The sequence below is a fragment of the Eupeodes corollae genome, chromosome 3 (genome assembly GCF_945859685.1).
Source record: "Eupeodes corollae chromosome 3, idEupCoro1.1, whole genome shotgun sequence".
In the NCBI taxonomy this organism is placed as follows: domain Eukaryota; kingdom Metazoa; phylum Arthropoda; class Insecta; order Diptera; family Syrphidae; genus Eupeodes; species Eupeodes corollae.
In genome coordinates, this window is record NC_079149.1 from 37,198,522 (window position 1) to 37,270,610 (window position 72,089).

Sequence of the window (72,089 nt, forward strand, 5' to 3'; positions counted from 1 at the left end):
GTTCAAAATACTTATTCCAGAAAAAGAGTTGTTTTAATGCCAAAGTTCATTATCCAAGGTGGAAACATAATGAGAATATTAAGGTTTATACATAATAAATATTTAGCTTCTTACAAGAGAAAATTTAAAAAAAAATCTATCGGTTTGTTTTTGAGAAAATTCGAAATATCGTTTTTTGACCAACAAAATTCATGGGGGCCACTGTTAGTTTTGATCTAAAACAAAAAATGAAAAAAAACGCCTAATGCGAATATTCTCAAAACCTTAACTTCCAAGTTTGAACTCAATCGACGCAATGGTTTAAGGCCCAACTATAATAGACTTAACCGAAAGTTAGCTAATGTCAAAACTAAACGAAAAGTTATCAGAAGTTATCGTCAAAACAAAAGTACCTAACCATAATGGATTCAAGTAACTTAAGCAACTTTGACACTTGCAAAATTGCATTTGCTTAAGCTCAAGCCATTTAAATGGTTTTTGTGTAATTGCGCGAAAGTTAGCGAAATTTAACGAAACTGAGCAGAACGTCTATTATGGTTAGTGACATATAAGGCTGCGTATTGGATCGGTCCCTTAAGCTGCCTTATGTTTGGTTAAGTCTATTATAGTTGGGCCTTTAGACTGTAGGAGCGTGGACAGACAGACAAAACAGACCGGACGGACTCGAGGGACCCACTTATTTCGACTTTTGTATCATCGTATTACCAATGTTTGATTGAAATCTCGACTTCTTGCCAAATAGTTCCTACGTGTTGCAAGTAAAAAAGGATGCAATTTTTGTTATGTAGCCTTAAGAAGGTTTCTGACTTTATTTCGAAAATATATTATATAGACAAAAAGGTACATATACATATAAAAGGATTATAAATTTGTAATTATCATTTAATTTATTTTGCTAAATACCTAAATAGTATATAATAGTTTTTTCAGAATACATTGAATTTTTAAATAATATTTAGATTGTAAACATGAAAATCTATTGCTTATCGTTTTTTCATTTCTTATTGTTTTTTTTTTAGATTAAACCTTAAAAAGGTTTTTAAAATATTAATTTTTAATTTTTAGTAGGTACAAATTACTATTTAAAAAAATCTCTAAAAGACCTATGATTTCAAAAATGAAAATCACAGCTACAAAACAAAACATTTTCTTAAAAATTAATTATTAAAGCCCAGAAGCACATTCATAAGCGCTATTTGTGTTTTTAACAAATTTTTCAAAATGATTATCCGGCTTTGGGTCCATATCGAGCACAGACACCTTGGTTAAATATGATTTTCCATTCTCTAAACAAACAACATTTGGATGACCTGAGAATCTAAGAAAAGAAATATTTAAAAAAAAGAGTTCAATTTATAAAAATACAAAAAGGAAAACAAAATTCAATAAACTCACTGAGAAGAATTTGAAAGGTGGATTTCTTTGAAGGCAACGATGATAGAACAATCTAAAAATGTAGCAGCTATTAGATATTTTTCGAGAGATTTAAGGTCGTCAAAACTTCCGATTGACTTTTTTTCAAGGAACTTTTTTAACCATTTAAATGTTTTTCTTTTTGTTGAGTTCGCTGATTTGAAGTTCGAGCAAGATTGGTGAGTCATGTAGTCCTGAAAATACATATATATCGTTTTTGAAGTTTCAAATCTGTGAACAGGATCAAAGACAAATACAAAAAAGGAGCCTGGGATGCGACCCACACTGATAACTTCCCATCCCGTCTGTCGATTTGTCTTGCTTAAAAGTTTGTCTATATGTACTCGTATCAATTTTTACCAAATTTGCGTACTATTTTTTGTAGATTTTATTTTTTTTGAAAAAACGGACCGTTGGATTTTTATAAAAAAATTACTGAATATCGAAAACAATATTTTCTGTGAAATAAAATAAGTGCGAAGCCAATATTTCTAATTTTTGAAAAGCTATTTGAGCCGAAAGTAAAATTTTAGCAAATTTTAGTATTGTTTTTTTTAGAGTTTAATATTTTGTAAAAAAACTGTCAATTCGAGTTTTTTTAAAAATTTTACCAAATGATAAAAACAATATTTTTTATAAGATAAAATTAGTTTGATTTAGATTTAGATTTAGATTTATTCATTGAATGCATACACAGTAAGACGTACATCTTATAATATTAGTGATATGCTAAAATACAAAACATAAAATAGTTAACAGGCTACTTCAAAGATGAATTTATATAAATTTTTTGAGTTTAAATAAAATTTAATTTAATTTAATTAATAATTAATAATCTCATTCTTTAAATTCAAATTGATTTATTCAGTTAAAATTACAATTAGTATATAATATTTATGTACATATGTATATTTATACAAATTTTTGTAGTTCAGTTCGTTATTTAAAATCATGTAATATAAAATTCGTACATATTAATCTCAACTCTCAACTTTATGCGAGGTTCTTTGAATATTAGGCACTTTGAAAATGACTTCGGAGTTCTAATCGAAACCTAGTTTCTCCATTTAAAGTTTTCAAGTTTCTAGGCAGAAGATTCCACAGACGAATAGCGTAAACAAAAAATTGTTCTTCAGAGGTACGACAGGAATAATGAGGGTGCATAAGCATTAAAGATCTGCTTGAGGAACTGAATTGAATCCTATTATATAAACTAGAAGGTTGTTGCGTGTTTATTATGTTACAGAGTAGGAGTAGAGTCCTGTACCGCATGAGATGATCAAAGGAAAAGTTGTAAATTTGGCGTGAAAATTCCGAAATACGATCAAAACGACGTAGACCAAAAATGTAGCGAGCTATGTTATTAAAGGCGACATTCAATTTCCTTCTAGTGTTGGCATCACAGTTGCTAAAAACTTCGCAACCATAAGTTAATATTGGGATCACAATCGTTTTGGCAATCATCATCTGAGTGTTCAAGGGCGTAAAATGTTGTGACCCACCGCCACATTGATATGGCTGTCCCAAGTAAGTCTCCTGTTAAACAACATGCCTAGATTTCGCGCATTCGATGTAAATTCAATTGGTATACCATTCAAGCAGATGCTTGGAAAATACTCCAGGTTAATTGCTGATTTATTGATGATAACACATTTTGACTTGGTAGGATTTAAGAAAAGACCATTATTCTGAGACCAATTTGATATTTTTTCGAGATCTTGGTTGATAGTATAAGCTCCATCTTCTATTAGCCCCAGGGGACAACTATAGATCAACTGTACATCATCAGCAAACATTTGAATCGCACATCCCGAAATCTGAGTTGGTATTTCATTAATGTATAGAGAGAAGAGAAGGGGACCCAAAATAGAACCCTGGGGAACTCCTCTGGTTGTGGGAAGGAATGACGAAATTTTGTTATTAACCGACACCGCCTGAAATCTATCTTGCAGATATGTTTTTATCAACTTAACCGCCAATGGAGACAAACCATAATAACTAGAAAGTTTCTGACATAAAACGTGATGGTCCACCGTATCAAAGGCTTTTGAAAAGTCTAGTAATACTAGAAAAGATACTAGGTTATCATCTAATGCCAATCTTATTTCTTCAACTACATTGACTATTGCTGTAGTACAACTGTGCTTCTCACGAAAGCCAAATTGTTTACTTGACAACAAGTTCTGTGATCTGATATGGACATTGAGCTGTTTTTGGAGAATTTTCTCGAAAACCTTGGACAGGAAAGGTAATATGGAGATGGGCCTGAATTCATCCGTGTTTCGACCCTTGGGAATTGGAATGATTTTTGCCCTTTTCCAATCATCAGGGTAAACGCCCGTCATAATTATAGTGTTGAAGATATGGGTCAAATAGGTTAAGATGTATGGTAAAATTGCTTTCACAAAAACTGGATGTATGCCATCGATTCCAACCGCATTCGATTTGATGCTAAGTAAGCTTTCAACGATATCTGTATTATCAATACCAACAAAGTCAAATGACATACCTTGGTGAGAAGTATTAAGAGATTCCCGAGTAAGTGATGAGGATGAGTTATGAGAGAGATGTGGAAAAGGAAGCGAAACAAAGTTTTGGTTTAATACATCTACATCTATGTTCCCATTATACTCAATATTAGATCTACCTACCCCTAATTCTCTTAAATTTTTCCATAATTGGCGTTTGTTGGCTGTAACTAACTTTAAACTGTACGCTTCGATTTTAGCGGATCTAATTTTAGCATTTGCTTGGTTACGAAGAGTACGATAGGTTTCGAAGTGTATTACAAGTCTATATCTCTTCCACTCACGGTAAGCACGATCCCGTTGAAATAGAAGCCTACGAATTTCATTCGAGAACCAAGGACGTTGATAATTTATAGCATTTATTCTTCGGATTGGTATATGGTTGTTAAACAGGTTTGAAATATTAGAGTTCAAAAACTTAACTTGGTCATTAGGTGAGGGGAGGTAGAAGACTCTGTCCCAATCAATGTTCTGCAGATTTAGTTCAAGGCTAGTATAGTCTACCCTGTGAAAATCACGATACACATATGGGGTTTCAGTTGTATGTTTCCTAAAATCAAATCTTAAATAAATAAGATCATGTTTCGAAAATGCTGGTGCCGATAACTGGTCATAATGCAAAACGTCGCTTAATTCACTTACAAAAAATGCGTCTAAAAGTGTTTGTGAAGTACCTACAAAATGAGTTTGAAGCCAATATTTAAAATTTTTGAAGAGATATTTGAGTCGAAAATCAATTTTTACCAACTTTGAGTATTGTTTTTTTTAGGTTTTTTATTTTTTATAATAAAACTGTCAATACGATTTTTCTCAAAATTTTTCCTAATGTTGAAAACAATATTTCTTATAAGAAAAAATTAGTTAGACGCTATTATCTCAAAGTTCTTAAAATATTTTTGAGTCGAAAATCATTTTTTACCAACTTTTGTTAATTTTTTTTCGGTTTTTAATTTTTTGTAAAAAAACTGTCAATTCTATTTTTTTCAAACTTTAACTGAATGTTGACAACAATATTTTTTGAAAGATAAAAGTGAATTAAAGCCAATATCTCAAAGTTTTGAAAAGATATTTGAGTCGAAAATCAATTTTTACCAACTTTTATACATTTTTTTAGGTTTTTGTTTTTTGTAAAAAAAACTGTCACTTTGATTTTTCTCATTATTTTTCCAAATGTTGAAAACAATATTTCTTATAAGATAAAATAAGCTTGAAGCCTAAATTTCAAGTTTTTCAAAAGATATTTGAATCGATATTCAATTTTTACGAACTTTGAGTAATGTTTTTTTAGATTTTTATTTTTTATAAAAAAAACTGTCAATTAGATTTTTCTCAAAATTTAATCAGATGTCAAAAACATTATTCTTCATTGCACAAAATTGTTTTGGAGATGAAATCATATTTAAGTCGTAAAATTTTGGGGGTAACAAATTTTTTTTTTCAGTTTTATTGATTTATAAAAAAAAACGTTATATTGATTTTTTCCAAAAAATATACCTGTTTGGTATTATATTAAATTTAATTCAAGTCTCTAGCGTTTTTCGTTCGTATGATATTTAGGGTTAACCAAAATTTTCACCTTTTTTTCAAACTGCTATGGTAAAAAAAACACCCACGCAATTTTCTTGAGAGCCCTTTCTGCATCTTTCTGCCTTATTATCTGTATAACAAAATTTATTTTAAGTTGATATCTCTTATGGTTCTTGAGCTATGGAGGACGAAAAAAAGTGGCGAACGTACGGACGTACGGACGTACGAACGTACGTACACACGCTCTCACAGACATCTTTCTAAAAATCTTTTATTTCGACTCTAGGGACCTTGAAACGTCGAGAAATGTCAAAATTTTGAATTTGCAAATCGGACCCATTACAATAACTTCCTATGGGAAGTTAATAAACTACAAGCTTTAACATCCGTGAAAGCTTTAAGACTTCATACCATTTTACCATCCTTCAAAAGTGAAGTTGAATAAGACTCCGCTGCGTGTAAAAGTGAAATGTAAGGCCAAGACATCAACAAACGAATAGATGCAATCAGTCTAAAATCCGAATAAAAATAATCAAAGTCATATAACAACATCCAACTTAGGTTTATGTTTAAATATTCCTTTTAACTAGCTTTTTCCAAAGAAGGATAATATGGCATAAACATAATTTATGCAATTCACATATTCATTAAATTTTTACTATTGCTAGATTAAATGCTTAAAACAATAAACCAGAACTTCAAAGAACTTATAAACGAGTATAAAATAACCCAAGGAAACGGATCCTTAAATTTAATTCTACTATTTAAATGCCAAAAAGAAAGTAGGTAGTATAAAAACTTAGAGGATAAAACCTGGCATCGCATTTGTAGAGTTGCACACACAAAAATTTAAAAGGAAACATTTTACTGGCAGCAAAATGTTAAATACAAATAAAAAAAAAACTATACCAATTCAACGCGCTTTCCAAGGACTTGGTCACGAGCGAAGCGCAGGGAACGAACAAGGATGAAAAACGACCGACCGACTCGTTTTCCTATCCTTCGTTGGTATTCGCATTCTCAGAGCTGTTTGTGTATTCAGAATTCACACAACAGTGCAATGAAACGGAAAGCATAAATATAATAATAAAAAACACATGAAGGAAAAAATGAAATTTAAGCTAACGATTTAGTCCTTTTCTGTTGTTTTTTCTTTCGTCCTTTTTTATTTCATCACAATCACACATTTGCCATCACCTTCACAGTATACAGTACACCTACCTTAGCAAGAAGTTGAATGTTTAAAATTCTCTCAAGGACACCAGTTCCGCCAGGTTTTCCCGAGTAGTTCCGCAACAGACAGTTAATAATCAGATCCTGGAACGTTGTCAGATCACTACAGAGAGAGAATTATGAACATATAAAAATCCTCAAATGTTTTATCCTTGATAATAAAATAGTTACCCATTGAATAACTTTTCTTTTAGTTCTTCAAGAGAAATGGTATTGGTTTGGTCACCATAGATAAGATTCCCATTACGAAAAATGCGCAAATTATTTTGTGGACATTCAAGAAGTGCATTTAAGGACTTTCGCATCGCCTCTGGTTTTCTATATAGAGAGAGAGTTATCCTTTTTACAATTTTCAATATTTCCATATACATAATACGAACCCTGAAAACATGTCAATGGGGCAGTATGCACTCACTTTGGATATCTTATGAGCCCGAAGCTAAAATAATAGAAAAACCAAAAGATATAATAGAAAGGCAAAAAGGACCGCAGGATACCCTCGATTTACCTTAGAAAATTGCATTGTACAGTAACGACACCTTGTCGAAGCTTTTAGGTTGAATGGATTGAGAAATGGCGTTGGAGGAAGACCAAGACCAGTAACAGGACCAGGACAACCACCAACACCATCGCCATCACTATAACCATCGACTTTGACTTCGACATCGACATCGATATCCTGCAGCATCCATCCTTGTTTTGGTTTAATATCGACGGCAAATGTGTCCCCTGGTGTTAGCTTTTTATTGAAGAAAATAAATCATAAAATTTTAGAATTTATAATAGAAAGATGCAAGATGCCATAGTGGCGGTGGTTGGTGGTTGGTGGTTGGTGGCGATGGTGAAGGTGGACTTGTGGTCCTAGAAAAAGTTGTAAACAAGCGCAACAACGCCAACGTCCGTCGTTGTTGTCGTTCGTCGTCGTCATCGTCACCATCGTCGTCGGTCGTTATTTTATTCTACCTACCAAAAACCGTTAACCGACACAATAAGGACTAAAAATATATGGAGAATGGACGGACGCGGACCTCCACAAACGCGACGGTGATGACGATGAGGACGAACGACGAAATATGTACAAACGACAAAGCGAAGAGCCACGAGATTGGAATGCATAATTTATTGAATTTGGCCAATAGGGACGCATAAACTAAGCCAGATTCTTGCAGCTTAAGGAAGTTTTCATCCACCCCAGAGGCATATTGCCATTGTTGCAACTCACCTGATGTTGTAAACCAGCAACTAACAACGTTTCTGGCAAGAGTGTAGCATCTGGCAGTAGGAGTCCGAATTGTCCACAAAACTCTTTGTCTAGTCGATGAGCTATAAATTTTCCAAACGGATTAAAATAGAAAATGATACTTTTGAAATTGAGTTGGTATGAGTGGTCGGTCGGTTGGTCGGTTGGTAGGTTGGTCGGTAAAGTAGTTGGGAATGTGCATTTCAATTTTGCAACATTGTTTGTCCGGTTCGGAATCGAATTTGGTTGAGTGGAAGTGGGAGTCGGTAGAGCATCCCCTTCAATTGTTACATTTGTGCTCTGGTTTTGTGTATAGGTATAAGGTAGCATCAGAAGTGGGATGCTATAGTAAATCTTTATTTTATTGTTCAAAGGTAAATTAAATGTTTATATGATTGATTGGAATTTTTCTTGTTTTGTTTCGTTGTTTTTCGATACTTTTCGTTGTGAATTTCTGTGCAGCAAGGAAGGTTGATATATTCTGGAGGAATGTGGAGCAACTTTGCAACTAAGCGGACGGGAGACTATGAGGATGAGATTGCAATTGCAATGTGGCAGTGACAGTGGAGGGAACAAAATGTTTTAGAAGTAGAAAATAATTTATGGGATGAAATAAAAACTATACGAAAAACATTGTGTATAGGTTCAGGAGAATAAATATTTCAAAACCGATTGAGAGGCAGTTATTTTTTGGAATTTTAAACTTTTACCTATATAAGCAAGTGTCTATATATGTATTGGACATGTAGATAGTAAAGGGTCCATACCTTCTATATGTATTAAAACAAAATTTAGGTTTTTTTCTGCATTCGATGAAATGAGAATACAATTTGTTTAAAAACTGAAAAAGAGGACTGAACACACGTGTGTATTTTTATTTATTTAAACTAAGTTTATTTTCAGTATAGAAAAGCTCTTTAAGGCTTTAAAGTGCATGTAATTTGAAAAAACAGTGGAATATACAGTCGCGTCCGCTTATTTGCACCACAAACAATGCAGAATGAGTAACTTTGTATGAAAATCACTTTAAACCACATAAAAATCCAGTTTTATTTGTGACAGTTTAAGCAACTGGAAGTGAAACTTTTAATTTTATTTTTTAGGTGAGTTGTTCCAACTTCAAAGATTAATGGACGCTTTTAGTTAAAAATCTCTATGCACGTAAACTTTTGCCTGAATTTAAGTATGGAAGGGTTTTAGACACAAGATTTTCGTCATTTAGTTGAGAGATCAAATTAGAGTTGAGTTGACACTTCACGTACAATTTCATTGCATTCTGTCAAACCAACTTTTCGAGAAATTATTTTAATTTAAAAATAGTTTTTAGTTAATCGGAGTGCAGTTATACGTATTAAATTTGTATGAAGAAGTCCAGCAAAAAAGTGATACATTTCTTGTGATAAAAATCTTGAACAGAAATATTCACATAAGCGGAGAAGACTGTATTTGAATTTACTTACTATTTATGTTTATGTTGTTAAAATACAAATAATATTGTCAAATCAGTCTGTGGGCTGGAAATAATACTATCAGGAATTGTCAGATCTTAAACCATGACATTTGGCAATTTCAAACATTCGTCTGACAAAATTGTGAAACTAAATTGGAAGTTTACACGAACGTATGAGACTTGGGATGATTTTATTTTGCTGGCCAGATCATACCAGATCTAAACTTAAGATCCAATAGTTAAAGTAAAAACTCCATTCAAAAGGGAAATTCACATAACTTTTGATATGAAGTGAGTCAAGTCAATAATTTAATATTCAAAGAACTTCAAGTATCTTTTATTTATTTCATTGGTTTTAGCGGTAAAGGGTCTACTAAATAAAAAAAGTCATTCCAAGATTATACAAAATATAGGGTTTTCCAATAACATTAATTATGAAAAGCCAGCAGAGTTGTAATAGGTCCACTGATGATCTTATGGTTTTTCTCACCGAACAGTGGAACAAACCTTTACATCATGTTGGAGAAAGTAAGATTATTGCACTTGATATTTCAGGGGTATTTGATAGAGATTGGGATCAAGCTCTCTTATCGAAAATGCGTGCTTTTGGTATTGATGAATCTGTTCTTCATTGGGTCAGACATTACCTTTTTGATCGTTCAATTCAAGTAGTATTGGATGGTTTTAAATCTGAAATCCACAAAATAAACGCTGGTGTGCCACAGGGTTCCGTTTTGTCTGCGACTCTTTTTCTTATATTCATAAATGATCTTTTGTCTGAAACTTCTAACCCACTACATTGTTTCGCTGATGACAGTACCCTCTGCTTTTCATATTCGTATTGAGATTCTCATCCTTGTTTTTCGGATGTGGACTACCAACGGATGCGTATGATAAGCTCATTTAATTCTGATCTTGACAGCATTATCCAATGGGGAACCAAAAAACGTGTAGAATTTAATGCTTCGAAAACTCAATGCTGTCTACTGTCACAAAAGCGTAACCCTACCCCAATGCCACTATCCATGGTTGGTACTTGCATCGAGGAGATTGAACAACTATCAGTCCTAGGTATGTGGGTCACAAACCACTTGTTGTGGAGTGATCACAAATTTAACATGGCCAAAAATGCTGCTAAGTGTATTTTACCCCTTCTGATCTGGCTATAATTTACAAAGCTTTTATTCGTCCCAAACTCGAGTATAACTCTCATATTTGGACTGTTGCTCCAATTACGTACTTGAGTCTTCTGAATAGAATTGAAAAAAGAGCTCTTAAAATGATAGCAAATCGTTCTCTAACCGAGACATTTGTTTCTCTTGAACACCGCCAGAAGGTCTCAAGCCTGTCATTGACTTATCGTTATTTTTATAAAAAATGATCTAGCGAATTACAGTTGCATTCCTCCCCTTAAACAATTCAACCGTAAAACCCGTATTTCTAGGAATGCCCAACAATTTACCCTCGAGCCCAATTTCGGACTTTTGTTTAGTACGGGGATTCTTTCTTTAGCCGCACTACAAGAATGTGGAATGCTTTACTTGACTCCATATTTGACACTCATTACAATGTGCAGACGTTCAAAACCAATGTGCATCGGTTTCTCCTTTCTAATCCTATCCTCTTTTCCTAATTGCTCGCACTGTGTTAAATCATTATAAGGGTGATCATAACCTCTTTAGTGCGCGGACAATATAAAAAAAAACTTGTAGTGACTGCAGTTAAATCAGGACTTTGACTTTTTTCTAAAATCTTTTGACTTCCAAAATGACATTTCCTTTTGACATACGAGCTAAAAGTCATTTTGATTACTTTGATTTGAATTCGGTTTCATTGTCAATTGACTCAGAGTTAAGTAGACTGCAGTCTCTTTGATTTAATTAAGCCTTTAAAATCATCTAAGATCAATTTTGGAAACCAGTAAGTGACTTAAATCAGCCCGACATTTGAATGCAGTCCTTTAACATAATCCATTCTGACGTTCAAAATTTACTTGCATTCAAAATTAAATCTTAAATGACTATGATTTCTTAGAATCAAAGAGACTGCAGACTTTAAGTCGATTGACTCTTAAACTGACTTAAAGTCAAAAGTATGAAAATATTATGGTAAAACTTTAGGTAAAAAGCTTAAATCAAATCAAAAGTTTAAATTTTAGTTAATTTACAACTTCGATTTTTATAGCTTTCACTTTTAAAAGCTGTCATATTTTGACATTTGACACTACGTCTCCGTTACTTAAAATGGATCGGTACACGTGTATTATATCGAAAATGTGATCACGTTTGGAACTTTTGTTAATGTTAGGAAAAGCATGTCAAGACAATTAAAATAAGTAATGGGAACCTAGTGCTTTATTTTTAGTTCAGTTTTCAGCCAATAAATCTCTATTTAATCACCTTTGTCAATTTTTTAACTAAATGTTACAAAGTTGATCAAATAATATATACTAGACTTTCATAACTCAATTACAAGAATAGATTGATAAATCGAATCTAATCCGTATTTATTTTTGGTGGATCAAAAGATTGAATATAAACAGGATTGAAATGTCATTCCAAAAACTAGCTATAAACTTGTTTTAGGTATTCTAACTTCAATCTTTGTATATGTATTTGAATAGCACTATCATCAAACACAAAATTTTGTTTACGGATAGCGGAACGTGGTGGCGCTGCCAGTACTAAAATTAAGTGTGGAATCTAAGAGCGATTGGACGCATAAAAATATTGAAATAAATAAATAAAATAAGTAGTGGGTGGGAATGTAGAAAAATATGTATTAATGAGGGTAGACTGGTATGTATTAAGCGGAATTGTAAGGACTTAAGCCGCTTCGTCATTGCAGTTAAGCCATGACTTAATCTAGAATTAAATGGTCAACTTAAAGAGCCAACGCATTGACTCTCTGACGCTTTCAATTGTAGGTCTGCAAATGACATCAATTTTAGTCCAGAGTCAACGCGTTGATCGTTTACGTTGACCTTCTAATAGTAAGAAAGTTTCTAGGGAATAATTTTGTTAAATTAATGAATTAAACCAAAAAAGTAACAACATTTATAAGAACCTTCAAAAAAAAACGGACAAATGGCTAACTTTTATGTAAGGTGAGTTTAGGCTTAAGTGGCTGCGCATTCACAATCCACACACTTAGGCTAAAAGAAAATGCCCATTGTGATACCACACGAATCTAGAGAATTACTTCTTAATAGTCGAACCATTTTGAGCTTTTTTTTAAAGCAAAGAAGATATTTGATATCCTTTTTAACTAATTTACTGGGATTATCAAAAGAGTAGTCTCCCAGATGAAGTTGGCGTCTTAGTGAAAGAGCAGAGAAGGTGAGAGATTGTTTCCTCTTCTTCCACGTACATACAGCTCCTGCAGAAGTCATTTGAGGATACACCAAGTAGTATTGCTTTTCTGCCTATAAGACAGTGTCCCGTAAGGACACCTATTAGGGAGCTAATATGAATTCTGCTTTGATATAACAAGTCTTTAGAGCGCTTTAGGTTAGTGAAGGCCATATGAGTTTTGTGGCTACGCATGTTGGTGAATTGTGCTACCTAGAGTTTGCTATCGTAAAAGCTGTTTCTTTTAGCAGAAGTTTACATGTAGCTATCGGTATGACGGTTCTATTTTTAGCGAGTTAATCGGCTCTACAATTCCTGTTATGTCTCTATGGCCCGGCACCCAACAGAGGTGAATATTAAATTGCTGCGCCATCTCCATTTGTCTTGGATCCATCTGTGTAAAATTAATGCTTTTGTCATCCAGGAGATTCATCTCTAGATGGAATGGATAACTGGAAGTTTTTATCAAATTGGGGTTTAAAAATAATGTAGTCTATGTACTTTGGTATAGAACCAAATAGGTTCAAAATGATGGAGTGCCCCACATTGTTGTTTGTCCATTGAGGTGAGGCGTCGAGTCTTATCGCTGTACTCGCTGCCACTTGTTTACTGAAGATGTCGAGGGGTGTCAGATGGAGGAGAGTGTCTAACGCTGCTGAGGGTGTGGTTCTCAATGCCCCGCTTATGCAAAGACATGCAGTGCGCTGAATTCTGCTAAGTTTGTCGAAGTCTCCAGTGAAGTCCACCATACTGTAACACCGTGCATAAGTATCGGATGACCGATGTGTATAGCCAATAGGTTATGCGAGGTTGAAAACCCCATTTGCTTCCTATGGCTTTTTTGCAAAATAAAAGAGCTACTGTAGCTTTTTTAACTCTTTCCTGAATATTAGGTTTCCAACTTAATTTTGTGTCCAATATCAGACCATAAAATTAGTGGTACAGGTACACTTTGTAGCCTTCTCTCTTAAGGGATATTAGTAGTTGGTTAACCACTATGTTCCACAGGAGAGGGGACAGAACACCACCTTGCGGAGTGCCTCTACCGACAGACCTCTTCGTGCAAATATCCCCCAGCTTAGAGTTGATGATCCTGCTTTTTAGCATTAGATTAATTAACTCACAGAGTGAGTATTCGACGTTAAGGGTCGTCATAGCAGAAGTGATAACGGATGTGTCAACGTTGTGGAAAGCACCCTCAATATCCAGAAAAGCCACCATAGTATATTCCTTTTGCTCTAGGGAGTGTTCCATAGTTCTTACCAGAGTGTGCAAGCCTGTTTCTACCGATTTCCCTTTGCAGTAAGCATGCTGAGACATCGATAGTCTCTTATCAATGGTATGACGTGCATGGATATCAATCAATCGTTCCAGAGTTTTGAGAATGAATGATGATAGGCTAATAGGTCTTAGATCTTTATGGTTGACATGCGTGCATTTACTCGCCTCGGGAATGTAAACTACCTTTCTTTCTCTCCATCGCTCGCTCAGGGTCCATGTCTATTTTTCTTTTGTAACAAGACCTTGAGAAAAAGTTAAGTTAATACCCGGTCCAGGACGGTTTGTTGTATTAACGGATTTGGAGCTATCTGGGAAGTGGGTGTCTAGTAGCAGGTTTAGCGTTTCTTCGGAAGAGTTGGTCGATGTACCGTCTGAGTTTTTAAGACAACTAGGCATGGTTGGATTTGTCGAAAGAATCTTTCTCATCCTTGATGCCTCAGAGGATTCTTCTATTGAGCTACAGAAGGATCTTTTAGCTAGGCTCAATTTTTGTTTATACTTTTTGAGGGATTCCTTATAGATGTCCCAATCTTGGGGGTGTCTAGTCTTTTTTGCACGATTGAAAATTTATATAAAAATTACCTGAATGCTAAAAACAATATTTTCTGTGAGATAAAATTAGCTTGAAGCCAATGTTTTTAATTTTTGAAAAGATATTTGAGTTGAAAGTAAATTTTTACCAAGTTTTAGTATCGTTTTTTTTTTTAATTTTTTGTACAAAAACTGTCAATTTCATTTTTCTCATAATTTTACCAGATGTCAAAAACGTTAGTGTTCGTTGCACACAATTATTTTGGAGATATAATCATTTTTGTTCGTAAAATATTCGAGGGCACAAATATTTTTTTCAGTTTTCGTACGTTCGTACGTTCTCGACGTTTTTATCGCCGTCCACAGCTCAAGAACCAGAAAAGATATAAACTTCAAATAAATTTTGTTATAAAGTTAAAAAGGCAAAAAGATGTAAAAACGGGCTCTCAAAGAATTTGCATGGGTGGCTTTTTTACGATAACAGTTTAAAAAAAGGTGAACATTTTGGTTAACCTTAAATATCTCATGAACCAATAACGCTTGAAACATTACTCAAAGTTGGTAAAACCGAATTTCGGGTCAAATATCTATTCAAAAATTTAAGTTTATAGCTTTAAAATAATTGTATCTTTTAAAAAATATTGTTTTCAACAGACAGTAAAATTTTGAGAAAAATCGAATTAATAGTTTTTTACAAAAAACAAAAACTTAAAAGAAAATTTACAGAAGTTGGTAAAAATTGATTTTCGACTTAAATATCTTTTCAAAAAATTGAGATAAAGGCTTTGAGCTAATTTGAACTTTTAAGAAATATTCTTTTTAACATTTGGACAAATTTTGAGAAAAATTGGATTAGACAGTTATTTTACAAAAAATATAAACCTAAAAAAATATCAATAAAAGTTAGTAAAAATTGATTTTCGGCTCAAATATCTTTTAAAAATATTGAGATATTGGCTTTCAACATTCAGTAAAATTTTGAGAAAAATCGAACTTACAAAAAGTAAAAACCTAACAAAAAAACAATACTAAAACTTGGTAAAAAGTTACTTTCGACTCGAATAGCTTTTCAAAAATTGAAAATACTGTCTTCAAACTTTTTTTATTTCACAGAAAATATTTTTTTCAGTAGTTTTTTCATAAAAATCCAACAGTTGGGTTTTTCATAAGAAAAATAAAATCTACACAAAAAAGTAAGCAAATTTAAAAAAGAATTGAGGTTCGGTTCTTGATATATCTCAAATTAATTTCATTTATCCAATTTTTAAAAATTTAAGAAATGCTACTTCAATTTAAAATAAAAATCTATTTAAGAAAACTAGATTTTCAAAATTAACTATTTCTTTATATTTAAAATATTGTTAGTAATTTTAATTTTTTTAAGAATAATTCAACTGACAGCTTTTTTAACTCAACACGAAAACCTACAAACTTTTAAGCAAGAAAAATCGACAGAACGGATGGAAAGTTATCAGTGGGGGTTGCATTCCCGCCTCTTTTTTAAATTTTCTTCATTCTCAATCAACCAATCAAACCACACAATATCATCCAAAGGAACTGTTAAGATCCCGAACACTCCTTCTTCATAAACATATTTTCACTTATAGCATTTGCTGAAATTCTATTGAAAAATAAGTTTTAAAAAATTCTTAAAGGGGACAGTTATAGCTATCTGTAACATCTATCAGTAAAAACTTGAAACATGTGGAGTCTGATGTGTTTTATGTTGAAAAACGTTTATAGATATCGATGAATGTACGTCATTAAATCAGAAATATTAAACATCCAGGAGCTTCGCACTTTCTTTTTTTGCTGATTTTATCAATAATTCTTCTGGAACGCCATCAATAAAACGAAATGGAATTTTATTGGAATTTCGCACTCAGCTGTTCGGTTAACATTAAATTCCATCATTGCCTTTTTTTGAATGTATTTACAAAATGATTTAAGCTTCAAATGCTGAAGTCTTTTTATTGCATTTATCTTTTTATGAAAATAAAGCTCTAACATGTTCAAAAACGTAAAAAAGCACATTTTATTGATGGATTTTATTGATATCTCGAAGCGGTTCCTAGACCAGAGCTTTTTGATAAATTTTCCAAAGTCTCTTTTAGTAAAGTCTTAACGAGAAACTACATTGACCTCACACTTATTTCGTATAAGATGACTCCTTTTTGAGTGGCGCTACTCCTGAGATCATGAAACCAACAAAAAATCATCACGCATATTTTACGAAGAAAACATACCACTTCCACTCTACGCCTTCGCCATGAGACTCTTCGTTTCAAGGAAAAACCACTTAGGTATTTAAAAATTTAAGTCAAAGAGGTGAAAGTGCATCACACGAACACTGGAATCCTGCTTTGAAAACAAAATTCACACACGCAAATTTTACGCAACTGAAATCCCATCCTCAACCCCTGCTCAAACCCCGACCATAAAAAGTTCAACGAATTGTAGCTATACTATGTAAAGGTTAAGTATTTATACTCACCCGGTCTGAATGGTCTACAAAAGTCATTTATTCTGCGGCGGTCCGCCTCAGATGCTATATTGACAATTTCCGGAATATTGACGTATTCCTTGCCAATAAATATCGCCATGACACTAACAAATGCAACCAGCTCTTCAGGATGCACTACTGCTGCTGCTGCATCGTCCTCACTGTTTTCATTGGAGATGGCACCATCAGTGGCGGTGGCGATGGCTCTGGCGACATCAACATTCAAGCTCCCACCTAAAGACATACGTCAAAGTAAAATGGAAATAAGATAACAAAAAAAAAGCAGATATTATTGAAGAGCCTTCAAAAGTTGTAGTAGTTCTCTTATGGTCTATAGGTTGTTAGTTGTGTGAGAAACAGAATCTGAAACATCCCCTCGGGACAGATAGACATGTCAGGGTAATTCTTTTCGTATAATGGTCTCTCACCCGTTCTACCTAGTGTCTGATCCATATCGGGGGTGGTAACGACTCCATTGGGATTGGGATTATTCGCATTGGAAGTGGTTGTAGCTGGATGTTTCAGCTGCTCCTCCGACTGATGATGATGATGGTCTTCGCATTTACTAGTACCGCTCCTCTTCGTCATCGTCGTCGCTGTCGTTGTCGGCATCGTATTGCTGTTGCTGATGCTGATGTCGGATTTTGGCAGCCGTAAAACTTTTTTAAGTTGTGGCAGGGCCACTACCAAATTTGCATTACCCTCGGCGCTGTATATCAACTGAATTTGGCTAAAATCCATTTCGAATTCGAAATGAAACTTTCTGTGAACGAGTATGTGTACGGGAGTGCGAGGAAATGAGGGATCAGTGGTATATTCTATATGGGACTAGGTTCACTGGATACCAGTGATTTTGTGTGTGTGATGTTGGTGTGGCAGCGGCAGAAGCAGGAGCAGCGGTAGTACCCGCACTGCTTATGCGATTCGACTAGGAGAGGATCGGAATGGTAGTGTTACACATCTGCAATAGCATTGGCAGTATAATATAACTCCTGTGAATAGAAAAGAGCAAAAAGGGACACGTTACATACCAGAGAGTTGAAGCTGGAGCTGAAGATGGACAAATTTTGCAGTGTTATGTTTATCCGGCAGATTAGGATACGAATAATGGCATTAGGGACATAAATTTGAAAAGTGCTTCCATCAGACCATCAAAGGGCAAAGGCAGCCACAGTTCCATAGCAAAGTTACTCCTATATCAACAGACAGCGTCGTGTCGTGGATGTCGCTAGTCGTCTGATATGCGGAAGCTGATAGAAAAGGAGTTCGTGGGTATAACCAACTTCGAACCACACGACAAAAACTATAGGAACTAAGCGAAGGGAGTTAGCTTTGGAGTTGTGTGATGGCGGCAAATTAGACTACATATGAGTTGTTGGCACTGCCACTAATTTGTCGCTTTTTGGAGGCAATGTGGCTTTATGTTTCCGGTTCCTGTTTTAAGTTAACTTACATGCATAGGTTAGGTACGTATTTTGAAACTAAATGGTTTAATATTTGCCATGTTTGTTCTGCGTATTGTGTACTTAGTTATTTAATAGTTAATAAAACTTCTAATAGCAAACACGTAAATGAATTGGGGATAAATTCCAAATTAAGTTTAAAAGAACATTTAGGAGACGATTTGAATCTTCCATTAAAAAGTTCACATAATGCTACATTATTGGTCTTTAATTGTATAAGGTCCTTATCAGCGGTAGTTTAGAAAAGAAACGAATTTGGCATGCTCTTAGCTTTAGGGCATCATTAAAGGTGTATACAATAGATAAGAACAGTAAGAACCGCTTAAATGAAACATGCACATTTCCCAATTTCTTTTTACTTGATTACACTCAGCTTAAGTGAAACATACATTGAAGGGGAGGCGAAATTCTAAAAACTCTTTTAAACGAATTTTGAAATTCAATTTTTTTTGTGTCGATATTTTTAAAAGTCTGACAAAATATTAACACAAACGTTTTTGGTAAAATAAAAAAAAGTTTGAAGTCACTATCGTTCTTCGTTTTCAAAAAACTTCTGTCGAAATCCACATTTTGTCAATTTCTTGTTGTTTTTGTAGGTTTTCGTTGCCAATTGCATGTTTCTTAGAAAATAAATTAAAGTATCAATATTTTGTATACGGTAAAATATGGATATTTTTTTCAACATATTTAGTCAAAAACCAATATTTACCAATTTAGCAACATATTTTACTTCCCATTGGAAGTTATTGTAATGGGTCCGATTTGTCAAAATGAAAATTTTGACATTTCTCGACGTTTCAAGGTCCCTAGAGTCAAGATAAAAGATTTTTAGAAAGATGTCTGTGCGTGGCTGTGTACGTACGTTCGTACGTCCGTACGTTCGCGACGTTTTTTTCGTCCTCCATAGCTCAAGAACCAGAAGAGACATCAACTTCAAATAGATTTTGTTATACAGATAATAAGGCAGAAAGATGCAGAAAGGGCTCTCAAGAAAATTGCGTTGGTGGTTTTTTTACCATAGCAGTTTGATAAAAAGGTGAAAATTTTGGTTAACCCTAAATATCTTACAAACCAAAAACGCTAGAGACTTGAATTAAATTTTGTATAATATATTGTAATTGATATCAAAGAAGTAAATTTTTTGAAAAAAATCCATTACACGGTTTTTTTATAAATAAAAAAAAAGCGGAAAAAAAAAATTGTCAACTCCAAAATTTTACGACTTAAATATGATTTTATCTCCAAAACAATTTTATGCAACGGAGAATAATTTTTTTGACATCTGATAAAATTTTGAGAAAAATCGAATTGACATTTTTTTAAAAAAAAAAATAAAAATCTAAAAAAAAACATTACTCAAAGTTGGTAAAAATTGAATATCGATTCAAATACCTTTTCTAAAACTTGAAATTTAGGCTTCAAACTTATATTATCTTATAAGAAATATTGTTTTCAATATTAGGAAAAATTTTCAGAAAAATCGAATTGACAGTTTTTTTACAAAAAATTAAAACCTAAAAAAATGTATAAAAGTTGGTAAAAATTGATTTTCGACTCAAATATCTTTTTAAAAATTGTAGATATTCGCTTTAAACTACTTTTATCTTTCAAAAAATATTGTTGTTAACATTCAGTAAAAATTAAAAAAAAAATCGATTTGACAGTTTTTTTTTACAAAAAATTTAAAACCGAAAAAAAATTAACAAAAGTTGGTAAAAAATGATTTTCGACTCAAACATCGTTTCGAAAATTTGAAATATTGGCTTCAAACTTATTTAATCTTATAAGAAATATTGTTTTCAACATTCGGTAAAATTTTGAAAAAAATCAGGTTGACAGTTTTTTTACAAAAAATAAAACTCTAAAAAAAAAACAATACTAAAACTTGGTAAAAATTTACTTTCGACTCAAATAGCTTTTCAAAAATTAAAAATATTGGCTTCAAACTTTTTTTATTTCACAGAAAATATTGTTTTCGATATTCAGTGATTTTTATATAAAAATCCAACAGTCCGTTTTTCATAAAAAATAAAATCTACAAAAAATAGTACGCAAATTTGGTAAAAATTGATGTGATGTGATGGTTCTCGATATCTCGTGAAGAATAGAAAACATTGGCTTCAAATTAATTCCATTCATCCAGTTTGTATTCGTCTATATTAGAAATAAAAAATTTTAAGAAATGCTAACAAATTGGTAAAATTGGTTTTGAAATCAAACCATTTCATCATTTATGAAAACATTTCCAATTTGCTGAGAACAATTCAAGTAACAACTTTTTTAACATTACACGAAAACCTACAAACCTTTTAAGCAAGACCAATCGACAGAAGGGATGGGTAGTTATCAGTGTGGGTCGCATCCCAGCCTCTTTTTTTATATTTTCTAGAACAAGTTAGTTTTGCTAGGAACATGCTGACATTAACAATAATAAAATTGCCAAAAATGTCTAACGATCGTGTGAGCATACAATTTCTTTTGACAATAAAGCCATTTTCAGGTGCGAGAAATTAAGGCACCTGACTTTTACAAACAACAAAATTTGTATTTTAAATATTCTGCTCAATAGCAAAATGGAATCACTCTTGAAATATAAAATATTTCCCTAATATAACCTCATTGGCAGCTATATTGTCAAAAGATCGACTGATCAGTAAATATAGTAAGAATTGACAATCGTCTTTACTTAATTTAGCTTAAATCGATTGTTCTTTGTTTACGCTTTGTTTTGTTTTATGATTATTCATATTGCAAAATTATAGTATTTTCCAAAAATCTAATTTATTGTTTTACCCTCTGAAATATTGCACTTTCAAAATTTGTCTAAAGTTGATACAAAAAATGCCTTTTCAAAATAAATACCATAACACAATTTCTTGAACACATCCTCCAAAACCCCATTCGAATTCGCCTTCCATCTGTCATGCGGAAAACTCAACCACAAGACCTATTGTCACTTTCTTAAAAATACTGCCAAGAAAAACCGGAGATAAAATTGCAAATATTTTTAACTTACCCAGAATTTCTTATTAAAACTAACACTTGACTTGAACAAAACAACACTTGACACAGTTAAATAAACAATAAAGTTAATATTAGCTAATTTTAACATCCATTTTATTGAATTTTTCTAATAAATTATTTCACAACACTTTTCAATCAACCAACAAAAATATTTCAGAATCATGAATGAACTAACCAACAGATGATGTAAATAATACTGAAGTTGGTTGCGGTTTTCATTGTCGTTGTCAGTGCAAGAGAGGTCTGGTCAGGAATGATGGTTTCATTTCGCCGTGGCTGCGCAGTAGTGAGCATGTTCAGAGTGCATATCTTACAATGACAGCAACCAGTGAGAAATCAATTTTATCACTGTATATATTTAGGCGCTAAAGGGAAATTCTAATGAAAAACAAAAATTCATGTATGCATCTGGCAGTAGCTGGCAAAATTTTCATATTTTGATATTGTTTGTATTTTTATTGAAAAACTGATATTAAGCATCTCCAGTAGGGTTGCTATGAAGTTTCGTATAGCGTGGTTGCTGTCATATGCGTATTGCTATATAAATTACGTTGATGTACACAAATTATTCTCTTCGCGTCGTTTGAAAGACTCTAGCCTTACAGGGACATTGATATGGTTTAAGAAAATTGTTTAGAATATAAGAGAATTTGACAGTATTGACATTTTGTTATCATTCAGTGACTAATTTAATCACAATATAGTTTTTTTTGGTTCTAATTCCACTTGAGTTAATTTAGAAAACAAAAATGTATTGGTATTAAGTTTTTCAATTGGAAGGTTACAGTTCATTGCGAGTTCATGTCGTTGACGTTGAACCTGTCAAATTATCTGGCAATTTTCAAAACTGCTTTGAAAAATTAACGTGACATGATTAATTTTGATTATAAAATTAAATCGAGCAGCATTAAAGCTAAAAAGGAAATTCGTCTACTAGCAACTTTATCAAATACAAATCTCATCCGCCGAATTGTAATGCTTTCAGAAAAAATCACTGTTTGTTATAGCTTTTGGGCTTTTGAAAATGTCAATGAAGAACCAGTATTTTAAAATTTGTGATCTGCAATCAATTGACCTTAAAAAGATTGCAATAATTGTTTCAATTTGAATGCAATGAATTGATTGCAATCATTTTATGCGTTCTTGGAACTTACTTGAAGTCTTCACATTTAATTGAAGTTTTTGTATTCTTTTGAAGTCTTTGTGTTCTTTTAAAATCCTTGCATTCTTTTGAAGTCTTCACACTCTTAAATGGCATTTAACTTCAATTTAAATCAAAATTGATTTAATCCACTTTTGACACACCTGTTTGTGTGAGGTATATTGGTCACTTAAGAACATTTTGTGCAGTTTTAAATGATTGCAATCAATTGTTTGCAGTTAATTGATTGAATAAAAAATGATTGTATTCTTTTTAAGATCAAATGATTAGTGTTCAAATAGTAGACATGTGCATTCAAGAGGACACAAGCGTCCACAGGTTTTTCTCAAAACCCACCTCTGTCTATCAACTCCTACTCTCACCTCAAAGGTGTTTCCACTAAGGCAACTCTCCTTATCCAGACGGCAGCGGACGAATTTTCGAGATGGAATCAACGGCGCGGTGGCGTCTACAATTCCAGTAAGGTTGAACTACTTAGTGAACACCTTATAGGGCTTCTTCGACGGCTCCCCGTCCTTGGAGTTATACTAAGGATCTGGTCTTCCAGGTTGGGGGATGTGCCGTCGGTTTAAACTTCCTGCCCACGTAAAAAATACCTTTAGTTGCGAAGCACCAACAAGTCTCGGATACGGACGGATTCACTGTTGACAACAAACGCAAACGAAATAACACAACGAAGTTAGGATCTGTACGTGGAATGTTAGGTCCCTTAACAGACTACGTGGAGCCGAATAGTTAGCGGAATCCCTAAACTGCTGCTAGGCAGATATTACCACCATCCAAGAAGTGCGACTGGATGGACCGGGCAAACGCAAACTAAAAGACTGCGATATATACTACGGCGACTGCTACCGAGAACAATGACAGCGTCTATTTGGGTGTATATTTGTTGTTGGAACTAGACTCAGGCAAAAAGACAATCTGCATAAAGGATAAATTCGCCAACATAAGCCTAATATGCGCGCATGCCCCAACAGAGGAGAGACATATTCTTCGAGTTCTTGGACAAGACTTATGAGCAGTGCTCTGGCTATGACATTAAAATTGTCTTAGGAGATCCTAACGCCAAGCTAGGAAGAGAAGACATCTTTGGTGGCACAATCTGGAGATACAGCTTGAACGACACCACTTCCGACAACGGATTCAGTACTGTGAGAAGATTCGACGTTAGACGGCTACAATCGCAAGAGACTGCCATGTCCATTTTCGATCGATTCTCTAATAACCTCTTAAGGAGTTCTATGCTGATTGCATTAAGCATTAACCAGTGGCAACATTGCCTTGCAGCCATCACAGATGCCGGCTCTGAGGTGCTAGTTTTCACACGGCCTCCACAGCGAAACCCCTGCTCGCGAGCTCTACGAGCAGAAGAGGAGAGAGGAACACCGGCTTCTTAGATGGAAAAAAAGAAAGCATGAGAAGCGCGTGATCGAGGAGATAGAGGGATGTCACAACAGGAATGAGGTTCTTAACTTTTTACCAAAAGGTAAAACCTCCCAAGTGTACCAGCCACGAACCGAAGCCTGTAAGGAAGATAAGGGGAACATACTCGTAGTAGTAGAAACGCAGTCGATGTTGAGAATATGGAAAGACTACTTCTCCAAATTATATAACGGTGATGAAGAACCGAATTCCACTGTAAGGGAAATAGAACCACTCAACCTAGGCGACGACGCAGATCAACAATTCCGCCTACCCGACCTTGACGAAGTGAAAATAGCTATATCTAAACTTAAGTCAAACAAAGCTGCTGGAGCTGACAGCATCGCTGCTGAACTAATCAAAGCAGCAGGCGATGACTTGGTAGGGAGCATGCACCAACTCATCTGCAAAATGTGGTCGGAAGAAAGCATGCCCGATGGTGGAATCTCAGCATAGTGTGCCCGATACATAAGAAAGGAGACCCTCTAAACTGCGCCAACTACAGAGGCATCAGTCTCCTTAACTTTGCGTATAAGATCCTCTCTGCCGTACAATGTGAACGTCTGAAGCCATTCGTCAACAACCTGATTGGTCCTTATCAGTGTGGCTTCAGACCAGGAAAGTATACTATCGACCAAATATACACACTACGGCAGATCTTGGAAAAAACCCAGGAGCTTCAAATCGATACCCACCATCTCTTTATAGATTTTAAAGCCGCGTATGACAGCATCTATAGGAAAGAGCTCTACCGAGCAATGTCTAGTTTTGGCATCCCTGTCAAACTTATCCGTTTGTGCAGAATGACGATGGAGAATGCACGCTGCTCTATCAAGTTCGGAAAAGATCTCATCGATGAATTTGATGTCAAAACAGGTTTTAGACAAGGCGATGCCCTTTCATTCGACTTCTTTAACATCGTTCCGGAAAGAATTGTGCAAAACCCAACCGTCAACACTAGAGGCACAATCTTCCAAAGGTCCATCCAATTACTCGGATACGCAGATGATATTGACATAATTGGAAGATCAAAGCGTGATGTCAGTGGAGCGTTTTTGAGCATTGCAACGGAAGCGAAGAAGATGGGTTTATTGGTCAATGAGGGCAAGACCAAGCAATTGAGAAGTAAAGTCCTCTCTCGAGCATCTAAAATCACCATCTATAAGACACTCATCATCCCGGTTCTCATTTAGAGCGTCTTAGGATTCTTCAAAAGAAAAATTCTTGGGTGATTTTTGGTCCCGTACGCATAGATGGGGAATGGATTAGAAGATATAACAACGAACTGTACGCCCTGTACAGCGACACTGACCTAGTTTACAGAATTAAAGTGCAACGGTTTAGATGGCTAGGTCATGTAGAGTGGATGGACATCAACGCTAAAGCCCGGAAGGTCTTCGAATCCAAACCCGAGGGCAGTAGAGGAAACCGCGACTCAGGTGGGAGAGGACCTCAACGAACTTGGCGTGCGAAACTGGAGACAGCTAGCTAGGGACCGAGCTGGCTGGAGATGCATGTTGGTTGAGGCCCATGTCCGCTCGGACTGTAGCGCCAGTCGCAAAATTTGGAGTCCCAATCTTTAGTTGCAATTAATGAATATAATTTTTGAGTTGAATTAAAGAAGGATTTATAATGATTGAATTCCCAATGGATTGTATTCTTTCACAAGACTATGAAGAATAGACCATTGGAATGACTAAAATTTTCTTTTGGCCCAAATAGGTCGATACGGAAACAAATGTCAATTAGATAGCAGTCGTTACAAATTCCTATAGCCTGTGTCAAACTTTGACATTTCGAATGAGCAATTTTCGGACAGGATCGGAAATAAATAAAATCAAATATATTCCGATTTATGAGTCATAGAGATCAATGGAATTAGACGTTCCAGATTGACGTAAATTTATTTAATTTTGAAATAAATAAAACATAATATCTTGCTACAACTTTTAAGTATTTAAATTTAAAGATAACAATCACTTTATAGAAAACACTTCACGCAAAATCAAACATTCTCCCTTTAAGAGAAAACATCCTCACACAATTCTTGAAGTATATAAACCACTGTTGCGCTTTTATTAAATTTTATCTATTTATATTGCAACATCTTGATCTTCATAATAAATGAAACTTTGTCCATAAACGACCTCACTTGCTGTTCATACAAACTTTTCTTATGTAGGTCCCTTCAACTTCTAGGACTATAGTCTTTCATATATACATAGTTCCTGGTCCTGATCTAGGTCCTAGTCCTGCGATTCTGTGTCTAGTCTATAGTTATTCGTATACGCTCAACACAGTGGCAGTGATGAAGTTCGACAAGGAAAACTTTCACTTTGCTATGGCAGAAGCAAGAACCTTCCTATACAAAAATATTTCTCGCATAATGAACATTGAACAATGACAAAGGTGAATCCTTGCTGATGGAGAAAAGCAGCATCCTTTTATGAACATTTATACATACACATAAGTAGATAGTTATATGTTCTATGTATAGGCTGACAATATGGATTCATTTTCCAGAAAATTCAAAAACAAATTGCTGCAAAAGTATTTCTGCATCCACTTTAATAAAAAGCATCACAGAGCATCAGCTTTCAGCTATGAGGAGAACTGGAGAACCCAAAGGTATAGAGGTTTTTGGAAGAAGAACGTAGGAAAATGTATCTATAGTTATAGAAGAAGATTGGAATTTGTTATATTTTTATGTATACTCGTATAGTTCAATTCTTGGACAAAAAATTTCAAAAACTTTTGCATATTTTTCAATTGCTGCCATTTGCCATTACCAACGGAACTGATACATAACCTCTCTTTCCATATTATATAGATACAACGTTTGTTGTATCTCTATGAGCTTCTTAACGAGGCAAACTTGGGAAATTCAAAGGATAACAACGAAGCGCAAAGGCAAGGCAGGCAAACTAAGGCAAGGCAAGGCAAAGCAAAGCAAGGAATCAAGGATATAAGAGTAGGCATTTGAAAAATGTTCTCATCAAAACAATATTCCCGGTTTTCTGGTTGGTTTTGTTTGCCCAACCAAACAAACGCAAAACTTAACCCAAATTATTGGCATTGGGTGTGGTAAAGTTGTTAGAAAAAGATCACTATAAAGAGGCTATAGCGAGGTATATAAAGGATGATGATGAAGGATAATAGGTCAAGGAGCACTTTTATCCGCTGCAAGTTTCAGAAGAAAAGTTCCTTCTGTTGCCAATGTACCCGGAAGTAGGTTCATAACAGCATACACTATAAGCAACATAGCAGGATATGGTCCTATATAGTATAGACCGCTACCGCTACTATTCGAGAAAGTATCTTATGTATATTGCCAGTATACAATATTGTATCCTAGTTGGATGTTCGGATGGGATGAGTCCTTTTCGACGAGAGATGAAGTATCCAAATCTGGATGCATACAATTTCAATTCAATTTCCATCAACATTTTTTTTAGAATACTTATTGGGAGCAATTGACTAAAGGAGTGTAGCGATGGTCTGGGTTTCATATGAAGGAAGAGGTATACAAGGAAACACTCTTTGGAAGCATCTTGAGTGGAGATTTCATTAGTTTGGATGATTTTTGGCCGGGTGGAAGGGCATGTTATTGTGCCCATTCTATTCAAGAAAAAAAAAACGAGTCCATGCAGCAAGGATATGAAATATTCTGACTGCAAGGAGTGTTCCTTCATCGCAGTTCTTAATACTTGTGATGCACATAGGGAGCCATATGTGAGAGAGTGTGGATGTTGTTTGGTTTAAAATCATCTGCTGCTGATCCAATTGTGTCACATGCATAATAAATCTGTTCTGCTTTTCCTCGTGCGGCAGCACACTTATTTTATTTGGTTGAACGAACCAAGCACTACGTGGTTGTACCATATACATAAAGAGTAGTCTGCTTTAACACATGTCCTTGTTCAATAGAGATACACGAGTATTCATTTTCGTGCTTCATCAACCAAAATGTCTAGGCTACTTAATAAAGATTTCTTAATTTTGTTTTTCATTTTCTCTGTGAATTGTGTGCATCTCTTTGGTGACACGTATTTTTTTTAAATAGATTAATAATACGGAATTAACTTTTGATGAATAGGAGAAAATTAATCAATGTCAAGAGTCCTAGTAGGCTTTGACCTATTTGATCGAGCTTACAAAAATAAATGAAAGAATAGATGAATTATTCTCAAATTAAACTTTTGACAGGAGTTTAGTTCTGGCATTCACTCGGAGTTGCTCCAAGTTACTGCGAAATTGCGAACATAAAATTTGACGGCATAAGGTTTGAAGAGCTGGGCCCTGTTTCACCAAATGATTTTCAATTTGCAACTTTGCACTTCTACTTTGCAAATGACGTTTCATCAAACATAAATCTGCAAATAGAAAATTATTGAATTGAAAAGTGTTCCTCTTTGCAAAAGACTTTTCACCAAACTCAACTTTGAAAAGTGCAAAGTTTTGTTATTTTGCTAAGTGTTTGTTCGTTTTGTTTCACCAAACAATAAACATTGCAAATTATATTTAGAATTTTGAAATTTTCATTTGTAAATATGAGTCTACGAACTCTTTGAAAATTAAAAAGTAAATAATAGTTACATTGGACAAAGAACATTTTCTTATAAGTTTTAACGCATTTAGCGAAAAACATGAATTTTAAATGTTAGGGTAAAGGCCGTGATTCTTCTTAATTTCAAAATTGTTTGATATTGAACAGGTTTTTTAACTAATCGACATCGTAGCCACCTCTCAATGGTATTTGACATTTTATAACCGAAAATGATTCTTTTGAAAATCTGTCAAACGAAGAAGTTTGAAACAGTGGCCAAAGTGTAGTGAAATTAAGAAAAAAACTTCAATGTCGTTAATGATTTTTCGACAGAACAGATTTTTAGTTTCGATTTCAAAATACGAATTAATTGCAAAGTTGTATTTTAATTTGGCGAAACACTTTTACTTTTCACTTCATGAAAATAAATCCTAAAAAATTGAAAAGTCTTTTCACTTTGCGACATTTTTTTTTTTTTGCAAAGTGAAAAGTAAAGTGTATGATGAAACGTGCCCTGTTTCAAGCAGCTTTAAGTAACTTCAAATTAAAGGCAACTAAGTTGTCCAGTGGTTACTCTCTCATAAAGCAACTTTGAGTTGCCAAGTGGTTGGTATGCCTAAAAGATGCAGTTCACTTCATTAAGGGCTTCTGCACACTAAGCGACTCATTTTTGCTCACTCCAACTTATATGTCAGTTGCTGACGATATTTTATTGACGGTATTGTTTTAGTCTCGATGTTCAAATGGTAGACATGTGCATTCAAGAGGACACAAGCGTCCACAGGTTTTTTCTTAAAACCCACCTCTGTCTATCAACTCCTACTCTCACCTCCCAGTGGTGAACATCGGGTGACTAGTACCTCCACTGGAGATTGGGTTCCAACCCCAGTGGAAAGTTGTTGGGGGCAGCAAACGAGAGAGGGGGGAGAGGTGTGTCCACCTCTCCTTATCCAGACGGCAGCGGATGAATTTCCAAGATGGAATCAACGGTGGCGTCTAAAGTTGCAGTAAGGTTGAACTACTTAGTGAACACTTTATAGTGCTTCTTCGACTTATTCGGAGCCCAGGCCTATAAGGAGCGGTTTTATCCGGCTCCCCATAATTGAAGTTATATTTAGGATCTGGCCCTCCAGGTTGGGGGTTGTGCCGTTGGGGTGACTTCCTGGCCAAGTAAAAGCTTTCATAGTTGCGAAGCACCAACAGGCCTCGGATACGGACGGATTTACTGTTGACAACCAACGCAATTACGGAAAACGAATTTCGGATATGCACATGAAATGTTAGGTCCCTTAACAGACCACGTGCGGCCGAAGAATTAGCGTAGGCCCTAGACTGCTATAAAGCAGACATCACTGCCATCCAGGAAATACGATGGTATGGACCGGGCAAAAAGGGGATGAAAAACTGCGATATTTACTATGGTGACTGCTGCCACGAAAACCAACAGCGCTTATTTGGATGCGGCTTCGTCATTGGAACCAGACTTAGGCAAAAAGTCTTGAGCTATAGGTGCATCAATGAGTGCCTCATGACCATACGCATCAAGGCTAAATTCGGCAACATTAGCCTGATATGCGCACACGCCCCTTCAGATAAGAAACATGATAACATTAAAGATATGTTCTTCAAGCTCTTAGACAAAACATATGAGAAGTGTCCTAGCTACGATATTAAAATTGTCCTGGCCGATTTTAATGCCAAGCTAGAAAAGGAAGACATCTTTGATGGAAAAATCGAGAAAAACAGCCTAGGCGACAACAAGTAACTTTGAGTTCTCCCCATCAACCTACCGTCAACCAGATCATGGATGTCCAAACTTTCCTAGGAACTAAAATCAACTCGGACCACTACCCCGTAATAGCCAAGGTACAACTTAGGGTTTGCTGATCTAAGGCAAAACAGGGAAGTGCTGGGAGAAGGTACAACGTCGAACGGCTACAATCGCAAGAGATCGCCAAATCCTTTTCCGACCGAGTTACAAGTTACCTCTTTCGAAGTTCTCTGCCGCCAACAAAAGGTATCAAAAACCAGTAGCAACATTGCCAAGATGGAATCAGAGAAGCCGCCTCTGATGCACTGGGTTTCAAACAGCCACCAACAAGGAACCATTGGTTTGATGGTTAATGTCTACAGGCAGATGCAGGCAAACAATAGGCACGCAAATGGGCTGGCGCTGCATAAAAGGACGAGAGCTGCTCATGAGCTCTATGAGCAGAAGAGGCGAGAGGACCGCCGACTTCTCAGAATGAAAAATAAGAGAGGGCATGAGAAGCGTCCGGTCGAAGATGTTGAGAGGTTTAAAAGCAGCAATGAAGTTCGAAAGTTTTATGAACAGGTGAATAGAAATTCACAGGTACATAAACCTAGAACCGAAGGCTGCAAAGACGAAAGTGGAAACATCATAGTGGAACCGCAGTCAATGCTGAGGATATGGAAGGATCACTTCTGCAGACTATATAATGGCGACGACGAACTGAATTCCGCTATCAGGAAGGGTGATCCATTCAACATAGACGACGAAAGCCAACAATTGCATCCTGCCGACTTAGACGAAGTAAAGATTACCATATCTAAGCTAAAGTCTAATAAAGCCACTGGAGCGGATGGCTTGAATGCTCTTTAAATCAGCTGGAGGTAAGTTGGTTAGGAGCATGTACCAACTTGGTTAGGAGCATGCATCAACTTATCTGTAAGATATGGTCGGAAGAAAGCATGCCCAGTGAATGGATCCTCAGTATTGCTTGCCCGATCCTGAAAAAAGGAGACCCTCTAAACTACACCAACTATGGAGGACTCAGTCTACTTAACATCGCCTATAAAATCTTCTCCGTAATATGTGAACGTCTAAAGCCCATCGTCAACAACCTGATAGGTCCTTATCAGTGTGGTTTTAGACCAGGAAAGTCCACAGTTGATCAAATATTTACATTACATATAAAGAACACCAAATCGATACCCACCATCTTTTCATCGATTTCAAGGCCACATATGACAGCCTCTACAGGGACGAGCTGTATAGAGCCATGTCTAGTTTTGGCATCCCTGCCAAACTCGTCCGTTTGTGCAGGATGACCATGGAGAATTCACGCTGCTCAATAAATGTTGGAAACAACTTTACAGAACCTTTCGATGTCAAAAAAGGTTTTAGACAAGGTTATGCTCGTCATGCGAGTTTTTTAACTTTGTGGTTGAAGAATAGTGCAGAGCTCACAAGTCAAAACTAGAGGCACTATCTTTCAAAAGTCTGTCCAATTAATAGCATATGCCGATGAAATTGACACAATCGGAAGAACTCAGCGTGATATCAATGGGGCTTTTGTGAGTATTGAGGCAGAGGCGCAAAATGGGTTTAACGGTTTATGAGGGCAAAACAAAGTACACACTGTCGTCAATAAAGGACATACAACACTGACGTCTTGGTTAAAACGTCACTATCGAAAGACGTAACTTTGAGATAGTCAAGGATTTGTCTACTGTTACTTTGGGCTAAGAAAGCAATTGAATGGTAAAGTCCTTTCTCGAGGGACCAAAGTGTCGCTATATAAGATCCTTATCATCCCCGTGCTGCTATACGGTTCAGAAGCAGGGACTATGACAAAATCGGATAAAAGCACCTTGGGTCGCTTTGAGAAAAAAGTTCTTCGTGCGATCTACGGTCCCGTATGAAAGTGGAGAAGAAGATGGAACGATAAGCTGTACGGGCTGTACAGCGACGTAGACTTAGCCAGAAGGGTAAAAGTCCAACGACTAAGATGGCTGGGTCACGAAGAGCGCAATTTATTATGTGAGAGAGCATCATTTTAGGCAGTCAAGTTGCTCCCAGTTTCTCGAGAAACTTTCTTGCCCGAAACTCTCAGCAACTTTGTTTAACCTCACTCATGTTTTTTTCCGTCGACATCTTTTTCTTTTCATATTATTTAAAATTAAGTTTTTCCGAGAGCCAATGAAGATGATTAAATGAATTTGGCATTTGTATTTCACTTTCTTTTACTTCACAATAATGTCGATTGAAGATCTATTCATGCATCAAAGATGAAAAATATAAAAAAAGAAGGTAAATAAAAATTTACTCGCAACTAAATTACTCAGTGAGACAGAGACTTAAAAATAATTTGCAATTTTCAGTATAACTCCTGAAAATATGCAATAGATAAAATATTCTGTACGACTATCTTTGTCTACAGTACAACTAAGATATAAGAAAGCAAAAAAAAAATACAGCATTTTGTTTTAAATCTTATAAAGTCCTTTATAAAATAAAATCATAAAATTTAAAATTGTTCCACTCAATATTAAATAAAATGCACATATACACATATATACATACTTAGAAAAATTTAATTCTTTAGTGAATAGAATTATTTTAGGCTTTTGCACACTTTCTTCTTTTCATAACATAACGTCCTTTTAAATAGAAACTAGTGCATCTGAACACGTCTTAAAAGTGACATTTGGTGACAAAAAATAGCAAATAAATGTTAATCTGATCTGCGCTGTTCTGTGAGTGTGGATTCGAAGACTTTCCGGGCCAGGGTATTAGTTTCCATGCGCTCTAAATGACTCAGCCATCTTAGTCGTTGGAATTTTAACCCTCTGGGTAAGTCAGTACAGTCGGTACAGCGCGTCGTTCCAACTTCTTCTCCACTCCCCTTCTATTCATACGGGACCTTGATCACGGAAAAAACTTTTCTCTCGAACCGACCCGAGGAGCTTTAATCGATTTTTTCATAGTCCTCGAGTGAAGGCTTTGCTACTCAATTGCTTTCTTAGTCTAAAGAAACAGCGGTTGGCGAGAATTGTTGTTTTCTGAATCAGAGCCTAGGTAGACAAAACTCTTAACTTCCGCAAAGTCAAGTCTATCGATGGTGACGTTTTGACCGATGTTTTGATGTTTTTGGTTTTTTTTTCCAGGATCTGCCGTAATGTGAATACTTGACACACTGATTAGGGCCTGAAGATTGTTGACGATGGGTTTAAGACGTTCACATATTACGGCAGAAAAGATTTTATAAGCGATGTTTAATAGACTGACGCCTCTTTAATAGCTGCAGATTAAAAGGTCTCGTTTTTTCGAACTCGGGCAAACAATTAATTTATTAATTTGTAATGTCAAAAACTCAGAAAATTTATCAAATTATAATTTGTAACTTTTAAATCTCCACCATTTAATCATTTTGTTGAAAATTGTTTTCAAATTGTTTTTGTAACTTTTTAGATCTGTTTAGTTTGTTTTTGCAGCACTGAGTTCAATAAAGACAACGTAATTAAATAACCTACCTTTATCGCTGATAAAAATCAAGTACTTTAAGCTATATTATAAATGGAAAGCAATTAAAATTAGCACCGTTTTAACATGAAATCGTTTTCGTATGAAAACTAGGTTATTTTATATACCATTTATAATTTACTTATTTTAAAACGCAAATCATGCCCTTCGAATTGAAATTAAAATTCAGGACTGACAACAAACAACTAAGCTCTAAAATTGCTAATGCAACACCTATTCCTATGTACATATATAACCAAGCATCACATGGCCATGTATACCGACATCATGAAAAAAAACTCAACGAATGTCCTGAATTGAGAATATTTGAATATGAAGTCAAATAAAACTCGCAAAGGACATTTTGTCTTCACTCAAATTACAGTTTAAAAGGCTTAATACATATTGACAATTTGAGCTTAATGACTTACCATTTATTGGTACTTGGTATACTTTTGATGAACAAAATAGATATAAAGAAGAATCAACTATAAATGATCAGGAGGAATATTAAAAAGGATGGACAAAAATAGTAATTACGAGTATTAGTAAATAATCCTAGTGTACTTGGAGTTTAAAGTTGAAAGGGAAAAGCTTAAATCACGTTTCTATTTCAATTCAAACAAAAATGAAAACGGACAAGTTTGATTAAACGTGACAAAAATATCAAAAGTCTTATGTGAAATAGGGCTTAACAGAGAAGAAGTCGAAAAATAGTTATTCAAACTTATAGAGGAATAGAATAAAAATTGATAGATAGAAAGGTAAATGGAAATATTTATGTATGCCTTGAGTTGGATTTGCATTTCTTTCTTCGTACTAGCTTCGCTAGTTTTCGATTATAACTTCGACATAAATGTTTCGTTGAATGCATTAGTACCTCGTATAATTCACGTATTCAAAATTAATAAGGGGGTTCGACAAGTCGTACACATACAAGTCCAACCATTTGTGTATGCGAGTAATGTTAGGTATGTAGTGGACATACAGTTTTTATGGGATCCAGTAAGAAATCAGGCACTCAAGTAACCCAATACCTCTGACATGACGGTCCTGTGGACTTACCATGATACCGTAGGTTCATAGTTTTTCAACAGGGTCGCTACGAACAAAATTTAATACCGAAATTCGCAGCCACTGGTCTTAACGTTAAGAGCGCTACATCCAATTTATGGTCGTCTAGTGGAAACCAACAGTTCCCGTGCCAGTGAAACCAAAAAATGCACGTAGTGTCGAGAATGTAGTACCCGTGGTATGATGGTTAGTGAGTTGGACTGTCATGCCAGAGGTCGTGGGTTCGATCCCTGCCTATACCACCTAAGTTTTTGTCACGGGTACTGCCTCTTGCGAGGAATTGACAAATTCTCCAAGAGTAATTCTTGTTATGAAAAGTGCTTTATCAAATTTGCCGTTCGGATTCGGCATAAAACTGAAGGTCCCTTCCATCCCTGACAACAGTACTCGCACACAGGAATGGTTGAGAGTCAGTCACTATACGCCCTAGTTCTCAAACGGACTGTTGCGCCACCCAATTTATTTATTTATAGTGTCGAGAATATTGCTGCCGCTGAGGCTTCAGATGCGGAAAGTCCAAATGTGTCTCTTAGACGACGTTCTCAAGCGTTTGGCATCTCTGTAACGTCGTTGCGGCAAATTTTGCGAAAAGATCTTGGCTTACATCCTAAACAAATTAAATTGGCTCAAATTCTCAAGCCGCTTGATCACCAGAAGCGTCGTATGGTCGTGAATTGGACTGAGCAACAACTTGAAAATGATTCGGATTTTCATCGATGAAAGATGAGACGCTTAATAAGAACGGCAAACTACTATCTGAATTTTTCGAAAACTTTGTTCAGTTATTGACCTATGTACAACGTTTGGAGAATGGGGCAATGTAATAAGAGATTTTAAGGTGCTACTGGCCAATTTCTCGGCTCACTTGTCAATTGTTGTTGAAACAGACTTCGAAGAACGAGAACAACAAATTGTTTCAGACAATTGCCGGAAACTAAAATGGATGCAGAACAAAGCTGATCGGTACAAAGCTCTTCTAAATCACATCTTTAATCATCTTTCACAACAGTCAACAACCACAATAGAAGAAATTGAAAACAATATAATAAGATTAGTTTATGCTTCGGTACCAGCAGGGAACAACACTTTTGTTCATTTTATTCCTAAAAACAAATGCTTTGATAACTATTGCAATAAATTACGCAAATTCTCATTTAAATATTTAAAGCTCTTAAAGCAACAAATTCCGAGTGTTATACAAATATGTACCTAAGAGCCCTCATTTTAAAACCTTGTTGTCGGCTGAAGAGAATCTTCATACTTTCAGCTTTGCGTTACAGAACACGTGTGTTTCCGATCTGGACTGCTCAATATCGTTAAGTGAATTGAAAACAACTCTCACGAAAATGAAAAAACAACAAAGCACCTGGAGGCGATGGAATACCAGAAGAGTTTTTCAAAAATTCGAACAATATCTTAAAGACCTACATTCTGGATTTCTTCAACCGACTCAATGAGAATGCTTGTGTTTCTTAAAATTTTACTAAAGCCCTCATTTTCCCAATATTTAAGAAAGGAGATCCCAATCATCCTGAGAACTACAGGGGAATATCCATTATCAACTCGCTAAGAAAGATATTTGCTAGAATTTTTTTAGAAAAGATTATCTAGCTTGACTGAAAGAACTAATCTTCTCAGCATATTTCAAGCTTGCTTACGCTCTGGGTTCACCACTATGGATCACATATTTCCATTGACTAGCTTAGCTAGAAATCAGATAGAAAAAACAAATAATGTCTTTTATGTCTGTTTCATTGATTTCAAAGCTGCATTTGACACAGTTAACAGACAGGCTTTGCTTTATAAGCTCTCAAATATGGGACTATCACGAACATTTTGGATGCTGGGGTGATTGTTGACTATCAATTTTTTGATAATCAAATTGACTATCATATTCATTCCGTCTCTGTAAGATGATTCAACTTAATTCAATTCGATTGAACAATTTCAGATTCAAATTGTCAAAATTCGTTGTTGCCTTGGTGAAATTTTAAATTGATTCTTATAAAATATATAAATAAAAGTTTCAAATTGGCTGATTTTGAATAATATTCTTACTTTTCTTGCTTTTTTCGAAGCTTTGTAAGTCACAGCAACGTGTTTTTTAAAAGAAACAAAGTGAACTAAGAAAATTGTCCAGTCGTTTGTGTAAGCGTCTGGTAGCTCTATTCGGAATAAACAAATTTGTTTGAAAACGACTATCACATTTTTTTGTGATATCTTTTTAGGTATCAATTTGACTATCACCTTATGTAGATCAGATTCGATAATTTTGATTGTCATTTATCAACAATCACCTTAGCCGATTCCACCAATGTATTTTCAATTTCTGAAATCTTCAAACGCAGCTGTATGGGATGGATCTAAACTGTCAGAGTGGTTCGAAACAACGGCAGGCGTTCCACAAGGATGCATTTGAAGCCCTCTGATATTCGCTCTGTTTATTGATGATATACCTGATATTCTATCGGGTTGCGTAATGTTTGTGGGAAGTCTCATAAAAGTTTTGCTGTATGCTGACGATTTGATATTACTAGCCCACAATCCGTTTTCAATGCAACTTCAAATTAATACATTACAGTCATACTGTCAAACATGGGATCTAAAAATTAACGTTCAAAAAAGAAGAGCTCATGAAGATCCTGGAGACTTGGTAGAGAACGGATTGAATTTGTACGTGAATTTAAGTATCTAGGAGTTCTGTTTACGTATAATTTAAACTTTTTCAAGCACGCCAAAAAAAAGCAGTGGAGCTAAGTTAGCATTGAATTCAATGTGGCCGACTTTTTTTGCAAATCCCGATAATTATTACTACATTCAACACCTGTATGTGCTATGGGATACAAGCATTTAGGGTTACTTCGTTGTTGGTCCAAAGACATTTTCCTAAACGCATTTTTCGTTTGCCGAACTCCACGCCGACCTACAAAATTCATGCCGAAACAGGATAACCACCAATCTATATAAGAAACCTTAAGGCTACTTCAGACTATTATACGAGAGTGACGAGAGGAAGTGATACCAGTCTTCATAAATTGATATTGGTTAGACTATTGCAAACAAATGCATCACCTATCAGGGAATGTCGGCATAATAGCCATGACCGTATTCTTTAATGAACTTTATACAAAATTAAATTGAAAAAATAGAGAATTTATAATAATAATAATATAATGTGATTCCAACAGAAGAGCGCCACATATCGAATGTTACAACCATTTTATTGGACACCAAGTTTGGAGAAGGTGTTATCTCACGCCTCAGTCGTGCGATTTGACACCGGTCGTAGGGCTACGTGAAGTCTATAGTTTATGCCAATAAGCCACCGACGATTGATGAGCTTCGTACGAATATCGTGGCAGTGTAAATTTGGTATTCGACTGTATGGCAGATTATTGTATCCGGACAAATTTCGTACGTCATGCCTTTTGGCATATGATGAGTATGACTGCTCTTAATAATTTGAGTACTAATTATCGAAATATCATGCCTTGTCGAAGTCGACAGCATATGAGATGTTAGTCAACTCTGAATCATGTTCACTTTAAGATAAAAATTGCACATGATACAAAAACGATAATGGATAGTTAGTAGGTACCACATGACTTACTCATATGTTGAAAGCGGTCTCGTGCAATTCTTTAATAAAATGCGTTACAATTATAGATTTTGAAGGGTTCTATGAAATCTTTCAACAAGCACTCAAAAATAATTACTGTTTTAAGTTTACAAAACCAAGAAAGCACATGAATGATATCAGATATACAGTCTTCTCCGCTTAAATGATACTTTCAGCTTGGGTTTTAGTGGAATTTTTTAGTACAAATAGGTGTGGATGAGTACAATCCGCTTATTTTAAAAATGACTATAGTTTCACAAATTTTCTTTCCCAAAGTGTTTTCTTTGTTTCGAAACTACTCCGCTTAATTTAAACAGTGAACACATTTTGATATATTTGAACACACCTTAAATATTGTTGCTAAGGTTTCTTTCAATGTCTTCTAACTGTCAGATTTGGTAGTTTGATGATAACATTTCTTAAAACTGATAATATTGTTAGAAATCATTTGTGCGAAGTTGATTGGTTGCAACAATATTTCCTTCACTTCTGTGTTGCAAATAAGCGGAGTCGACTATAATCCCATAACAGCAGTAGTATATGTAGATAATTTCAATTCTTACCAAAAATCGAGGTATAAAAGCAATTGCAAAATAAAATTAAGTCAGTTCAGTAACAAGTTCTTGGGCTTTTATCTAAAATGCGTACTGTTTTCGTTTTTCTTCTGCTCTCAGTAGCCTCTATTTCTGCTGATCTTCAAACTGACGTTGAAGATGTTGCCTCTCATTTGCCAGTGAAGGAGATCGAATCAATTGGCAAGCAATACGTTGCAGCTTATCCCTGGTACGCTGACGGTCTTCGTTATGTCAATGACGTCACATACGAAAAACTTATCAAGGACTTTTTGCAAACCGAAGAAGGGCAAAGATTCATTGAGTATTTCAATCAGCGTGGAGTCGAAATCGAAGGCATTGTTATGTATACATGACCAAGTTGACATCCGATATGATTCCGAAATGGTTGGAACCAATGGCAGAGGGTGAGATTACTGAACCTGCTATCAGTGGAGACATTATGGCCGATTACCACAAAGCTCTAGTTGATTCCGGATTCTTTGATGTTGTGAATAAGAAAATGGAAGAAAGCGCAGATTTTGCCAATTTTGTAGCTGCTTTTAAGGATCCAGAATTCAAGGCTATTTTCTATCATGCTTCAAACTCAAAAATTCATCGTAATGTAAAGAGTGTTGAAGGTCGTGGATTTTGGTCGAGTGCTTGGAAGAAGTTTGGAAAAATTCCATAAATTTTAAAATTCACCAATTGTATGATTTCTTCTGATCTTGAAAATAAGAATAAAAACATTTAAATAATAATAGAAGTTTGTTTGTTCGATTTATCTAACTTCTTCTACCATGACCAAAGTATAGAAAACTATACAACATAATGTTAAGCCATTTGTTACTCATTGAAACAAAACTTCAATAGTTGTTCAAGATAGTTTGATTACTCATGAGGTCCAAGAACCATCAGTATTCCTACAAATATTGGAGGTTATTGAAAATTTGATTTCTTAAGTTGTTTGCAACCATTTTGAATTGTCATTAAAAAACAATGCCAAGTGACATAATGTTAAAGAAAAATTGACAATATACATAATTCAAACGTCATGATAAATGATAAATCGATGGCGTCCACAAATTTTTAGAAAAAGGTACAAATTCAGGCCTAGGCTCACAATTTTAATTTCTTGTGATCAATCAACGCATATGCATAAAAAAAACACTCTAACAAAATTTAATTTACTTTTTATGCAAAACTTAGATGATTAAAGGTCTAAGAAAGAAGTTATCGTCCAACTCAAGTAAACATGACTTTATTCTCAGTTATGAACTGGTAAATTAAACCTCCTAAGAAAACACCCTTTAACCTTCAATATCTGTATGACTACTTCTCCTGGTTCCTGGTTTTCATGAACTATCACACAATTTATCCAACTTTCAAAAATCAACTTTTTTTTGGAAGGATTTTCTGGTAAAAGATTATATAAAACATGAGGCTTTGCTTTCTTAGCAAAAAGAAACAGCGGTTAGCAAGAGTTATTCTGCGTTTTATCTCAGCGCTGGGGTTATTTTCTGCGTTTACAGCGGAGCCTAGGTAGACGAAGTCCTTGACTACTTTAAAGTTACGTCTGTCGATTGTGACGTTTTGACCGAGACGTTAGTGTTGTAGGTAATTTCTTGATGACAGCATGTCCTTTTTTTTGCCCTCATAAACAGTTGAACATATTTTTGCGGCCTCTGCCTCAATACTCACAAAAGCCCAATTGACATCACGCTGAGTTCTTCCAATTATGTCAATGTCATCAGCATATGCTAGTAATTGGACAGGCTTTTGAAAGATAGTGCCTCTAGTATTGACGTGTAAGCTTTGCTCTATTCTTTCAAGCACGAAGTTAAAAAAATTGCATAACAGCGCATCACCTTGTCTTAAACCTTTTTTGACATCGAAAGGTTCTGTTAGGTTGTGAATTCTCCATGGTCCTCCTGCACAAACCGACGAGTTTGGCAGTGACATGGCTCTATACAGCTCGTCCCTACAGATGATGTCATATGCGGCCTTGAAATCGATGAAAAGATGGTGGGTGTCGATTTTGTGTTCTTTGGTTTTTTCCAGGATCTGCCGTAATGTGAATATTTGATCGACTGTATACTTTCCACATATAAAACCACACTGATAAGGACTTACCAGGTTGTTAACGATGGGCTTAAGATGTTTAGATATTACGGCAGAGAAGATTTTGTATGCGATGTTAAGTAGACTGATTCCTCTATAGTTGGTGCAATTAAGAACGTCTTCTTTTTTCAGGATCGGGCAAACAATACTTAGGTTCCATTCATCGGGCGTGGTTTCTTCCGACCATATCTTACAGATAAGTTGGTGCAAGCTCCTAACCAACTTATCTCCAGCTGCTTTAAGGAGCTCGGCATTCAAGCCATTCGCTCCAGCGGCTTTATTAGACTTCAGCTTAGATATGGCAATTTTTACTTCGTCTAAGTCGGGAGGACGGGATTGTTGGCTTTCTTCAACTATGTTGAATGGATCATCTTGGCTGACAGTGGAATTCGGTTTGTCGTTGCCGTTATACAGTCTGCAGAAGTGGTCCTTCCATATCCTAAGTATTGAATCTTCCATAATGACGTTCCCACTTTCGCCTTTGCAGCCTTCGGTTCTAGGTTTATGTACCTATGAATTTCGTTTCACCTGTTCATAAAACTTTCGAACTTCATGCTTTTAAACCTCTCAACATCTTCCACCGCACGCTTTTCATGCTCTCTCCTTTTTCCTTCAGAAAAGTCGTTGTTCCTTTTGCCTCTTCTGCTGATAGGGCTCATGAGCAGCTCTCGTTCTTTTTTGCAGCGACGCTTTGCGTGCCTGTTGTTTGGCTGCATTTGCCTGCAGACATTCCTCATCAAACCAATGGTTGCTTGTTGGTGGCTGCTTGAAACCAAGCACATCAGAGGCAGCTTCTCTGATTCCATCTTGGCAATGTTGCCACTGATTTTCGATACATTGTGTTGGCGGCAGAGAACTTCGAGAGATGTTACTTGTAACTCGGTCGGAAAAGGGTTTGGCGATTATAGCCGTTCGACGTTGTACCTTCTCCCATCACCTCCCTGTTTTGCCTTGGGTCAGCAAATCCGAAGTGCTACTATGGCTACAACGAGATCGTGGTCCGCGTCGATTTAGCTCCTCGGAAACATCCATGATGCTGGGAGCGTGTCTGGCCTCGATCGCAATATGGTCAATCTGGTTGACGGTAGATTGATGGGGAGAACTCCAAGTTCCTTGTTGTCACCTAGGCTGTTTTTCCCGATTTTTCCACCAAAGATTTCTTCCCTTCCTAGCTTGGCATTAAAATCGCCCAGGACTATTTCAATATCGTAGCTAGGACACTGCTCATATGTCTTGTCTAAGAGCTCGAAGAACATATTTTTGGTTTTGTCATCTTTCTCTTCTGTGGGGACGTGCGCGCATATCAGGCTAATCTTGCCGAATTTACCCTTGATGCGTATGGTCATGAGGCGCTCATTGATGTACTTATAGCTCAAAACTTCTTGCCTAAGACTGGCTAAAATGTCAGCCACCATTGTTAATATCGCAATTTTTCAGTCTCTTTTTGTCGGCCCATCCCATCGTATTTCCTGGATGGCGGTGATGTCTGCTTTATAGCAATCTAGGGCCTTCGCTAATTCTTCGGCCGCACGTGGTCTGTTAAGGGACCTAACATTCCACGCGCATATCCGAAGTTCGTTGTCCTTAATTCGTTTGCGTAGGTTGTCAACAGTAAATCCGTCCGTATCCGAGGCTTGTTGGTGCTTCGCATCTAATGTATTTTTTTACTTGGCCAGGAAGTCACCCCGATGGCATAACACCCAACCTGGGCCAGATAATTAGATCCAAGGACGGGGAGCCTATTAAACCGCTCCTTATAGGCCTGGGCTCGGAGTAAGTCATATAAGCCCTATAAGGTGTTCACTAAGTAGTTCAACCTTACTGGAACTGGAACTGGAGATTTCGTCCGCTGCCGTCTGGATAAGGAGAGGTGCCTTAGTGGATACACCTCTCCCCGATCTCTCGTTTGCTGACCCAACAACTTTCCACTGGGGTTAGAACCCAATCTCCAGTTGAGGTACTAGGCATCCGATATTCACCGCGGGGAGGTGAGAGTAGGAGTTGATAGACAGAGGTGGGTTTTGAGAAAAACCTGTGGACGTTTTTGTCCTCTTCAATGCACATGTTTACCATTTGAACATCTTGGTATCACTATACAATAAATAATTTTAAATTTAATTCTAGCGTTATTGGTTCGTGAGATATTAAGATAAACCTTGAAACGTCGAGAAATGTCAAAATGTTCAATTCCACAAATCGGACCCATTAGAATAACTTCCTATGGGAAGTTAATACAAAATTAGGTGTCGTAACAATCCGATAAGAATATAACTTACAACCATTCCAGTGTTAGGGATGGAAGGAACCTGCAGTTTTAAACAGAATCCGACCGGCTAGTTTGAGAAAACACTTGTCAATAGGATAGAATAGAGGATTTTTCAAAATCCCGCAAGCGGCTGTGCAAAAAATTCAATCTTATTTAATATAAACAAAATTTAACATATTTTGCAATTATCATTCACTTATAATTGTTTTAAAGGATTTTCGATATTATTTTACTGTACTTAAAAATGGGTTATAATTTCATAACAAAACTTGTTGTTATTGGTTAGAGAGATAGGTAAGTTGTAAAAAAGATTAGCGAATAAGAACAAAATCAATAAAAACAACATTCTTGATGCTCTAAACTTGTTTTTATTTAAATCATAAAGATTATATCTATCCTGCAATAGTCTTTACCAAGGCTGCAACTTGTACAACCTTCAAAGCCTTCTTCCAGAATCCACGACGAGCTGCAGGATCCTTAGAGTTAGCAATAACTTTGGCTTTAGAAGCCTGATACAAAATATTACTGAATTCAGGATCCCTATAAGCAGCTACAAGGTTGCCGAATTCAGGGCTCTCTTCTATTTTCTTGTTCACAACTTCGAAGAATCCAGCATCAACTAGAGCTTTGTGGTAATCGGCCTTAATGTCTCCACTAATAGCAGGTTCAGCAACCTCACCCTCTGCCATTGGTTCCAACCATTTCGGAATCATATCGGATGTCAACCTGGTCATGTACATAACAATGCCTTCGATTTCGATTCCACGTTGATTGAAGTACTCAATGAATTTTTGTCCTTCTTCGGTTTGCAAAAAGTCTTTGATAAGTTTTTCGTATGTGACGTCATTGACATAACGAAGACCGTCAGCGTACCAGGGATAAGCTGCAACGTATTGCCTGCCAATTGATTCGATCTCCTTCACTGGCAAGTGAGAGGCAACATCCTCAACGTCAGCTTGAAGATCAGCAGAAATAGCAACTGCTGAAAGCAGAAGACAGAAGACAACTGAACGCATCTTGGAAAGTAGAAAGTTATTGTTTCAAGTTCAAAAACTTATTACTGACTTTCTAAATTTGCACAATTGCTTTTATAGTATGTTTGAAGGGCATGTAGCTTAAGTATACGTATATATCTTTTTGAGAAAATAGTTAAATAATTATTTGCAAATATTTACCAAGCTTTGATATCAATCAGGTACTTTTTCTTGTTTGAATAGTATTTATTTTAATTTAGTTATTTTGAAGTGATTGTTGAAGAATTTCATTAAATACTCTAAAATAAATCGTAATGAAGGCCATTGAACAATATTAGCAATACTAGAGTGTTTTTGTTTTTGTTGAAAATAAAAAAAAATTGCAGTAGTTTCCTCAGAAATTTGTGTTTTATTCAAAGTCAACATCGGCCCTTAAAATTTAACCACCCCGTAGTAGTAATTATTATAGTTTTTTTGATTAAATTATTTCTTCATTTTCTCATTCGTTATAAAAAATTTGTATTGTATTTGACAAATTTTTGACAGCACAACCAACGCAAATAAAATTAAACTTTATCTTCTTCATTTCATTTCCGTAAAACACACAACTCACTTCTCTGTATCAAAGTAGAACTTCTATTTGTATAGGGCATAGGACATCCGTTAATATTTTCATCAAAACAACTAAAAGCCATATCAAAACTAACCACAAAACCATGTGTTTCCTCAAATCAAAATTCCATTAGACGAAAAACTTTCAAAGTCGCTCACGACAGGTCGCCACAACATGCCACTTCTTCTTCTGCAGCAGAAGTAGCAGCAGTATTATATCGTTATTTTTTTTTCCTTTTGCTATGCCCAAGACGACTACGAAGACTACGACAACAACGACAACAGAGACTACCAAACCAACAAAAAGCCCGTTCCGCCTTCTACCAATGTAATTCCTGAAACATTTTCTCAAGTTAAAAATATCAAATTCAATTCTACTCCCCCCTGAAAAACCCCAAAACCATCATCAAACTTGTGTGTCCTTTGCATGGATAGGATATGTATGTTGGCAGTTGTTGGAAAATTGTAAATTCAATCCCAAAATTCATTCCGTCTCACTAAGAGCTCGCCTTTCTATTTTTCTCGTATCCATCGCCTCCCCAGCTGAAGCATAGCAAAACTTTCCAATAATTTTCAAAAAGTTTCTAAACAAATTGAATTCAGAAATTCTTGAAACGCAAGACTTGGAAGCTTTTCTTGAACTCTTAAGACTTTTTGTGTTGACATTCGACTTAAGAGATTTCTGTTTTTCCAAATAGTATATAATATAGGTTTAGGTTTACGTCTAACGTCTAAAGTCTAACGTGTGTAGTTGGTTTGGTAGTTAGTTTTTGTTTTTGTAAATCAGCATGCGTTTAATATTCCATCTAAAGGTTTTCAAAGAATATTTTACAAAGTCGCCTATGGTATGTCTGCTGATGCAAGAAGAAAATAAGACGAAGAAGAAGTAATCGATTCATTTTGCTTAGTTCTTTGAGTTCTGACCCAAACAACGATTTTGGTAAGAAATAAGTTACATATTCTGAATTTTGATTTACCCCCAACCACCCCAAATTTCGACCATTCACTATACTGATGGAGTGTTGAGTCGAAGTTGAATAATTTCTTAATTTAAATTCAAGTTTTCAATATCTTACATATAAATATATATGTAGAATAAAAAGGTAAGGGTAAGTTTATATACTTTTTGGGAAGAACGGGTTACGAGATCTTGTCCAGGAATGATAGACAAAGTTTAGGTGATGCAGAAGGACAAAAAAGGTGTACCTATAAAAACTTATGCACTGAAAGCATATCGTGCGTCTATAAGTCTAAAAGAGATTCATTTTATTCAAATTGACTTTAATTTTGGAAATAAAGTTTTTTTTATCCAGTGCTGTAATAATAATAATGTTTTAATAGCGCCCTATCAAATTTCAGTTTTTTGAAGCAATTATTTAAAACAAATTATGGAGACCAATAACTCGTAATTTTGGAAAACACACAGAACTATATAGCAAATATTAAAATATCAATTCCAAAGGGAAGTCAAGTTGATGATATCTTAAGAAGTTTTCAATTCAAAGGACATAATTTCGAATTTTTCTTGATAAGCTATAAAATGGACAAAGTGGAAACTATTTTCAATACTTTTTTAAATTTATTCTTTCTATTAATTTTTTAAAGTATAGGCACTTATAAGGGGTTATTAGTACGCCTTATATTTTCTATCTATCGGCTATCATTTTCGAAGACCTTTTTAGGGTTCTAACCAAGGGATTTAAACTGCTTTTTATTCTGAATTACAGCCAGTTTAGAAGGGGAGAAATCCTATTCACCTAGTAGTATTTTTAAAAATGTCGAATATGTGATCATTCTACTAAAAGTTGGTTATTTAAATCGGAGTTTAATGAGCTTAATATTCACTGCCGTCGAAGTTCCACATCCGAAGGACAAGGATGTGAAACTAGAAGCGAATATGAAAAGCTGAAGTACTATCGTCAACGAAACTTTGTAATGGATTAGAAGTGGCAGACTAGAGATCGTGAATGAATAACAGGAAGAGAATCGGAGATAAAACGGAGCCCTGTGGAACATCAGCATTTATTTTATGAATTTCATATTTAAAACCATCCAATACAATTTGCAACCGTTAGAAAAGTAGTTTTAAATCCAACGAAAAAAAGATTCATCAATACCAAAAACACGCATTTTAGATAAGAGAGCTAGGTGCCAAACCCCATCAAATGCTTTTGAAATATCAATTGCAATAATCTTACGTTCTCCAAAACGATGTTAAGATTTGTTACATTGTTTGGGGAAATAAACCAAGTGGGCCTATTGCTACAAAATTCAAACTGCAGGTCATTAAGAAGTTTGCATTCTTAGATATATTTCTTAAGGTGATAATACATCAGCGTTTTAATGGATTTGGAAAGAAAGGACGTGGTGCTATTGGTCGATATTTAGACGGGGAGGAGGATTTGCATTTTTTAAGAACAGCCTAGACAAATGCTATTTTTCGCTTGAAAAGAGACCTGTAGAGTAGAAAAGATGAAAAATTGTACTCAGTGGTTTTGCTAGCGTTGAAGAACGTCTCTTTAAACTCTTTACATTACGATGCAACTTTTGGTAAACGATGGGATTTTCTACAATTTTTCAGTTTTAATCAAATTAAGAATATATACAAAATATAGCTTATTACATAAAGTAACTTTTAAATGTGGGGCTTGAAAGCAATGGAATGAAACCTAAAATATCATATTTAAATTTGTGTTTAAACATAACAAAATGTGTTCAGTGGTGGAGGTCCAAATTCCAACATAGTGTTCAATAAACGTTTTGAGTTTCTCAAAATATATAATATTAAATAAAAACATTTTAATTAAATACCCAGATCTATAATTATAAAAGTAGAAAAATTACTCAATCTATAACTTACTTAAAAATGTAAACTTTTTTAAAATAAAATCAAAATTTCAACATTTTACGAACTCATCGAAATCAGCTTAGGATGCAATAATTTGGTAAAAATACAAAGACCAGGCAAGATCTGGAATATAGTAATAGACATCTTATTATTTTTAAGAGTTACATTTATAAAATAATAATCCACATTCGCGTAGTACGGTTAAAGAACGAATCTCTGTATTAGACAGTATGGACGAAGTTAAACTCGAGGGTAAACTGATGATCATTTCTGGATGCGCGATTATTACGATTGAACTTTTTAAGGAGAGGAATGCAAACGATCAAACAAGAAACTTTACAAAGATGTTCAAGCGAAGTAAATGCACTTATAATGATATTATCAACTATCAATTTAAATTCTAAGGCTTAAGTAAGTTGCAGGAGCACCAGCCTACATATGGCAGTTGTAATGAAGCTTTAGACGTATAAAAGCCTTGTAGATAACAGCCAGATCAGAAGGTGTGAAATATTTCTTGCATCACCTAAGGAAACTCAAACACCTTGCGGTATTTTTAAATTGTTCTTAAAAAACTTGTTAAATCTTAATATAAATAAATTAAGTGTCATGTCATGAGTGTCCGCGATGGACTCCTAAACTTCTTAACCGATTTTGATCAAATTTGAACACCAATTTTACTGCAAAATTATTTGACTGTCACAATTACCTGTTAGCTCTAAATGATTCTAACAGTTCTCAGCCAAAAATGTTGATGTTGACGAAAGGCACTTCCAGATACAACACAAAAACAGAAGAAGTAACTAATCTAAATGTTTTAGGGCTTATTATTATCAACAAATATAACTGGAAAATACATTGTACTTATTTAAAGAAAGCATTAGCGACTACTAAAAAAACATTCTTGCTGAGGCTGGACTACCAAACCAACTATAGAAGAGAGATATTTTGAAAATATTGCTAAGCTTAATGTGAAGTTCATTTTTTTTAACTTGGTGAAAGGTGTTGATATTGCCAAAGCAATTTCTTACAAACGTCATAGAAGTCTCCCATTTACAATACATAATATTCTGGAATCGCAAAAGAAACTACAAATATCTTTAACCAGAAACACCAAATTCACACCACCATGGACACTTCCCCAGGAAACAATAAACCTCGATCTGCAAGAACTACCTTAAACCAAAGCCCGTTTCCTAGAGATATTTGATGATATGACTAATAAAGGCTATAATTTTATGTACACAGACGGATCAAAAACAGATTCGAATACTGCTTTTGCAGTCGTAGCCCAAGATGGTTCAACTGCCACTCAAGGCATTTTACCAAATATTGCATCAATTTACACAACCGAAGCGCATGCTATGTTAGAGGCTTCCAAGATATGTATACAAAAAAAAAGTTAAACGGGCAATCTGCTCCGACAGCTTGTCAGTGTTAAAAGCCATTGGAAACCCAACAAACAATACAGACACAATAGCCAGAATTCGGGACATCGTATCCAAAGCAAAAACAAAGATTAAACTCATTTGGATCCCAGGTCACACAGGAATTAACTGAAATGAAAACGCTGATGTTGCTGCTAACGCAGCACTCAAAGCTCCGACGGACACTTACATACCTATTCCCGCCTTGGCCTAAAAAACTACATTGTTAAAATGTATCGTAAACTACCTTTGCTTGAATGAGAGCATTACAAACACCACTACAGCTCTATCAACCCGAATAAGATTCAAATAAAATATAAAATTGACATACCAAAATCCTATTTGATAAAATTCAGCCTCCTTCGCCTTGGTTATACCGCCTATACTCACAACATCTACTTAAAAAGGAGCATCCAAAGACCTGTCCCAACTGCAATAACATAGTAACAACCCATCTTCTGTGGCCATGCTTCCTATCTTACTATGCTTAACTTCACACCTACATCACCAACTGCAACACAATAGACCTACTCAAAAATTCACAACATAATAAAATTATTAAAATTAATGAAATACTAAATATTCTGAATCTTCATATATAGTACCATGTTTTTCTTTTATCTTTAGAACCGAAAGCCTTTGAATCCGCTTCAATTACGAAATGGTACACGTTTGGTCATCAAAAAGAGCACCGAAAAGATTCTTGAAGCAACCATTTTAAATGAAAAGTTTAAAGAAAAAGTGATCCTGTTGCCGTATTCCACTTGATGATACCATCAGATTCTACCATTATCTTGAAAAGGTTGCAGTTTCCAATTCGTTAAGCTTTTGCTTATGCTAAAAAATAAGTCTCAAGGCAATTCATGTTTTTCTGTGAAGCTATATGTTGCCTGTTCACGAGTAGGAAAAACGTCGAACCTAGCGAAAGATAGGTTAAACAAATATATTGTCTACCGATTGGTGCTTAATTAAATTGAAATTAAAAGTATTTATAATTCAGAATAATAAATAATATTTTAAAAAGGTTTTAAACTATCTGACCTACCTATACCTCATTTATAAGTTTAACTGCCAAATGTTAATTACTTGGATAAAAATATAAATACATTTTTATTTTTTTTATTTTGTACTGATTTTTGCTTTACATCAACTGTTCAATTGTTGATCAATTGTGTTCAAAGCCCTTTCCTTTCAAATCCCAAACAAGTAGATTTGTATACCAGCTTAATCGTTTTCGTCTTCGTTCGTTTATAATAATTTGATTGTAATAAGGGGTAACGGTAGCAGAAAATCAGTCATAAAGGTCGCCATGTTTTCTTACAACTGGCATATATGTCAAAAAGTATGGTGGTGCTCATGTCAGATGTCCTCCTACCGTTCCCCCTTAAATAGGTCACAACAATATAGTATGACAAAAAAATTTAGCCACAGCAACGCATATTTAGACTGTCTAAAATATTGTAAGATATTAAACTGAAATACGATTGTTTCGAATTTATTTGTTTCAATAGAATTACCTATATTCAGGACGAAAAATATAAAAATACGTTTCACTTTTTAAAACTGTTTCCTTTTTGTTTTAAGAAGATTTAAGGCTGCATTAAAATTGTTATCTACATAATTCACCTTTAAGTAGTTACCTATAGTAAAAAAGTTATTGTTTGATTTCGATCCCATTGTGATACCGCATGAATTTTTAGGCTTTCTTCTAAATTCAATGAAATCAGTTTGAGTCCCTTGTTCAAAACTGTCTTACATGGACTTAAGGGTATTTTATGGTAGGGAAAAACAGAGTTAGCTTTAGCATTCCACATTCTCGATGTGCGATTCAAAAAAGAATCTCTATACTTGACAGTATGCCCAAAATTGAGCTCAAGGGTAAACTGATGAACATTCCTGGAAGTGCGAGTATTACGGCTGAATCGTTTAAGGAGTGGAATGCAACTGGCTTGTTCGACAGAACATTGTTTGTAAAATATCGATAAAACAACGAAAAGTATGAAAAATTGTGGCGGAATAGCGATGTAAATGTTTCGATTATAGTTTTATCGTATATCATTCTTAAAGCCCTTTTTTATTCTATCCAAGAGATTTAAGCTTGTTTTAGGGGCACCTGCCCAGATATGCGAATTATATTCAAGCTTTGGACGCATGAAGGCTTTGTAAATTACAGCCAGATCAGAAGGGGTGAAAAATGTCTTGCGCCTTAGCGTCGGAGAAATCCTAAGCATTCCATAAAAGGCGATCTGTGATACACATACCGAGTACTGACAGTTGATTAGTTTACTGCATGCAAGTGCCACTCATAGATAGTGGCATCGGGGTTGTGTTACGCTTTAACGACAGGAGACAGCATTGAGTTTTCGAAGCATTAAATTCTGATTCCCCATTGTACAATGCTGTGAAGATTGGAATTTAATGAGCTTATCATACGCTGCCGTTTAAGTTCCACATCCGAAGGACAAGAATGTAAATCTAGAAACGAGTATGAGAAGCTAAGGGTATTGTCGTCGGTGCAACAGTTTAATGGATTAGAAGTGGCAGACATAAGATCATTTATGAATATAAGAAAGAGAGTCGGAGCCCTGGGGAACACCAGCATTTATTTTATGAATTTCAGACTTGTAACCATCCAATAAACCTTGTATTGAACGGTTAGAAAGGTAATTTCTAATCCAACGAAGAAGAGTTTCATCAATACCAAAAGCACGCCTTTTCGATAAGAGAGCTTGGTGACAATGCTTTTGAAATATCAAGTGCAATAATCTTACTTTCTCCAAAACGATGTAAAGATTTGTTCCACTGTTCGGTGAGATGAAGCATGAGATCACCAGTGGACCTATTGCTACGAAAGCCATACTGTCGGTCATTAAAAAGCTTCCGTTCTTCGAGATATTTCTTGAGCTGGTAATTAATCAGCTTTTCCATGACCTTGGAAAGAAGGGACGAAAGTGCTATTGGACGATAGTTAGAGGAAGAGGAGGATTCGCCTTTTTTAGGGACAGGCTGGACAAATGCTTTTTTCCATCCGATCGGAAAGAGAGAAGAGACCTGTAAAGTAGGAAATATGGAAAAGCTTACGTAGTGGTTTTGCCAGCGATGAAGAACACATCTTCAGAACAATTGGGGAGATACTATATGTGCCAGCTGATTTGTGTATGTCAAGGTCTTTCAGTACTCTTGCAACTGCACGAGTGCGAAAGAGGATTCGTCCCATAGAATCATTAACGTTCTCAAGAAGAGGAGGCCTCGTGGCACTTTCCAGTAGCGTCGAATTAACAAGCAAATTGACTTTATTAAACTAGCTTACATTAGGAGTGTCATTGTGGACGAGCGTTGTCACCGAGGATGATGTGGTGTTTCTTACGTCTAGCATGTATAAAACGATCCACTGTGCGGCATGGATATTATCGGAGGTGACTGTATATTAACATATATCTGATACCAATCATGTGCTTTCCTAGATTTGTATACTTACTAATAACAATTATTCTTAAATGATTGTTGAAAAATTTCATTGAACACTTCAAAATCTATACATTTAACACATTTTATTTAAGAACAGCGCGAGACCGCTTTCAACATGTTGATAAGTCATGTGGTACACCTACTGTTATCATTATCATTATCATTTTTGTATCATGTGCAGTTTTTATCTTAAAAGAAATATGACACAGAGCTAATGTTGATCTCATAAGCACTTGACAAGGCATGATATTTCGATAGTTGGTTTCAAATTATTAAGAGCTGTCATATCATGTGCCAAATAACATGACGGACGTACAAATTGTTTCCGGATGCAACCATCTGCTTTACAGTCGCTTACAGATTTTATATGAATCTTAAAGTGTTGTTCCGAAAAAAAAGAATATGAACATTTTTGAGAAGCTGACTGCTTTTTTGGTAGTACCCATGGCATGATGGTTAGTGCGTTGGACTGTCATGCAAGGGGTCTTGGGTTCAATCGCTGCCTGTGCCACCTTAATTTAAAAAAATAATTTTCGCGGGTACTGCCTCTTACGAGGAATTGACAAATCCTTCAAGAGTAATTCTTGTCATGAAAAAGTGCTTTCTCAAACTAGCCGTTCGGATTCGGCCTTAAATTGTAGGTCCCTTCCATTCCTGACAACAGTACTCGCACACAGGAATGATTGAGAGTTGTAAGTCACTAGGCCCTGGTTCACAACGGACTGTTGCGCCACCCCATTTGATTTTTTTGATTTGACTGCTTTTTTGTAGATGCACATAATTTTAGAAAACTATCAGTATTTAATCTGCGGTTTTAAGGCTTTGTTAAAAGAGGCTAAAGTTAGAATAGCTTAAATTGACATAAATGAACAAAGTGTTAATAATTGGCAATAAATTCAAAAATGCTTTTCTGAAGGGTATTTTTTTTTAGAGACATAGAGCTTTGGCTTAGACTTAGTATTATCTGAACTTGGCGAATATTGCTATCAGGTTTTCATTGGCATAGATTAGAGACTAAGGAAATTCGTAGAACAATGGGGTTACCAAACGTTTGCTGTGTAAAATGTTGCGCCGTCTTGTCGAAATTACAGATCCTTTCCATCATAGTTATTCTTTTAAAAATAAATTTGTAATATTTGAAAGCGTTGTTCAGGGCGTCAGTCAATTAATATTATTTTTTTTAAATTGCTTAGGTTATGATATAGGCCCTTATTACTTTTTGTTTATAATTAACAGGCAATCACGGGATCAAAGTTTGAGCACACTTGGGGTGAATAGGGAAGGATTTAAAAGGACATACCGATGCACAATGGTCATAAAGCTTTGAATATCAAAATGGGGAGAAGACAGAGTTGAATAAAGCATTCCACATTTTCGATGTGCGGTTTAAAAAGAATCTTAATAGTTATCTCAATACTCAATACTGGCGTAATTGAGCTCAAGATTGAACTGATGAGCATTCCTGGAAGTACTAGAATATCACCAAAATTGTTTGGTGAAGGGGGGGGGATAGGTTAAATGCAACTGGTTAATTCGAAAGAACATTGATTGCTAAAATATTGTAAAAAAACGAAAGGCATGAAACATTGCGGTGGTGGTCGAGTGATGTTAATGTTTTGGTTATAGTTGTATAGCCTATTATTTTAAAAGCTCTTTTCTTGATTTTATTCAAAAGACCTAATTTTGTTTTAGAGGCACCTGCCTAATATGTGAGTTTCGAGTTATATCCAAGTTTTAGACGAATCATTGGATCATTCCATAAAAGGTGATCTATGATAGACATGGAAGTGCCACTCATGGATAGCGGCATTTGGGGGGGGATGATAGTTACGCTTTAACGACAAGAGACAGCATAGAGTTTTTGAAACATGAAATTATTCTTAAAATTTGTTTCCACTGTTTAGTTAGATAAACGATTAAATCACCGGTGGACCTATTGCTGCCATACTGACAGTCATTAAGAAGTTTTAGTTCTTCGAGATATGTCTTAAAAGCTGATATATAAACCAGTGTTTTCATGACCATGGAAAGAAGGGACGTGAAATTTGTATTAAATTTGTAAATTAATAGAAATGATACCTAGTTGACAAAAGTTGTAATATTGAATTTATGCATTTTTTTGAAAAGGCTTAAGTAAAAATACGACCCAACTTTGACATCTTATAATAAATAAACAGTATTCCAAAAAAAGTTAACTACAATAAAGGCTATAACTAGTTCTCGAACTAGTGTCTCCAAGTTAAGTTGAAAACAAATGCCTGTGTAGCTCTTATAATTCTTTAAACATTTCTTTATCAATATTTTATGGTAAATAAGCAATATGATAAAAACGTATCATTTAACGTTAGAAAATCTTAAAATTTGTGGAAATTTGGCAAAAACCAAAAAAATGTATTCAAATTTGTTGCAAATTCATTTAGGACAAAAAATACACACCCTAATATTCCTCACAGTCCTTCATAACGATTTATTTCGGAGTGTTTAATGAAATTCTTCAACAATCACTTGAAAATAACTAATTTAAAATAAATATTATTCAAACAAGGGAAAGTACCTGACTGATATCAAATCTTGCAAATAATTATTAAACTATTTTCTTAAGCAGATATATACTTAAGCAGCTTGACTCCAAATTTACTATAAAAGCAATTGTTCAGATCTAGAAAGTCAGTAATAAGTTTTTGAACTTGAAACAGTCACTTACTTCACTACTTTCCAAGATGCGTTCAGTTGTCTTCTGTCTTCTGCTTTCAGCAGTTGCTATTTCTGCTGATCTTCAAGCTGACGTTGAGGATGTTGCCTCTCACTTGCCAGTGAAGGAGATTGAATCAATTGGCAAGCAATACGTTGCAGCTAATCCCTGGTACGCTGATGGTCTTCGTTATGTCAATGACGTCACATACGAAAAACTTATCAAGGACTTTTTGCAAACCGAACAAGGACAAACTGTCATCGAGTACTTCAATCAACGTGGAATCGAAATTGAAAGCATTTGGATGTACATGGTCAAGTTGACATCCGATATGATTCCCAAATGGTTGGAACCCATGGCAGAGGGTGAGGTTGCTGAACCTGCTATCAGTGGAGACATTATGGCCGATTACCACAAAGCTCTAGTTGATGCTGGATTCTTCGAAGTTGTGAACAAGAAAATAGAAGAGAGCCCTGAATTCGCCAACCTTGTAGCTGCTTATAGGGATCCCCAATTCCGTGATATTTTCTATCAGGCTTCTAATGCCAAAGTTGTTGCTAATGCTAAGGATCCTGCAGCTCGTCGTGGATTCTGGAAGAAAGCTTTGAAGGTAGCACAAGTTGTAGCCTTGGGATCAACTCTGTTGGGATAGATTAGAATCTATAGTAATTGAATAAAAAAAAGTTTTGAACATTAAAAGTATTATTTTTTTTTATTGATTTTACAACAAATAAAAGAATAAATTAGGTGGCGCAATAGTCCATTGAGAACTAGGGCTGAACCATTCCTGTGCGCCAGTAATGTTGTCAGGGATGGAGGGGACCAAGAGTTTAAAGCCAAATCTGAACAGCTTATGTGAGAAAGCACTTTGAAAAGACATTACTCTTTTAGGGTTTGTCTACTCCTTGCAAGAAGTAGTGCCCGTTATCAGCATATTCTTGATAACTTCACGCACTCAATCTTAAGTCGTGGCCCAAAAGAAAAAAAGTCTTAAAATGTCACAAAAGTTCATGTGATCACCTATTCGAGATTTTACACTGTTTAAAAACTTTGAGTACTATCGTTCCATTTTTAATAATGGCATAGTTCTTATTTCTTTAGTGTCAGGAGAGGGGATGTCTAGAAGTGCTAACTGTCTTAAAAGCAGGCTATTAAAAATGAGAAAACCTTTCATAATTTCTATGGATACTGTAAACAGCTTTTTGAAAAATTAAAGTCAACATAGAGCATTTTCCAATAGGGAAGGGTTAAATTCGACAGCTCGTGTTGGCCATGTTATTTTCTGTTACAACCAACCAACACCTGGTTGCCGATGGTCTTCGCCATAAATATTAAATAAAGGCACTAACAAGAAACTTATCAAAGACTTTTTTCAAACCGAAGAAGGACATGACCAATTTATCGTCCAGTTTTAAGGAAGTTCTTCAATGTTGTGCATACATTTTTTTAAAAAGCCTCAAAGCTCACAGCCTTATAGCTGCATATAAGGATCTTGAACTAATTAAATTTGTATAGCCAATTCAGTTTTGCTAATGCTAGAAATCTTAAAGCTCGTTGTGGCTCGGTTCTGTTGGGATAGATTATAGCCTTTCTTTAATAAAATACAAATATTTCTTTATATCAAAAGTGAAGTTCTCGTTGATTTTGCTTTTATTGTCTGAGGTCTTTTACATCATGAAAAACCTTAATAAATGGAGATCAAATATCTAAAATCCAACATGCCAAACTCGTTCCCTTAACAAATAAAAATTTTAAGTCCCTAATTCATGTCAAATCTCATTTGTCAGCTTAAACTAAACTACCTAAACTAATTCTCAAAAGGTCCTTTCCCTGTTGACTAATTGTGAAGTATTACAAAATGAAACAATCGTTTTATTAGTTTATCTCTCTTTTAGTATATCCACATTCAAAATCGATTCAGTATCCTTTTTGTAGATGTCCTGCCCAGGACAAGAACACACACTATCTTCCCTCCGATAACCGGTAGCCGAAATCGGGTCCGGTAGTCTCATATCTTTTGTCTTTCTAGAACTAATTAAATTACTTCTATCATCCTGAGGGTGCACTATATCTTCTGTTGGTTTATGCGTTGCGTTGGTCTCTGGGGGGCTGAAGGGTTCCATTTTGCAATTGAAATTTTACCCAATATAGAAAACAAAACACTCATTTTTGCTGCACAATACACGCTGTGGTGTTGTAAAAACATCAAGCGTTCGAAAGCGTTCCTTTATCTAAGGGAAGATAAAGGCTTCTTTATGACTATCTGATGCGGGGGTAAATTGCTTTAGGAATTGTCTATTCCACAATACATCTACATACCTCTGTATACAATATATGTGAACATACTCAACGACGACGATGGTAACGCTTACCTTTGTGACGCCATATTGGTCATCGCTTTGCTGGAGATACAGAGGAGCATTTCAAAATGCTCACATGAATGTACAGACCTTTAGGCAAAAACCGAAGAACCATCGTCGTCGTTGTTGAGACTATACACCTACCTACATAATAGCCGTGTTTCCCTTCAGAAGAGAGGCGCAAGCTATTCCAATTTATGGTCCACTGGGCTTAGGAGGAGGCCAGCGCATATATCTACCTACATCAATACCATCATCATCATCAACACCCAAAAACTTTGGTCATCCTGTCTGCGACAACGACCAAAGCAATGTTTCAATGAGTGACAAATAGCTTAGAAGTATTTCGTGTCCAGAGGTTGTGAAAATATTTTCACTGTTGGTAAGGGAGTGCGAGGAGGCTATTTTTGGCAAGGTATGGATACCAATAGGACGTCGAAAATATCCATGGTGGCTAGAGTAGCTGTATGGTAGGTATAGTGATGGGAAACTGAGCCACTTATAACTCAGACCCAGATGCTGCCTGGGCAGTAGGCAGCCTGCCTGCCGTCGCACACGGTCAAAGAGCTTAGCGTAAGAGAGGGGTTATCTTATTGGAAGGTACACGATACATGGAAGTGTATGCGGAATAGATGCGGATGTGGATGCGAATGCGGATCAGAGAAGTGGGTGTAAAATATTTCAAATATAACTTATCTCTATAATCACGTCTGGTGCGGGCTGCCGATGAGCCTGAGCCTGTATATCTCTGTTTGTATCTTAGTTTGCAGCTTGTTATCACGGTCCTGGTAATACATACCATGTGTCCCCGTAATAAGAAGCCACAAAAGTTCACTCACCAGCGCCAGGAAAATCGATCCGATATGCCTACGAATTCGTTCGACCAAATCACACATTGAGCATAGCTATAGGTAGGTTAGGTATAGAGACTTTCGATTATATTAGGCCTTGTATGACCATCACGTGAATCTTACCAAGCGAATGACCTTTGTTCGACGTTAATCAAAAGTTATGGTCACAAGCTCACGCATGTTTGAAAATATGTGCGAATTCGTTTCGATATTATAGAATTTCGTATCATATCGTATTAAAGCGGCGCGGCGTCGAGTCGGCGGTGGCGTTTGGAAGAGATGTTAACGAGACAGAAGCTTGTCGCTATACTAAAGTTCGCCTCCACTATACCAAACCTACATATATATATACACGCCTAATAAACAGCTGTAGGATAGTTTGAATTCGAAATGAATTGGCATTTTTGTTGACAGGTTTTTGAGGAAGATAAATATATTTTCTGATCAGTTCTTACGGAAACGGTTATGTTTTATTTTTATTTATGTTTCCATGTTGGTTGGTGTTTTTTTTTTTGGATTAATTGGCGATGGCCGACACGAGAACGGACGTCTTATAACGGTGGTACTAATTGGTATTTATAGAGAAAAAGTTTAGTTTTGTATCTGGATCTAGAGTTTTTCGACACGTGTTTTCTATTTATACCTTTCCAAAAAATAGGACCAAACATAACTTATTAATTATTATAATTTTTAAGTTGCATGGGAATCTCAAATTTACTATAAATAGGAATTGCTTGTATATGACGAATTTTCTAAAAATAGGTTTTATTTTGAGAGATATGAGTCAAATTCAAAAATATCATAGCGCCCAAAACAATTTTATTAAAATTTGTTGTTGTACGGTTTGGGCAATATAACCGAACCCTTGGGTGATAACACTTTTTTGGGTTTTATGAAATTCCAAATAAAAAGAAGCGTTAGAACTTATAATAAAAAACGCCCAAAACATTAAAAATGTCATTTCGGCCAAAAATGGGTCCATCACCCAAAAACAATTTTAATAGAAAGTTCCACAAAAGTTAATTCCAATTGCCCAAATCAATTTTAAAAACGCCCAAATTAGTAATTGTAAAAATTGCCAAAAGATGTCATGTGTTTCAACACTTGGGCATTCTGCCAAAATATTTGTCTATATTGGGCACTACGACATTTTGAGTTTTGAGAATAAGAGTGGAAGAAAAGGAGAGTTTTATTTGAAGCTAAAATCTTAGTTACAAAATAAAACAAGTGAAAATAAAAGGAATGACAATTGGTAAGTGAAAAAGATTGCAAGCAATTTAAACTCGAGCCACGACCGCGATGTATAGCTTTTAGAAGCCTTATGGACGGTAAGAAGCCGACCGTCGCTCTTATGACTCAAAAACCACAAAAGCAAAAAGATCAGTATTTATGAAAAAATATGCGAACTCTTGCTCGCTGTTGGGATAGACTTTTATAATATGAATGATGATGGGGTAACTCAATTTCGATACAAATACAGGCAGTTCTATTAACTAAGAGTGTCAAGAGTACTGATTTTGGCCACTACTAATAACTTCCTTGCAAAATCCTGGAGGTGAACTCTAAGAATTTAAGTTCAAAATCCAGTAGAGTGCGATGGTGAAATTGCCTGTTGCCATTTGTGTGTGTTATTTGCATCTAGCAGAATGCTATTACATTTGGTATACTCCATGTGAGTGTGGTGATCATGTTGCCGCGTTACAGTTTAAAATTTTGTTGAAAACCTCGGAACTTCAAGAAAGAGTTATACTTTTAAAATATAGTTATATCTTGAAAAAATGTTGAATTTTGAAGACAATCTACATCTATACTAATATTATAAATGCGAATGTAAGTTTGTTTGTTACGCTTTCACGCAAAAACTACTTAACCGATCATCAATAAACTTTGCACATACACTCTTGAAGGTATAAAAAGTAACATAGGATACTTTTTATTAAAAAAAAATTTAAAAAAAATTACGAAAAATAAGAAAATTGTTTGTCAAAATATCGTCAAATTTAGCTTCTTCAACGCCATCTAGCATAATAGTAATGAAGTTTCAACCCTGAATACTGTAATACCAACCCACTGTATTACCGACGGTGACGACAATATCTAATTCAATTGAATATAGTTTTAACTGTTTCTAATTTTTTTATATTTATTGTTATTTTCTTCAGTCGTTACATGCAGTATAATAAAATTCACATTTTTGAGGCATAATTTTTGTGGTTAGCTGTTACTTTATTACCATTGAATTTGGCACAGGAAGATTCGCCCATCTGTAATTTTAGTAAAAATAGTTCACGAGGTAGGATGCTGCAAGAATGCAAGCTTTTAGTGTGGGATGAAAGTACAATGTCTCACAAGAAGGCTATAGAAGCTTTAAACCGAACCCTCCAGGACTTGCGAGATAGTACAGATATAATGGGAGGCATGTTAGTTTTGTTGGCTGGTGATTTCCGTCAAACCCTCCCAGTGATTCAAAGGGGGACACCAGCAGATGAAATTCAAGCGTGCATTAAATCATCAATTTTATGGCCAACAGTTGAAAAACTCCGCCTGAAAACGAATATGAGAGTGCACCTTCATAATGACGTGGATTCAGGACTTTACGCAGAAATGTTGTTGAAAATTGGTGATGGTTGTTTAGACGTTGACGCTGAAGGCTACATATCACTGTCAAGAGAATTTTGTAATTTAGTAGAAAGTGATGTGGATCTCATTGCTAATGTTTTCCGGAACTGCAACAAAATTTGTGTAGTGATCAGTGGTTATGTGCAAGAGCAATATTAGCACCAAGAAATGAAATTGTAAATAGGATCAACACTGACATTTTAAACGAGGCTCAAGGAGAAATGAAGGAATATTTGTCAATGGATACAATTATGGATACGGAACTAAGTACTTCATATCCTGTGGAGTTTTTAAATTCACTTGAACTATCGGGTGTACCGTTACATAAACATCAATTGAAACTAAATGTACCAGTAATGCTTACGCGAAATCTAGATTCTCCTCGGCTATGTAATGGAAAAAAGCTTCGGATAACAAAATTGGGACAGAACATACTTGGTGCTACTATTTGCACAGGTGTCGGTAAGGGAAATAGTGTTTTTCCAATTTAAAAGGGTTCAGTTTCCCGTCAAGCTAAGCTTTGCTGTTACTATAAACAAGGCACAAGGACAAACATTACAGGTAGCAGGAGTGCATTTAGAAAACCCATGCTTCTCTCATGGTCAACTTTATGTAGCATGTTCACGTGTATCTAATGCCCGGAATTTACACATATTTACACCCGACGGGAAAACTTATAACATTATCTATAAAAATATTTTAAATTAATACTTTATATTTTATTTTTTTAAATTGTTAGAATTCAGAATTATTTATTTTTGTTACGTTGAAATATATTTTAATATTTGTTGTTGCATTTCAATAAGCATATATTAAGGTGTTGAAACTTCATTGTAGTACGAATTTTTAAAAATTGTTGATCTCAGCCAAGCAACAAAATTTAGTTATTATATTGACTCATTTCTATTATTATACCCTTATCCTTTATCTCTCATACTTATTTAATTTCTCCACTGCGGTCGAAGCCGCGGGTAAAAAGCTAGTCCTTAATAATTTCAAACAAAAATGTTGAAATTTTTGATTATTAAATATTATCCAGAAAACGAAATCGGTTTTTGAGTTCCTGACAAAATTTAAAGAAAAAATATCGGTTCTATGGGGGGTACTCATTTGGAGTAATACAAAAATATATTTCTTTACTTAAGGAGCCATGTTAAGAAAAAAAAATTATAATAAAATATATGGGTCCGTTTTTGAGAAAACTCAAATTTTCAATAAAAGTCCAAAAAATTTGTATTCTCAGTCTTATAAAAATGAAAACAATAATAAATAAATGAATAAGCTTAAAATATATATTTACAAGTTTGAAATCAATCAATCCAATGGTTAGAGCTGCAGAAGTGAGGACAGACATTCTTCTGCGCGGTCTCTCTGGACTGGATTCGAAGACCTTCCGGGCTGGAGCGTTGATGTTCATTCCCTCTACATACGTACGTACAGTTCGTCCTTATATCTTCTTCTTTATTCTCCGTCTGTGCATACGGGAATTTTTCATCGAAACATCCTAAGATGCACTAATCTTTCTTTGACAGGGTGCAGATGAGAGAACCGGGATGTCTTATAGATTACTATTTTAGATGCTCGAAAGAGGACTTTACTACTTAATTGCCCTCTAAGTCCAAAGATGCAGCGATTTGCAAGAGTTATTCTTCAATTGATTTCAGCGCTAATGTCGTTGTCTGTGCTTATAGCGGTGCCTAGATAGACAAAGTCCTTAACTACCTCAAAGTTATAGCTGTCCACGGTGACGTTTTGTCCAAGACGTCGTTGTTCAGTGTCCTTTGCCCTCATTGAGCACTAAGCCCATCTGCTTCGCTTCCGTCACAATGCTCAAAAACCCTCCACTGACATCACGCTTTGATCTTTTAATTCTGTCAATATCATCTGCGTATCCGAAGGACCTTTGGAAGATTGTGCCTCTAGTGTTTACGGTTGAGTTTTAAACAATTCTTTCCAGACCGATGTTGAAGAAGTTGCATTTCAATCCATCGCCTTATCTAAAACCTTTTTTGACATCAAATGCATTGGTGAAATCTTTTCCGAACCTGATAGAGCAGCGTGTATTCTCAATCGTTATTCTGCACAAACGAATAAGATTGAAAGGGATGCCAAAACTAGACATTGCTCTATAGAGCTCTTCCCTATAGATGTTGTCATAAGCCTTAAAATGCTGGGTTTTTCCCAAGACCTGTCATAATGTAAATATTTGGTCAGAGGTGGACTTTCCTGGTCTGAAGCCACACTGAAAAGGACCTATCAGGTTGTTGACGAACGGCTTCAGACTTTCACATAATACAGCAGAGAAGATCTTATACGCAATGTTAAGGAGACTGATGCGGAATTTGGAGGGTCTCCTTTTTTATGGAGGGTCTCCTTTTTTATTTTGGGCAAACTATGCTGAGATTCCATTCATCGGGCATGTTTTATTCCAACTTTATTTGCAGATGAGTTGGTGCATGCTCCTTTCCAAGTCATTGCCTGCGGCTTTAAATAGTTCGGCAGCTATACCGTCAGCTCCAGCAGCTTTGTTTGATTTCAGTTTAGACATATGTAGCTATCTTCACTTCGTCGAGGTCGGGTAGACGGAATTTTTGATCTGCGTTTACCTAGGTTGAGTGCTTCTATCTCCCTTACAGGGGAATTCGGTTCGTCATCGCCGTTATATAGTTTGGAAAAGTGGTCTTTCCATATATTCTCAACATAGACTGCCGTTCTACTACGATGTCCCCCTGATCGTACTTACAAGGTTCAGTTAGTGGCTGGTACCCTTGGGAGGTTTTTTTACCTTTTGATAAAATTTACGCACCTAATTCCTGCTATGACATCCCTCTATCTCCTCCATCGCGCTTCTCATGCTCTCTTTTTTATCCATCTAAGAAGCCGGTGTTCCTCTCTCGTCTTCTGCGCTAGCAGCTCTGGTCCTTCCGGAAGCCCCGTCGTTTTGTAATCAGTCCGATGAATCGAATTGAAAATGTTCACATTTCTTGATGCTTCAAAGTCAATAGAATCCCAATTTAAGGTTTTAAGAGAATATCTCAAGAACCAATAGAGCTATCGACTTGTTTTACAGATAATAACAAGAAAAGATGATAAAAATACCTTTTAAATAATTGAGTCAGTGTTTTTTTTTTTACTATATTGTAATTTAAGAAAAAATAATTTGAACAAAGTTTGAATATCAAGCAGACCTTAGCAAAGGAATGATCAATATCTTAGAAAACGTCACTTTTTGGACTATTAATTCATTTTTTTTGAATAAATTTGTCTACACTTTAAAAAAAAGCCTTTATGCAGTAAATTAGGAACTTAAAAAACATAGCAACACATTTTAAACTATAATAACTACAAAATCTTTGTACAGTACCGTCAATTTTTATTTATTTTTTAAATACTTGAATATTTTGAGAAGTTTCATGTGAAAAAATTACTAACTTAGCGAGTGTTTGAGTGCACTCTTAATTAAATTTCTTAAAACGAAAACATTTACCTCCTGCACAAATTTGTAACTTTTACTACAAAAATTAAAAAAAAAAACTAAGACTTTCGAAAACAAAACTTTTTAAAGAATTGCCACAATTTTTCTTTTCTCCTCCACTCAGGTAATGAAGGTAAAGTGCCTACCTATAGGGTTTTTTTTTCTTCTAAAAACGATGTCCTCATAAAAATCAACTTAAAAACTTAAATTTCTTCTTCTCTAAATAAGATAGGTACTTAATTTCAATGATGGATGATTTTGCATCTGTATATGTTAGGTAGAACTTTCAGCGGAAAATAGAAACTTTGAAGCTAAAAGAAAAAAAATAAACCAAATAAACTAAACTTAACTACAAAGCAAAACAAGTATAAGAACAACAACAACAAAAAGAAAGAAATACCAACCTACAGCTACCTATGTACCTACGACGACGCTACTAAATAATTGCCATAGCTAAAAAGTTTACTTCTGTGCTTTTTCTCTGAGTTCTGCACGTCCACTTCCGGTTTCGCAGTTGTTGTTCAAATGGTTCCGCGACCTAAAAAACATACAATACAACAAATAAAAACACTGAGAAAACAGAAAAGTTTTTTAAAAAATGGAAAAAGATTCAAACAGGACACAAAAGAGACACGTCTCTATCCCACATAACCATACACCAGAGACCAGGACCAAGACCAGCCGCCGCGCCGGCCGCGTCAAGCCACGCCATCCATCGCCACACCGCCCACAAACATTTTGAAAAGTTTTGCCTTCCAAGTTTTCATTATTTAATTCGTCATGCCCAATCGTATTTATTTTTCTTTTTTGGAAGATACTATTTATAAGATTGGTCAAATTGTTGCCTCATTTAGTTTTGGTTTTTATTTCCTCTAATTCTTTAGTAAGCTCATTATTTTGGTTCCTTTTGCTATTTTTCGCTGGGAATTAGGTTTAGGTTTATCAGTTTTGGAATATATTTTGTCAGACTTTATCTATGACCCACTAACTTTTTAAGTTTTCTTTTCAACAATAAAGTTCTTTTGACGGAGTGTTTTAAAGTTATATCTGAATCGAAAATGAGGAAAAGTATGAGAACCTATAATTTGTAGATTTGTAAAGTTTTCGAAAGATACTTTGAGGAATTCTTAAATTAAATACGTAACATTTTTACTTTATAATTTAAAAAATCCATTACGAACATTTTCTACCATCACAGAGGTTCAGGACTTCACAATAAAATGTTGTAAAGAGTTTTCCGCTTGCCAATTTTCCCAATTGGGGAACGTAAGTGACGTCTCGGTTCAAATGGTCAATCAGCTTTAATTGTTGAGTCAGCTTTATCTTGTTTGGGTGTAAAACTGGACTCTTGTTAAATACGCCATAATGTGGTTTGAGTGATGCATAATTTTTGAGAAAGCCTTGCAATTTGGATCGTTTCCTACGGACAACGCCTGAACAGAAGCTATTTATTCGACATTCGAAAAAATTCGCGCAAAGAATAGAGCATTTTCTAAAGTAAACTTTTTATTGTTAGTGTGAATTTTCAAAATAGAAATAATAACAAAATTTATGATCCTTGAAAAACTCACGACTGTATTCAAGCACTTAGTCAATAAAATGTTAAAATAGCGTGTCAGCTGAAGATCGTGAAGTATATGTTACCCTTTTTGAAGGGTTTACAAAAACTGGCTCAGGTGATGATGACAAGATAGCGAATAAGGTGCATCAATGTCTGAAGAGGTGTTCTTCCACGCTGGCAAAACCACTGCGTAAGCTTTTTCATCTGTCCTACTCCTCAGGTCTCGTTCCGAGCGGATGGAAAACGGCATTTGTCCAGCCTATTCCCAAAAAAGGCGAATCTTCCTCACCCTCTAACTACCGACCGATTGCACTTACGTCCCTTCTTTCCAAGGTCATGGAAACGCTGATTAATTATCAGCTCAAGAAATATCTTGAAGATCGAAAGCTTCTTAATGACCGGCAATACGGCTTTCGTAGCAATAGGTCCACTGGTGATCTCATGGTTCATCTCACCGAACAGTGGAGCAAATCTTTACATCGTTTTGGAGAAAGTAAGATTATTGCACTTGATATTTCAAAAGCATTTGATAGGGTTTGGCATTAGGCTCTCTTATCGAAAATGCGTGCATTCGGTTTTCATGAATCCCTGCTTCATTGGATTAGTAATTACCTTTCGGATCGTTCAATACAAGTAGTATTGGATGGATTCAAGTCTGAAAACCATAAAATAAATGCTGGTGTGCCCCAGGGCTCTGTTTTATCTCCAACACTCTTTCTCATTTTTATTAATGATCTTCTGTCTGTAACATCTAATCCAATACATTGTTTCGCTGACGATAGTACTCTTAGCTTTTCATATTCGTTTTCAGACTCACATCCCTCTTCTTCGGATGTGGAACTGCAACGACAAAATATGATAAGCTCATTAAATTCCGATCTAAACAGCATTGTTCAATGGGGATTAAAAAACCGCGTGGAATTTAATGCTTCGAAAACCCAATGCTGTCTTGTATCGTTAAAGCGAGATATACCCCCATTGCCATTATCCATGGATGGCACTTGCATCAATGAGACTGAACACCTCGATATTCTCGGTATGTGTGTCACCAACCACCTCTTATGGAATGATCACATACGCGATGTCGCCAAAAATGCCGCAAGGTGTTTGGGTTTTCTTAGGCGATGCAAGAAATATTTCACCCCTTCTGATCTGGCTGTTATCTACAAGACTTACATACGTCCAAAGCTTGAGTATAACTCCCATCTCTGGGCTGGTGCTCCTGCAACTTACTTAAGCCTCTTGGATAGTATTGAACGTAGAGCATTTAAATTGATAGGTGATAATATCATCATAAGTTCTTTTACTTCGCTTGAACATCGTCGTAAGGTCTCTTGTCTGACCCTTTTTTACCGTTATTTTAACGGCTTATGCTCTAGTGAAATAGCCAGTTGCATTCCTCCCCTTAAACAGTTCAACCGTAATACTCGCGCTTCTAGGAATGCTCATCAGTATACCTTCGAGCCCAACTTCGGTCGTACTGTCAAATACAGAGATTCGTTCTTTAGCCGTACTACGCGAATGTGGAATGCCTTACCACACTCTGTCTTTCCTAGTCATTGCAATATTCAGGAATTCAAAACCAATGTGCACCGACATCTCCTTTTAAACCCTCTCTCCTCTTCCTAGTGCTCACACTGTGCATCTGCATAATAAGGGTAGTAATACCCCCTTGAGTGTGTGTTTATTATAAAAAAAAAAAAAAAAATGTAATGTGTACATTCTAAATTGGAACCGAAATTAACACCTAAATCTTTAAATGTGGAGGAGCGTCAGAGTTTTTCCTGTGATATAGAATAATCAAATACACTACCGATTCGTTTTTTAATAAAAGTTATCGTCTGGCTTTTCAAAGGGTTGAGGGTAAGGCTATTTTTGCAACAACAAAATGTGAAACTTCAATGTCGGCTTGCAAAAGGATAGGATCTTGGGTGGACTTTATTATTTTGGTCATGTCGTCAGCAAAAACAAGAACTTCACATGTTCGTTACTAGATACAATGAACAGAAAAGGCCCAAGGTTGCTTCCCTGTGGAAATTTTCAGAATGACAATTTATAAATTTTACCATGTAGGATATTTTATTAAGGTATGATTTAATCCAAGTTGAAACAAAATGGTGGAAAACCAAGAGCTTTAAGTTTTAAATAAAATAATTCCGTGACTAAGTTGGCTTTAGAACAACTTTACACCGTCAACTTCATAACCTTGGTGTCAAGCGTTTCAACATATGTTTGAGAATGGGAGGAGATTAGTAACGGTTGATCTTTTTTCACAAAACCATGTTGCTGTTCGCAAATGATATTTTTACTAAGAAATGCTACACTTTCACAAACTACTTGTTCAAATACTTTAGGAATGCAAGAAAGCCTTGCAATGGGCCTGCAGTTTGTTATATCCACCCGTTTACCTTTCTTGAAAATTAGTGTTAGAAATGAATTTTTTCATGCACCGGGAAAATTGCCTGTTTTTAGAGGAAGTTTGAATAAGAACGTAAGGGGTTCAACTAAAGCGTTACTACACTTTTTAATACTTTCCAGAAATACCATCGGGACCGGCTGAGCAGTCATCATTCAACGCGGATAAAAGATCAAGGACCGTACTCTGTAGCACAGGGATGTGACTACAGCTAGTTTGCGAAAAAGAGTGAATATTATGAAGAAATACTTCATCGACTACTTCGGGGCTATTGACAAATGATTCACTGAAATTTGTTGCAAAAGCGTTACAGAAATCAACAGTTCTATCTAATGAAAGGTTCTTGTAAGTGAAGTTAACTGGAAAGACACCTAATTTTTTCTTTAAGCTTACAAGTTTTCAAAATTTGTTAGCATTCTCTTTCAAAGAGTTACCCATATCAGTAACATACGAGTAACTAGGGTACACAAAAGAAAGAGACTTAAATTTACTAAAGAGTTCCACATAAAACGAGAAGTTGAATGGAGACAGACTTTTGAGGCAAGTTTTCCATGCCTTATTTCTTTTGTAACGCAGTAAACGCAATTTTTGTGTGTACCAAGGATGGCGAAAGTTTGTATTGCGTGATTTCTTTAAGGGTACCTTTTTTCCAAACAATTATTAAGAATATTATACAAAATTGAAGCTGCTTCGTCAATATTAGAAAATGCTAAAGTATCAGAAATTACAGAAATGGTTAAATCATCAGACAAGAATTGGATTTTAGCTTTTCTAAAGTCAAAATTATGTAAGCAATCAAAGGATATATTGTGTTCAGTGAGGTGATTACTTTAGTCAAGAAATAAATAATTCCTGATCTAGATTCTAGATCAATAGTGCTAATAGCGTCAGAAGAAAATACTAAATCGATAATTCGATTTTTAGATACAGCTTCTTTGCTGTAAGTCAGTAAAAAGGATTTTATCGAGAAAAAATAGTTCCAACCGTGAAGAAAAGAAAGAGGCTTCAAGGCAAGATTCGTCTTCCGATGACATCCAGTCAATGTGTGGAAAGTTCAAATCACCTAGAAGTAAAATATTGGTGTCAGAGCAGGCCAGACTGATAAGAAAGTCTAATATCAAGGAAAGTTTGCTATAACCAGACTCTAATCTTTTTGGTGGAATATAGTTTTTATCTTTGCTATCTAGATGTACCCGTTTTGTGTACGGTACAATAAAAGTTTAATCTATGTCTATGATATAAAAATCTTCAAAAACATAAGTGATCGATTACATTTTCCAGAGGATATTAAAAGTTTTGTTATTTGGTCCAAAAATAATGGGCTTAAGCATAACCCAGTTATATGTCAGCCAATGACTTTCTTTAAAAAACGTTAAAGGTTACTCTAAATAATTTCATGATCCTTATTTCATTTTCGCTGTATACCCCAGGTATGGAATTCTTTTAAAGAGATCCATAATAAAAGAATACAATAATGTTCAACGTAACTTCATAAGTTTTGCCCTAAGAGGGGTACCATAATGAAGTTGCTTAAAATGCAACCTCTATCACAAAGGAGTGCTAATAATGGTATTGTCTTTTTTCGTCAACTTTAAACTGGCGTAAAAAATCTTCCTGGTTTAATAAATTGTATAAGTTTAAACTACCATCCTATAAGCCATTAACTCCTAAGTCTAAATATTCAAATATAAACTTAAAACCCTTTGATTTCAGCATTAGTATATTCTTAGAAATACCCTAAAAAAATATAATAATTGATAAGCTCTGTTATAATATTAAATCGATTTATTCAATTTTAAAAACGCAATAAGACCAATGTTCCAGTTTATTTTTTTTTATTTACTATCTAAAAATAATATGACTAAAGTAAATATTAGTTAAGGTTATATATATAATTAAAACTTATTATTAGCACTTATTGCTTTTAAATTGTTGCATAGCTTTTCAAAAAATTCTTCCCGTTTACTTGAAATGTCATTTCTTTAAAGTATCAGTACTTGAAATAAACAAATCACTCGAAATAACTAAACTAATTGTATTAAATTTAATAACATAATTAATAATCTTGATACAATGCATTATTTTTTGTAATTTTGTAATTATAAAAGCTAAGCTGCAATACCTGACCACCATCAGTACACTCTGTCCCTAGCTGCCATTAATTCTATTGGAGAAAAATAACTTATCAAGATGAGAGCAGCTATCGTTTGTCTAGTGCTTTCTGCAGTCGCCATTTCAGCTGATCTTCAATCTGATATTGAAGATGTTGCCTCTCACTTGCCAATGAAGAAGATCGAGTCAATTGGTAAGCAATACGTTGCAGCTTATCCAAAATATGCCGAAGGACTCCGGTTTGTGGAAAAAGTCACTTACGAACAACTCGTGAAGAATTTCCTCCAAACCAAAGACGGACAAGAATTTATTGAATACTTTAATAGTCGTGGAATTAACATTACTAACATTTGGCTTAACGTGGCTAAGAAAATAACTGATTTAAATCGCAAATGGTTGGAACCAGTTATGGAGGATGATTTGAATGGATCTATCACCAATATCAGTGGAAATATTATGGCAGATTATAGGAAAGCTATTGCTGAATCTGATTTTGTCGAGACAGTGCATAAGAAATTGGAAACCAGTCCTGAATTTTCAAATCTTGTAGCTACTTTCATGGATCTCGAATTCCGGAGTCATTTTTACCGCGGTGCAAATTCTAAAGTTCTTATGGGTTTTGGAAATAATGCTGCAATGCGTGGATTCTGGGGAACAGCTTTTAAAATTTTGAAAGCAGCAGTTAAAGCTGCAATTTCATTTTTTGGATAAAGTTGGAATCAGGTATTTGAGAAAAAAATTGAATAAAGGTCCTGAGTATTGACCATACATTTATATTGAGTTTAAACGTGTTTTGCTTGTTTTTTTTCGAAATATTTTAGGAGTCACAAAAATTTAAAATGGTGGTTTGAGTGAATTCGCGCTAAAATTCGAAGATTCTGGGATTCTACTCACACTGATAACAACATTCGATTCGTGCCCGTCAGTCGGTATATCTGAAAGTCTTATAAAATATTAATAACAAAATTTTATCTAAGATACAAAAGGTTTAAGTCAATGTCTTTCTCCCTTTTCAAGATACTTAAGTTAAAACCCAACACCGTAATATTTTTCTACATTTCCAGATCAAGAGACATTAACTTTGGCTATTAAATAGTAGTTTATTTC

General features: G+C 35.3%; 2 protein-coding genes across 4 annotated transcripts in view; one reads left to right on the forward strand and one right to left on the reverse strand.

Moving 5' to 3' along the window:
* Window positions 1-933: 933 nt before the first annotated feature.
* Window positions 934-21,716, reverse strand: LOC129949417 (inositol-pentakisphosphate 2-kinase). Of its 2 annotated transcripts, none has more exons than XM_056060863.1 (10): window positions 21,536-21,716; window positions 17,485-18,048; window positions 17,048-17,290; window positions 7,924-8,024; window positions 7,210-7,440; window positions 7,082-7,140; window positions 6,873-7,019; window positions 6,690-6,804; window positions 1,396-1,607; window positions 934-1,318 (listed from the first exon to the last, which is right to left on the reverse strand). In XM_056060863.1, the coding sequence occupies exons 2-10, from the start codon at window positions 17,795-17,797 to the stop codon at window positions 1,165-1,167; spliced, it is 1,575 nt and encodes a 524-aa protein (XP_055916838.1). In that variant the 5' UTR covers window positions 17,798-18,048; window positions 21,536-21,716; the 3' UTR covers window positions 934-1,164. The 2 variants fall into 2 exon arrangements, with proteins under 2 accessions (XP_055916838.1, XP_055916839.1); XM_056060864.1 differs by having other exon boundaries at window positions 935-1,318; window positions 17,494-18,048.
* Window positions 21,717-70,987: 49,271 nt separating this feature from the next.
* LOC129949418 (uncharacterized) overlaps window positions 70,988-72,089 on the forward strand; it is a 1,170-nt gene continuing 68 nt past the window's right edge. Inside the window, exons 1-3 of one of the 2 annotated variants that reach the window (XR_008782036.1) lie at window positions 70,988-71,705; window positions 71,804-71,903; window positions 71,948-72,089. The exon at window positions 71,948-72,089 is cut by the window's right edge and continues 68 nt beyond it. Coding sequence is in view for 1 of the 2 variants with exons in the window: in XM_056060865.1 (XP_055916840.1) it covers window positions 71,061-71,693 (633 nt within the window). In the remaining variant the exon portion in view is untranslated. Of the gene's footprint in view, window positions 71,706-71,803 lie in introns of both variants that reach the window. The other variant, XM_056060865.1, reaches the window with a different exon arrangement.

Excerpts from the sequence above, each read along its gene's own strand:
- LOC129949417 (XM_056060863.1), bottom strand. The coding sequence starts at position 17,797 with ATGGATTTTAGCCAAATTCAGTTGATATACAGCGCCGAGGGTAATGCA. Across the intron at positions 7,020-7,081 it reads CCCATTGACATGTTTTCAGG|AAAACCAGAGGCGATGCGAA; the intron begins GTTCGTATTATG and ends CTCTCTATATAG. Across the intron at positions 6,805-6,872 it reads AAAGAAAAGTTATTCAATGG|TGATCTGACAACGTTCCAGG; the intron begins GTAACTATTTTA and ends CTCTCTCTGTAG.